The following is a 72,089-nucleotide window of genomic DNA, read 5'->3' on the forward strand; positions in this document are numbered from 1 at the left end:
GATCGGCCAATAGTATCACTAGCCACTTTACAAGGCATAGAAAAACACAATCTTAATTGTGTTCAATGTAGCATATAGGGGTGACTTGTCTGTTAATACAAAATACTTCAGGAACGAAACTCTAAACAAATTGCTAACCAATTTTTAATTTCAAGGTGCTGTATCAGAAAGTAATCTTTAAAACTAAATCTGAGTTTTCAGAGTAGAAATTTAAAAATATTCAAGCGAAATTTCAAAAGGTTATCAGCAAAAAATAGATTCATCACAAGTGACCCAAGAATATACCTGTCATAGACATTAAAGTTCAGTAGTTGTAGTAAAGACTCCTTCGCACAACTTGAGTGTATAATGAAAACACACCAGTTCAAAAACCTGACCTTGCCCTATAAAACTGTAAGATTTTATTAAGAAAAAACAGTTAAATGAGTGTTTTTACCCTGTTTAAAATTTCACATTAGATGTGAATTTTTTTTACTTTTACTTACAATTGTGCAAAAGCACTCTTTATGTCAATAAGCCAATCACTGACAAATGTGAAATGTTTATAGCTTAAAATGCCACCATGTAGTGCATAGACACAGCTGAATGACCCCCACCTTATTTGGATGAGTACATGACGGAAACATACATAACAAACCCTGAGAGACACTGCACCCAATGTTGGGGATGGTTTCATACTTTCATAAGTCATTTTCCATCTTCATTTCAACAGCAACAAATCTCAAATGAGTGCAAAATGGGTGGCTCTTTCAGAAAAGTATAGATGTAAAGTTTCTCACCTACACAATTGTACCATATTTAAATCAAAAGAAAATTCTTGAGATGACCCCTCAATGACTTCATATTAAAAGCACAACATAGAAACATGAGGAGGGAAACTGCAATCTCAAATTAAAGGGATTATTCAAATCATACATAGTGGTTATTTGATTTACGTCAGTATTGTATAAGAAATGATATTAACAGAGACTAGCAGTTAACCATTACATCAGTACTGGTTACCTTAAAATTCAGATCTAAAAACACCATATTTCATCCAGTCTTACATCCAATCAGCAACTGAGTTAGTGCTGCCCTTTAATAGATTTTAAACAGTATTTTAAATTACGAATAGATTATAAACCTATCACTTTTATCAGATTTTATCATGCAATCCTAAAAAAACACAAAGGAATTTAACTTCTCCTGTTACCTCTGGAAGTTATCTCCCTTGAATATGGGGAATGACCTTGAGAATGTGACATTATGAATGCTGAAAATGGCAGCTGTTATGATACACATAATATCATAAAAATGAAATCACCAAGGAACATATCAGGTTTGTTTTGGCCACAGTTTGTGTTGGTGTGCTAGATTAACTACAAATGTTGCTGGAACAGATTATTTCCTCAAAACAGATATTCATGACACAGACTACAGGTTGATAAATGGGGACATGGAATACTCATTTTAATTCTGCTGCCATGAGCCAACTTTTTTATTATCACCATGTCGTTTTTCACAGCTACTGTTGAATAAAACAAAGAGGAGAAATTCAAAGATTATTTCAATAAAATAACGATCTACTACAAAAATATGTTTGAGAAACTGACACTACTGTCAATACTGCCATTTAAAGCAAGATATTGCAAGGGTAATTTCACCTTTGCACACAGCCACAACTTAGCAAACATCAGCAATTGTCTTATTGCACTAACAGAACTTCACCAAGCTCAACAGAACTTCAGACAGATCAACAGAACTTCACAGAGCTCAACAGAACTGCACAGAGCTCAACAGAACTGCACAGAATGTTTTTGCTGTCAAGATGGTGATCTTCAACATTGATTCTTGAACACACAACAAATCTCAGTGACAGAGAATCGATATTAGCTGTGACATAGTCAAACATGGAAAGGATGTGGCTGTAACAAGTCAATTCTGATGCTTGACAGTGACACCATGAAAACGCAACTGTTTCCCTCTATATTTCACAGGTGGATTCAGAGTTGGGATCCAGAGTTTGGTGACAAGGATGCTCAACCCCGCTGTGGCAGACATCTCATGTGTCCCTCTAATACGATGTTGTTAACTTTGTGACTTACATTGTGATTATACTCTTTCCTTTATTCTTTGACATGTCTCTTTATTTATGCATTCATTAAAATTAGATTCAGATAGTGTACACAAAATCATAAAAGAGTCAGAAATGTTTACAATTTTTACAGCTGTTTCTGATATTCATGACTAGAGCTGTGGCGATATATCGTAGTATCCATAATCGTGATACTTTATCTAATGATATATATATATCAATACGTTTTTTTCATATCGTGATATGTACCGTTGACCTTCAAATTGTTAATTTTCATTAGATATTGACAGTTATGTCAAAATTTACACTGTCACTTGCTATTAAAATAAGATTTTTTAAAGAACATAACTAAAGATAGCATATCGTGACATGCATCGAATCGAATCGTATCGTTCCAAGATATCGCGATACATATCGTATCGTGAAATTTCTGTATCGTCACACCTCTATTCATGACAAAATGGTGATCATTTTGTTATCGAGAGCAGGCTATTGTGTGTAGACCATGGTTTTCAGTTGTATCACAGTGTATTGGCTTGATAAGGTAGGAGAACCAAAGTCAGTAAGATCGTAAATGTTCACCACCTTGATGAAACCCACAAACAGGGATAAGCTGCTGACAACATAGAAACATAATTAGGGTTTATCATTTTTTCAAACCCACGATATAGGATTCTGGCAAGCATCATCGGAGGAACTCTGCACAGCAAACTGCAGGTCCTCTGATGATAGTGCTCCTGAGACTAGCACCAACCAAACCCACCATTTCTCCTGGAATTGGTTACATTGCAATACATAGTTGCTCCACTAAATCCCACAAGGATGAACATCATACACAGTTTCTTTTAAACTGAAATAACAATCGCGTTTTCATAGGTTTTCACAATTCCAAGTGTCAAACATAACTGTTTAATTAAATCACAAATTTGGGATATAAAAAGCGGCAAAAGTATGAAACAGGATGTGTATCACCTGATTAACTTGACCTTCACATTGTGTCAGTAGTAAAATATTCTCTTGTGTAACGGACAGTCCACCGATGAGAGCAGGTAACGAAAATATACTACACGCTGCAATGACACCTGTCAATCTGGTTTCAGATGGGTGAAACAAAAATTCCAATATTTCTGTAAACCATGTTTTTCATAATGTTCACACAAGGCTCACAGATAGAGGAGAAGAGGTATCACGAAGGGTGGAAGTATCAGTGGGTTTGTTTGTCTATTGAGGATCTGGATGGAGGTGTATTCACAGCTATGTGTTGTGGGCTAAATGAAACTTGGCTCCTTGAACAGGGACATACACACTTGCATCAACCAATGACAAGGACACCATCAAACAAGGGAGGTTACTCTAAAGTGGTGTAATCTGATACAATCAGGGTTGATGTAGACAGACTATAATAGAAAAAATGGTGAAAATGATACATATGTGTAAAACTGTTTCACGTTTATACAATATTCTCCATCAAAAAAGCTATTAAATGCAGTAATTCGAATCAATATTCGTGACATTAGATCTCTTTTGATTTTCTACTTCAACACATCAATTCATTGCATATAAACTGATGCATTAGACTATAATATTGTTTCAAAAATCCTTTGGCCTGATTTATGCATATAGAAGAGTTGTCTTCAGCTGTTTCCCTTGTAAATGACCTTGACCTAGACATGTTTGATGATCCTTGACCTTGGTTGCTGAGTGTGCACTGGTGACCATCAGCTGACATGACCTGCATTCTCTTGCTGTGATGACCCAAAGAGGAACCGGTTGATGATACTGCGAATGGCGTGGTACATGTGCTTCGGGAGAGCACATGGTTGCATCTTGGTCAGCATCTTCCCACAATGGCTGATGTAGTCAGTGAATTGAGTTAAGGTAATATATTAACACAATGAACTGGTCCATGAGTACTCAATATGTATACCGGTAAGAACAATTTAGAAGACATTAGTGGGTTAACAAGAGGAGGGGTTGAAAGTGTAAAGGTTCAGGTCAGGCTTTGTGTTTTTTAAAATCATAATCACAGGCAAAGTATTTGTGACATGGAATTCTTTCATTTTAAGCTAGTGATTTGGACCTCAGAAAGATTGAGTTAAAATGTCAAAGAAGTGCAACCGAGCAGTTGTATTTCAACCTGCACAAAATTTGCAAGAGGGATAAAATATTGGAGGAAAATGTTCACTTTAAAAGGAGAGACAACCAGATGCTTATAATTTATATTCAATACAGTCTTAAAAATTGGAGAAGACTGAAAAACACCTTTACATGCCACGCCTTGAGTACATTGACAGATGGAGAGCTATAGGTTTGCTTCAGCGTGGTACCTCGTAGCGGGACATTGCTCATCAATTCAATGTCCATAGCAACACCATCTGGTACTTATGGCTACGATTTTAGCCAACAATCAAGTTATAGACAATCCTCATAGTAGCTGCCCACCTGTAACAACTCCTCATCATGACTAACGGATTAGAACCACGCATCTCCCTCTGGTTGGTCAACGCTGCTAAATCTGCACATTCTTTATAAATTCTCGGGAATTTTTACTTTCATCGACTATTTGACTTGGACTGACTGACTGAGTTTGGTTTTACGCCGCTTTTAGCAATATTCCAGCAACATCAAAAATGGGCTTCACACATTGTACGGGGAACACCAGAAATGGGCTTAACACATTTGACTTGGAAGAAATGTAAGATTTTTTTCCAGCAATGGCTTCTCAAAAGAAAGCATCATTTGTAAATGTCTCTTTAACAAACATCTCAACCAACCAGATGGCTTGGTTCCACACACACACACACGCACATGCGCCGATACACGCACGCACGCACGCGCGCGCGCGCACGCGCGCACGCACGCACACACACACACACCGTTTTGTGTGGATATATCGTCAGCCATTTGTGTCAAGATCATTTAGTTGAGAGTCAAACTCGGGTTTCAATCGACTTGCAGAAATAAAAATAAACAATTGGTAGGTGTCATGAGTGGTGCTCCATAGGCCAATCATCTATGATTATGTTTACATTAAGTTTTAATCGATTGCATGCGGTGGTTGCGTAGCGATAGGCAAAGCAGTCGGGTGGGGTGCACCAAAGTGTCCGGCCTTGTCATAATGTTTTATACTGTGAAGCATTTCGAGTCGGGGGTCATCTCAAATTTTTGTATATATTTTATAAAATCTTTAATCTTCGCAAAGACACGAGGGCCTGTGGTTCCACCTAGCAACCCTTACAGCCCATACAATAACGGACAACAGATGTGTATCTGCAATGTGAAGTGAATATGGAGGATTTAAACAATGATAAGCAGACCATGGTAGCACTAAAAATGCTCAGTGGACAGCGCTCCAAGATTGCAAGGACATCACGATGGTGATATATAAAAGGATATACGATTGACCAAGGTGGCTGTCCTCCATTAACATAGAGAACGTATGAGAAGCCGTCTCTAGGTTTGCCCTGTATGGAGTAGTAGTACGGCAGGAAGCTGTGTGGCTTGAAGTTCCGATGTTCGTAGAAGCGCAGTGCCACCGAGTTGGTAGCCAGGACGTGTAGGTAGACAGCCTTACAGTCATAGCCCTCCTTGGAAGTGAGGAATGACAGCAGGCTATCCAAGAGAAGGGAGGCTGCAGAGAAAAGACGTCATATTACCACACAAAGTCAACACCACTTTCCTAAACATATATAATGAGCATAGCAGCGTGAGACATGATATATTGAGCATTGTTCTGTCCAAAGTACTAGGGTTTGTTAGACTGACTGACTGAGTTTGGTTTTACGCTTTTAGCAATATTCCAGCAACATCACGGCGAGGGACACCAAAAATGGGCTTCACACATTGTACTCATGTGGGGATTCGAACCCGGGTGTTCGGCGTCACGAGCCAACGCTTTAACCACTAGGCTACCCCACCGCCCCTAGGGTTTGTTAGACTCAGTATAAGCAGTGTAACGAATAATACTGAGCCTAAGTTTACTGACACTGATGATTTGTATGAAATCAGAGACGTAGAAAAGTGCAGTAAATCCAACAGGGCACACTGCACTTTCTTAGCTGATGCTTGATACGGAGTAGTAGCACACAGAAAAGACACTATTCAGCTAGGATATAGACAAGTGGATATAGTTCCAGCAACCAAGTACTCACCTATACCATTTCGCCTGAAATCTCCTACCACACCAAGACTGAGGATATAAGCCACCTGCACACTCGGCCCATAATAGGATGCCAGAATATCTGCATCCTGAACAAATCAAACAAATAGATTTCAATACTTTGTGTTCATTGGAATTCATCACATACACACAGTGTGCAATCTGTATTTTATGTTTATAACTCTGTAAATGCGACAATATTTCATGATTTATATCCAATCCAGATGTAGAAGTGTTATGGCAATTCTTGTAAATATATATGCCCTCCACAAACTTATTTAATCATTAACAGAAGCAGTTGTACAGATAACAGTAGGAAATCAGTGACAGTGTTCAGCACCCAACATGCAACAGAAAGCCCACCCATTCTATGATCAGGATTGAGGGAGAGAGTAAGGCTTTATTCTGCTTTTAGTAATATCACAGCAGGGACTCCAGAAATGGGTTTCTCACATTGTACCCATCTGGGGATTCGAACCTGTGTCTTTGGCATAACACTTTAACCACTAGGCTACCCACTGTCTGGATTTTGAGCGGAGTAATGTTGGCATTCCATGTTCCACTAAATGCCATATGGACCAGCACAGTTATTGGACATAGGGAAGTCCTACCTCCTTGTTGAGCTTGGACCTTGGTTTTATCTCTGCCACGATGAGTCCTATGATCCGGGCGCGGTGGGTGGCGGCCAGGGAGTAGAAGCGGGGATTGGATGTGATGTCATTGTACCATGTGTCAGGGTATCTGTAACATCACCAACATCCATCATGTTCTGTAAGTTCCACAGTTCTACGACATTTACGAAAACAAGTTTTAAACTTGTTCAGACACATTCAAGTCCTGCAAAACTAAAGAGGAAAAAGAAAGTTTTTGTTTGCTTGTTTGTTTGCACTAAGTGGCTGAAGTTGGTAGCAATGATTCACACTCTCATCAAGGTACAATGATATGCAATTGTCCAGTTACCAACCTCACCACTCAACCATTAAATCACCTTTAATGACTAACACGAGATGCTGGGTATGTATTCTATGACAGATTCCCCGAGAGGATGTATTATTTTATAAAAATATTACTCAACAAATAAAAGAATGATCAAATCTATTATTTATTAACAAACATTTGATGCCATACCAAAATACCAGATTCAGAGTCAATGTATTACTTCCTCAAAAGATTATCTGCAGAAACATATGTTTCAACATGCTTAATTTTTCCAAGATGTTTCTTGAAATGAAAATATTCAATGTATTTTCCGCAAAACAAGTGGCATAGGCTATATGTGTTTTTTAACACGGAAAGTATCAATTATTTAACTTAAATCAATGTCAAAGGAACAGTATAATCTAAGACTATCACATACATGTATGTTCAGGGATTTACATGGAGTCCTGTATTTCAGGGTCCCTGGGACTCATACTCTTAATTTTCAGGGGTCCTGGACAACAAAATGGGGGTCCCAGACACTTAAATATTATTATTAATACTCTTATTGTATTGTGTGTCATGATCATCACATTGTTACAGTAAATATATTGCAAATAGTACCATAACCCAGCTAGTAGCAAACTCAGTGATAATGTATTTCCACTTGACTGGAATTTTTACAAAAAGTATTTTTTTAGGCCCTTTGGACACGCTAATATATTTTGTTGCGTCCATTGTTAATTTTTATGCGTATAGGACGCAGGAATTCTCATCCTGTAATTCTCTGATGTTCATGTTTACCTAAGTGTATACTTTTTACCACATTCACAGAAGAGAAGTGAACAGAAGTTTTATGTTCACAAAACATTTCTGGTAAAACACCCAGTTATCAACCCTGTAGCTCTAAATTGTGATAATACTGCAATGACTATATATAACACAAAACCAAAACCAAAAACTTCTCCACATCTCCCCCTAAAGGAAACAGAATGTGTGATCACCTATCTCAAGAGGAAGCAATCTTACTTGTCGACTTACTCTTAAGAAACCAAACTTTTAAAGACCAAACTTGGCGATCAACTTATTCCATTGAACTATCTTAGCCATGTACTCACTCCATAGGAAGCAAACTTAGTGATGCACTTACTCTGTAAGAACCAAACTTAGAGATGTACTTACTCTGCAGGAACAAAACTTAGTGATGTACTTACACTGTAGTATTGTACTTACACTAATAGGAACCAAACTTTGTGATGTACTTACACTACAGGAAGCAAACTAAGCGATGTACTTACACCGTAGGAACCAAACTTAGCGATGTACCTACACCATAGGAACAAAACTTAGCGATGTACTTACACTAATAGGAACCAAACTTTGTGATGTACTTTTTACACTACGGGAACCAAACTTAGCGATGTACTTACACTTTAGGAACCAAACATAGCGATGTACCTAAACCGTAGGAACGAAACTTAGCGATGTACCTACACCGTAGGAACAAAACTTAGCGATGTACCTACACCGTAGGAACAAAACTTAGCGATGTACTTATTCTGCAGGGACCAAACTTAGTGATGCTGCAGGAACCAAACTTAGCGATGTATTTACACTAAAGGAACAAAACTTAGTGATGTACTTACACTAAAGGGACCAAACTTAGCGATGTACTTACACTGTACGAACCAAACTTAGTGATGTTCTTACTCTATAGGAATCAAATTTAGCAGTGTACTTACTCTATAGGAACCAAACCTAGCGATAAACTTACTCTACAGGAACTAAACTTAGCGGAGTACTTACTCTATAGGAATCAATTTAGCAGTGTACTTACTCTATAGGAACCAAACCTAGCGATAAACTTACTCTACAGGAACCAAGCTTAGCGGAGTACTTACTCTATAGGAACAAAACTTAGCAATGTACTTACTCTGCAGGAATAAACTTAGCGCTGTACTTACTCTATAGGAACCAAACCTAGTGGAGTACTAACTCTATAGGAACCAAATTTAGCGATGTACTTACTCTATAGGAAACCACTCTGCACATAATCTCTTGACCTCATCCAGATCATGAGGGCAGAGAAAGCGCAGCTGCACTTCTTGCTGCACACACAGAGACAGGACCTGGCTCATAGAGGCATAACCGATCTCAAGCGCCAGTGGCAACAAGATACCTGTTACCAAGGTAACAGCAGGCCTTCATAAAGGTTCATAGCGTCAATGTCATCTGTTACCATTAACGGGTCTGAAAGAAAACAAAGGAACAAGTTCCAACAATACATATATGGAGTAATTTAATGATGGCAGAACAGATATTCAATACTATCTCTTTGCACAATTATCAAAACAATACTGCCATATATATTTATTAACTCTACTTCATGTACATAAAACATGCATAGTGTCAAACATATTCTATATCATATTAATAAACACACTATTGCAACTCTTTCTAAACAACCTGACGTGAAAATGTACAGAAAACGTAATCAAATAGATGACACTCTGCCATAATATTGATTTTCAGAACTATTTTGTTTGTTTGTATCATATTAATGCTAGTGGTGTTCTGATGATAAAAAATAATCAAAATCGATCGAAAGAAGGATTAAAAGTAATTATCGATTGTGAAAAACATATTTTCGATTAATTAGAATTTTCTTGTTTTAGTATAACATACATGAATGTAGTAAATTAACCATTAAATTTGACAAACAACATGCGCTCAACAGCGTAAGGCTATGCGCATTGTATTCCTAGTTTCGTATTCATCGCTATGGTAAATATTACTGTAACCTGTCCATGATTAGTATGAATACATCTATTGTGAACATAATGAGATATAATGATAATATCTTAGTTTTAACCACTCTTATTGTTTAATTACAATTCCAGTGTCTTTCTTGCATGCATGCATTTCATTGCATGACTGTATTAGTTAAAAAAAAACATTCAGTAGAAAACACCTGGTGAAAAACCCTTAAAATTGGTGATTACATTAGAAATGTATATATTTCGATTATAATTGCTAATTGTTCACCACAAGTCCTCTGATATTTGATAGTGGGTTTGGTTTCCGATTCCCAACACTATTTAATGCCCCACTTAGCAATATTCCGGCTGTATGACAGTAAATAATCAAGTCTGGATCAGACAATCCTGAGACTGACATCATGAGCAACGAACTACACAACTGGGATATGATGACATGTGTCAACCAAGTTAACTCGCCTGATCAACCAATCCCGTTAGTCGCCTCTTACTGAAGATCATTCTAACCTGGATCTTCACAGGTGTAAGGTGACCATAACTAACATACTTTTACATGGGCTTACGACAACATTAGTGCTCAGGCTAGCTATTCTCGAAACGTTCGTAGCCCTACAAACTTCTTAAACCCATTCTTAACACATTGGCTACGATCAAAGTTAAGAATTCTTAGGGCTACCAACATTCAGAGAATAAGGGCCCAGATTGCTTCGTGGAACAGGGCCATGAGCTCAAGGGCATCTATAGCCAAAGGGCTGTACTATTTATAGTACATTTGCGGTCAGTGGTGGTTTCCTTTTGCTCTGATCACAATTCTGGATTGAGAAGGTAAACAAATTAGGCTGAATCATTGAAAAAGCTGGCATCTGATTGCGACAAGATCCCACACATCCTCTCACATAGACTGGCACTCACCAAGGATCCATCCTGTTAGGGGGTCTCCTGAAATCTTAACACATAGAGGTGTCGTATTGGAGTAACATCTAGTCTCAAAAAATGGACATTTTTCACTAGGGGTGAAACGGTACGCTCTTACCACCGTACGGTAGGTATTGCGCTACAAGGCCTTCGGTTCGGTCCGTTTCGGTTCGGTATATGAGAACTTACTTCCGAGAAAATATCCGCCTTCTGGCAAGGAAAGGCATAGATTTTGACAATATGATTCGATTTCTAGACATTTTAGAATAGGTTATAAAAGGGTAATAAATGACGGTACGAAAACTGAAAATACCGAATTTTTGAATTGCATTACGGTATACCGAACCGAAGGCAAAATACCGCGGTTCTACTAATACTGCGGTATTCCGTTTCATCCCTATTTTTCACAGCCCACCACTGCCGCCCCAGTAATTATCTTGATAAATCATAAAAAAGAAACACTGACAATGGAGTAACCTAAACTTACTAAATATTATGAACTTGGATGGGCTGTACTGGATCTGTTCAAGGACAGTATGACAGACAAAAGCTACAAACATTTATAAAACAGTTGTAGGATTGACTAGGTTTTTGTCTTGTTTAAAATCCTGTTGGACACTATTCACTACTGGGTCAAAGATGTTCTATTTTTTCAAATTTCAGAGAAACATAGAGAACTGACAGTAACCATTTTCTCCATGAAACTTCAACTCGATAGAACTGGACATGTTTACATCAAATTACATTAGATTACTTTCTATAATAAGTAGCTAAACATCAGAGTATAAAAATGTTTTCATTGGTAATGTTTCTAGTAGTCTGCAATATTCCTATTTAAATCACAGGAAGCCTATAAATAACAGAATTAGGATCAGGGAAAACAGTGGACAATATAGGGAGTAACAATTAACAACATCGATCACAACCCAGTTGGTTGCATGTTAAATAGTTACAACCTGCATATGAGTCATTTGCTATGCAAGAGCTTTGGACTGATCTGCACACATACTTATCATTTTGGCACTTGTAAATTAAACCTGTGAAGATCTGGGTTAGAAATGGTCTTCAGTAACCCATGCTTGTCAAGAGAGGGACTAACGGGAGCGGGTGGTCAGGCTCGCTGACTTGGTTGACACGTCATTGTATCCCAATTGCGAAGATCTATGCTCATGCTGTTGATCACTAGATTGTCTGGTCCAGACTTGATTATTTACAGACTGCCGCCATATAGCTGGAATATTGTTGAGTGCGGCACAAAACTAAAGTCACTCACCCACTCACTTGTCAATACAATTATGGAAGAGAGTTACTTTTCAAAGTTCATTTGAATTGTTCAGCACATATAACAACCATAGTAATTCATTAAATATTTTATGACAACTATAGCAATTTATGAAATATTCTATAACAATAATAACAATTTATGAACAATTCTATGACAACTTTAGCGATTTATGAACTATTATATTACAACTATAACAATTTAAGAAACATTCTATAACAACCATAATAACATATGAAATATTCTGTAAGAACTATGATAATCATTGCAACATTAAACAATGATAAAAAAATTATGTGGTATCAGCACTCAATTCTCTGCAGTAAATATAAAAGAATTTGCTAAAAACAGCAATTAATATAATTTCTACCATACCTATTGAGTGACGCATTGATGACTCGTAACACATAACCTATACACATCTGTTACCTAGATGTTTGGCTCTACAAATTAGCATGTTATGTTACCAGTTAATGACATGACAACATCATGCTGTAGTACTTTAGAATGGCTGACACCTTCTCGCCTCACAGGAAAAGAATGTTAATTCACTGTAAGTCTAGCCTTTAAACAAGGGTGTGATTAATACCTAATTTTCCATATAATAAATACAGAGGATGTCATTTTATCGTAAATGATTGTCTCTGGCCACATACTCTCCATTGTCTGACTTCCAAAAGCATAGATTACAAAAAAGAGTGATTGAAGGCTTCGAGATGTCAACAAATAGAATCCCATATCTGCCATATGATTGGAGCATGTTCAGCTTCATTTGAAATTAAAATTTGTAAGCACACGATTGCAGTAAAGCAGTTGTGTCCTCTATTGAGTAACAACATCAACTAGTACTGAACTAAACCAGTATCCATCTCAAATGTTTCGTCGTACATTTCATTCACGGAAAATTCTGTGGCCAGATCTGATAGCGAAAACACGAAATACATACATCATAAATATCTCCCTGAATAATCACCTGTGCTTGCTTCTATATAAACAATATGCATATGCGTACGTCGAATAATAACTTCCGGTTTGGGAAAGTACTCGCACTTGATGCGACAACCCAGGGTCGTCGCAACTTCGCTCTCTTGTCGAGCCCAAACCCACCCGGAAACGATAATAACGGGAAGTGGTTAAGAAATCAGACCAAACCGGCACTATTTCAAAACGACACCAAGCTAATATATAGAAACGGCATGGCTCGTTCGCAAAATACAAACCTGACCATATTGACTAAAACCACGTTTGCAGGTTTCTCAGCACCCGAACGATGCCCGTTAGTTTCACCCATGTGGTAGTTTAATCTGACAGCTGCATTGAACAAACAATTAGCTAGACACGCTTAATTCCTGTTTTAAAAGCGACGTAAACCCATATCTAGTCTGTCTCACAGTCCCTGAACCACATTATTGTCCCTACTGCCAAGCCCTCTCTGCAGCGCTGAAGCCCTAAATAAAGCAAGTCTAGATTTCCTCAGGTTCAGGAATCTCTGGTCTCCCTGGGGCTTCTTTTCAACTTAAATGGGCTTGTTTGTTACTAGATCTATCAAAATTGTGTATATTCAGAGACTTAAGCATTAGTCTAACCCATTTCATTCACACTTCATTCAGTTTATTTAGGCATACCAGACAATCGTTTGCATTTTTTCAATAATGTCGAGCCCTGACCTTCTGAGTGGCAACTTCAAAGGTCATAATATAAGTTCACTGCAAGTGTCACATATGAGCCATTTAATCCGTTTGTAAAATCCGTGACTTGACAAAAAGATATGATTTAAGAAATATTCCTAATAATATGTGATATACTTACTTATTGTTTAATATTCATAACTGCACAACACTACACCGAGGATTCTGTCACGTTACGAAAAATAGTGACGTTACGTTTCCATGCAACGATCTACTGTACAGTACATGTCGATTGGGACGTTTTGGTGCTATGCAGTTTTGGTTCCACAACGTGTAGGATTTGTACTAAAGTGTGACTATTTCAAATACGAAATGTGGCAAATGCGAAAGTTAACTAATATAGTCCGTGAGAGATGTAAATCTTTTACCTGTTTCTATTAACATTTTACATGATTGGTATAAGGTTATAGGATCAATGGTTCATTTTCATTTGATGCCCTGATCGTATGTTTTGGCGACGGATTTTCGTTCATGTTTACAAAATGGCTGCATCCGACCAAACACATGGGCCAGTTACAGTCCAAGGTTTCACTGGTAAAGCGTTTCTTCTTTACATTTACGTTGTGATTGACGGACGGGTTCCACCTAGCACTAACCAAAACACGAGACAATGTTGCAAACCTTAGTTTGGTTGGGGAACATAGATTCTAGATGGGATTTGAAGTACAGCCCAGGCTGACCAGAGTTGTTGGCCGGGATAATTTGTCGCAGTATTGTAACTGGAAGATCTCGTAATCCACACCATCTGCCGGCTCTGTAATCACTAAATATAATCACGATATTTCAAACACTGATCGAATAGAGAACTCACTGCTGAATGTCCCGAAAGTAAACTCATTGTATGTTTGTAATAGTTTCCGAAGTATTTTTGATGTGGAACTCCATTCGAAATTGGTTAGAATTGGCATGTTCCTTGACATTTAATGTAGCAACTAGACCAGTAACAAATGTTAAACTTGTAACTGAATGAAAGTAGGTGCCCAGAAATTCAGTTAGTGACGCGAAAGACATCATTGAGATTATCAGCATGATCAGTGCGCAGGCTTTTTATGATCAGGGATTTGAGTTGCCTGATTATTGTACTAGCTTTGCCAGGACCATACCCAGCGCCCAAAGTTTAATAATTGAAACCAGCATCACTTCAAGTTTTCCTCCCACATTCAGCTGATTGAAATAGAGTTCAAAGCAGCAACAAACTCCAAACCAAACTCATTCAATCACGAACATGTTTAATCACTCGTTTATCCATTTCTTTTTCAGTTGTTCCCTTGAAGTTCAGTGCTGACAAACCTGCCCACTGCCTCTATCTAAAGGAACACAGTGTCAGAGAGAAGGATTCTTCGTATCCACGATATAGAACTCTTTTTGTGCTCAATGTACCACCTTACTGCAATGAGGTAAATATGACCATGATCGTTATGATAATTATACCAAGTGACAGATGTTATCTTAGGATAGAGTATATCTCATTCATGAGAGTAGAAATTTGCTTGGTGATGGAATTGGGTTTAATGTCGTGCTTGAGAATATTTCGCTCATATGACGATGCGTGCATGCGTGTGTATGTGTATGTGTATGTGCGGCTGCTTGTACTAGCCCAGACTTCAGCTGGTTTGATAGTGCTAGCCCCACTGTGATACCATGCCGCAGTGAAGCATGAATACCCCACTCAGACACATTATACTGACTCCCAGCCGACCAGTCCTTGATGTACCCATTAATGCCGAACGCCAGGCAGGGACCAACAAGTACCATCTTTTAACATCTTTTGGTATGACGCAGTCAGGGATCGAACCCGCGACCTTCCGCTCTCCGGGCGGACGCTCTAACCACTACACCACGGAGGCGGTCAGAAATTTGCTTGGATGGCAGTATTTAGCTCAGTGTGATTTAAATCAGACTCAAAGATAAACATGATAAAGTGGTATAATGGTCAGATGTGTTGATGGACTATGGATTTAATACAATTAATGTTTGATAATGTCCTTTGTTTCATAGTGGAATCTTATAATGTAGAGTTAATTCACTTTTCATGTTAATTGAGAATGAGATGTTGATTTTATTCACACTTTCAATTTTTGCTGTATTTATAATTATTAATTTCACCAATCTAGGACTGTGTGAAGCAGCTGTTTACACCTTGTGGGAAGATAGTACAAGTGTCCCTACACGACAAGCCCACACCAACAGCTCCCCCAAGCAGCAGTTCTCGGTACTTCCCTGTCAACATCTCTACCCCAGTATGTATAATAGTGTAATATGTGCAATGCAGCAATAGTGCTTAGGCAAGACAATAAGCATGATAAGATATTTGTAGATCAGAAAACATGGACCCAACAGATAAGAGTCAGTAGGAAGTGCTTCTGAACTAATGATTTTTAACACAGATCGCTTGATCAGAACTGAAGTTAGGGAATGTATTTTGAATTTGTAGGTACATGTAATTGCAACAGTGAAAGAAAAGAAAAGAAAATTTATTGATCAGTATATAGATCATTTTGTTTTCTTGAGGTAGAAATAGGTAATAACATTTTCTTTGAATGATGTTTATCTACTGACTTCAAATACACATTCCAGTAAACATTGGATATAGTAATCAGACTGGTAATATTAAAATTCAGATGATATGATTGGCTAATGTACAAAATGGGAGAAAATAGTACAGTGATTATTACTGATTAAAATACTCATAACAGTACTCTTACCTTTTATTTGAAAAGTACTTTTCAAAAGTATCAGTTCTCATAATCATACACACAGTTTTGATTGGCTTTGCAAGTATAGTCAGTGCACCTGTCTATCTCCAGGGATTTAAGGTTGCATACATCGTTTTCAAGAATGCCTCAGGAGTCAAACAGGCCTGCAAACTGTCCTATGACTCACCTTTAGTTCTCAACACACCAGAAAAAATTGTCAGCAGTACTGGACTTCACAGTGAGTATTCTATGATGACAGTCAAGGGTTTCATATCTTACTGCCCCATGGTGATCACAGTTTAGAACCTGTGCTGGTTGCAAGGATAACTTACTGAATCTGGTGATCAGGCTTGGCCACTGTTTTTGTATGTCATTGTACCCCAACAATATCGAATGTTTGTTCATAATATCAATCACTGGATTGTGGACTCGATTATTTACAAACTGCATAATAGATGGAACTGTGCCGAGTGCTGAATTAAACAAGCAAATCATTCAGTTACGCTAACTTGGAACTATTGCGACCATGCATGAATACAAATAAGAAGTTCAGGGGTGGAAATAACGCATTGCCCGACGTCCGACTCCAGTGTTTTTTTCTGTCGGGCAAGCAAATTTGTATATCACATTGTACCGATGTCCAATTGACTTTCCAATGTTAATTATGTTGTTTATTTAAAAAATCAACAAGAAAACAACCGGTATAGTGGAAAAATTATCAGGGCAAGTGATTTTACATGTGCCACTGTACCGGAGTACACTATCAATTTTCACTGATTTTTCCACCCCTGAAGTTAACGAAAACCTGATTAATTCATATTACCAGTTAGACCTGGTCAGAGGCCCCAAGTCTGCAGGAATTTTCAGTTGAAATTGGTGTTACTGAGTTCCTATTTCATGTGAATACATGCAGTTTTAACTAATGTGATGGTTTGGTCGAGGCGGGTCATATTTCACTGGTGACAGGACTCAAAGATGGTGTGACATATTTACAAAAGTAATGTGAAATAATCAAGTGTTTTTAACTCCTTTTGATTAGTATATATCATATGGAAGTTGATGTTTCACTTTGAAAGATGTCTTTTCAACAGAATGGTGCAGACAGTATGCAACACGGAGGGTGGACGTCAAAGAACTACAGACAGAAATCGAAGACTACATGGCCAAGTTTGATGCCAAACAAGAAGAGGTATGGTCTGATCTTTGCCCCATGCTGATGCCAGGGTTATCTACAGTATTTGTTCATAGCCTGAAATGTCCGGGTTCAGTTTCCAGCATGGGTACAATGTGTGAAGTCCATTTGTGGTATTTTGGATGGTTTTAATGTGAGTTCGGACTGACTGTGTGCCATGTTATTTCAGACATTACTCATACAGTCAGTCATATATTTGTCTTGTCCAGACTATTGTATTTGCAAACCTGTTTGTGGCTGAAGATTTTGGAAATGTTTTAGGTTAAATAAGCATTGTCACTTTAGCCAAGAAACATACAAGCATCAAAAGTACCATCACAGAATCTATGTCAAACAAAGTGCTAAATACCAAATTTTGGTGGCATCATTAACATTTATTGTCCCATGTTTGTTAATCATTTGAGTCATGCACATTTCAGTTATATCCCACTGATGTACTGTAACCTTAATATGTCGGGCTTCCCTTGCCTGAATTGTAAGTAGCTGCAATATTCACTCACTTCGTAATCATGTGAATATGCCAACATAGTCAAGAACATGGACTGGACATATTATGAAGCACACCCAGGGTTTAACCATCAGAGATCAACAGATAAGGTATGATGTCTCTCTTCCAGGAAACACAACGTCTGAAAGACCAGGAGGGGGTTGCAGATGAGGATGGGTGGGTCACTGTGACCCGGGTTGGCAAGAACAAAGGTACCCCACGTACAGAGGCATGCAAAAAGCATCTCACAAAGAGGGAGATGAAGAGAAGGAAAGAGAAGGTGTGTACAGGAACAAGGACCAACACCACCCACAGGTTTCACACAATCACATGGGCCTTACACTAACATCCAGTTGCATATATTGTAGTTTGTCGAAGTATGTCAACACTTTTTTCATCTGTGATTGATTGATCGATTCATTATTTTAACGCTGCACTCAGTAATATTTCAGCTATATTTGACAACGGTCTGTAAATAATCAAGTCTGGTCCAGACAATCATGTGATCAACAGTGTGAGCATTGATCTACTCAAATGGGATACAATGACATGTGTCAACCAGTCAGCGACCCTGACCACCCGATCCCATTAATAGCCTCTTACGACAAGCATGGGTTACTGAAGATCAATTCTAACCCAGATCTTCACAGTATATTTGTCTGTGGCATAAAACACCATTTCAGTACTTGCTGGGAGTGAGCATTTCTTTCCATTTTCTGGACAGAGTTGCTTCCCTTAGGTGGGTCAGAAACTGTACGATCACTGTATACAGGATGATGGGTTCCCAAAGCAGTCAACATGCATCCTCCCTCATCAGACTGACATGTGATTTACCTGAAATACTGATCCAAGAAGCACTATTACTCAAGGCTCAGTAACACACTTATTTTCTCATTTTCTTTTTGCAGGAGCTGCTGAATTTCTATGCCTTTCAGTTTAAAGAAACAAAGAAAGATCGTAAGTATACTTTAAATCTAAAACCATATTATCTTGTACGGTTTATATGAAAATGGAAATGCCCTAGCCATATTATAACCAACATTATTTCAAGAATATAATCTCACTCAGTATCGGAAGGTCTAGAATATGACATGTTGCTGGTTTCTTTACAGAGATAGCTGTTCTGAGGAAGAAATTCGAAGAGGATAAACAAAAAATATCTGTGATGAAAGCTGCAAGAAAGTTCAAACCCTACTAGTGTATAGTTTTTGTAAATAAAAAGTTTCTAAAATGAAATCAGATTTTGAAAGGGTCAACATGGTCACTCTTATGCCGATTATCTAAAGTTTGTTTAACATGTTTGATGTTGAACTCAACAACATTCCTTCATTCCTGAGTATAGAGCTCAGGTCACAAATCAGTTGAATTTAAGCAACATTGGGCACAGAGTGTCCATGGATGGGTGACCATGTCTGGTAGCTTGACTCCTGAGATTTTCTAGGACTTCAGTCCTGCCCCACAACGAAGCACATGTGATACATGTGGTCCCACCTTAGGCTAGTGAGTTTGTTCAAAATTGCCTCTGTTCACCCAGCAGAAAATGGGTACCTGGTGGGATAAGTCATGTGACTATTAACTTTCTAGCGCCTCACACACAGCTTGGGATATCCGGGGTAATATTAATCAGATTCAGCTGCGCTTTGATTCTAAGCACTATGAGTGACTGAGTTTGGTTTTACGCCGCTTTTAGCAATATTCCAGCAACATCACGGCGGGGGACACCAGAAATGGGCTTCTAAGCACCATGAGCATTCACCTTGTGATTGGAGTTTAGCGCGTTATAAATGCACTTATTATTATTCCACACATATGACATCGTCCACAAAAAAATCAAGCCTGGACAAGTCAATCCAGGGATAAATATTATTGAGATCCAGCCACAGTGGGCAATTTGCTGTGCAGATTGAATCCAAGATTTGCCTTGATCATTATAACTGACTTTCTGAATCAGTTGCATCATATTTGTGTTCATGACTTTCAACAGTGTGGCAGATACCTTATACCTGAATTGTTTGGGCTTTCATCTCAACACGCTTACACATCATGATCATGACATAACTGAAATCCAGTCTTAAGCACCACAAAACCCAGCTCCCTCACCACAACCTGAGCACCAATTCACACTAACTAAGAACAGTTGTAAGCTGAGTAGTATTAACTGAATGAAGTGACTGGTTCAGTCCATCCTCGATAATCTCCAGGGTATATGTTCCGATAAATCTTCACAAGTACCCTGGATGCATCTATGGCTCGGCCCGGTAATTTAATTACCTCCCTTTGCTGGCTCCGCATTCTCACAGTAGCCAATCAGCTAAGCCGCCTTTACAACCAAGCTTGCCAGTGTCATCAAAGACAGCGGTCGCAGCCAAGAAGGGTTGTTCGCAGAGAGAAATCATACAGACAAATTGACAGGTCTGAAACTTGAAAAAAGATTTTTGCAAGAACTCCTTCCACCTTTGCATCAATTGTGTTGCCAAGTTTAATCGGTTAGATGATTAAAGAAGCGAAATGAGTTGTGATTGTTACGCTCAACTTCCAAGCATAGACACCTGATTGGATAAAAAGCTAGCCAAGGGAGGTAATAAAATGATCGGGCCGAGCTGTAATGCATCCAGGGTATAGTAGAGATTTATCGTAACGTATACCCTGGAGATTATCAAGGATGGGTTCGGTCAGAATGATACATCCATTTCTGTGCCCTGCAACGGACGAACTGAGTAACACTGCTCTGTGACAGTTCATCTGATGTTATACTGAGTAACACTGCTCTGTGACAGTTCATCTGATTTTATGTTATCGGTTCCCAATTGCGCACATCGATGCTCATGCTGTTGATCACTGGCTTGTCTGGTCCAGATTAGATTATTTACAGACTGCCGCCATATAGCTGGAATAGTGCGGAGTGCGGCGTAAAACTAAAACTCACTCACTCATCTGATGCTGTGTCTGTAAACTGGCTTATGCAATTGGCTAATGGGGGGAACAATGATCGAGGGAAAAATACCAGCTCCTTGAGCATGCACTCGTGCGTGGGTATGTGCGCTATATAAATATCCAATAATAAGAAGAAGACAAAGTCATCAATATCCCCCCGCAATGGCAAAATACTCTTCATGAATATGTCTACTAGTTATGGTTATGTCAAATATTTTGGTGTGTATATGGTAAAGTGGAAGGAGAGTATTGAAAGGTTTTAAGTTCTGCTCCAGAAAGGAGCACTACCACCAAAATCAGGCAAACTTGTTGGCATGGAAACACAAAAAATACTTTATTCAGAAATCCAAAACTACCAAAAGGCCCCACTTCACCACCAGACCTATCTATGTGCCAAGTTTGGTGAAGAAATATTGAATGGTTTTAGAGTTCTGCTACGGAAACAGGAGTCATCAGAAGATGACATATCCCCCCGGCCCCCACATATTTGAAAGAACAAATCATCTGACAGTTACTTAAAGTCCAGCTTGACTTTTTTTTTTAAACTAAATCCAAATCGTTTCCATGGAAATCATGAGAAATATAAATGCCAAAAATCTGTAAATAACAAAAGGCACCATTTCAAATTTGCCTTATATATCTGCCAAGTTCTGTTGTAAGATACTGAACGCTTTTCGAGTTGTGCACCGTAAATGAAGCCCAGCCCCTCCCTTTTGGGACTAAGTCCTAACTGTTTCCATGAAAACCGGGAAAAATAAATATGCCAAACTTCTGCCAAATAGCAAAAGGCATCACATATCTGCCAAGTTTTGCTGAAAAATATTAAGAAGTTTTCGAGTGTGCTCCGGAAACGAAACCCACCCCTCCCTTTTGGGACTAAGTCCGAATCGTTTCCATGGAAACCGAGAAAATAATAAATCACAAAAATCTGAAAATAGCAAAAGGCACCACTTTGGGATCTGCCTCACATATCTGCCAAGTTCTTCTGAAAGAATAAAAAGCACTAACACCAATTTCAGTCAAAGTCAACTTTGTTGCCATGGAAAAGCAAAAAATATAATAATCAGAAATCCCAAACTACCAAAAGGCACCAGTTCATCACCAGACCTATCTATGTGCCAAGTTTGGTGAAGAAATATTGAATGGTTTAAAAATTCTGCTCCGGAAAAGACAAATGTGCACGCATGGCCGGACGGACGGACGAAGTACAGTTTAATACCCCCCCCCCCATCGCAAAACGCGTTGCGGGGGATAATAATATACATGTAATATACACTGTACATCAGAAAAATGGTAACCTTCTTACAGCTCCCGGAAAACAGAATATTTAAAACTTATCCTAACTCAAGCAATACATACCGTGAGAGTTAAAATTTTCAATTATTTCTGCTTTCATAAAATCTTAAATGGTCCCCTTGCTGAAACAGGATGAGTAAGTAAATCAAAAACACTCGAGCTTGACAATGAGTTTATATAACAATAATGAATGCAGTTACATACTTGACCCAGTTTGAACACTATTCTATAGCAATGTATCGGTGTTAACAAAACATGACATAAAGTTTTCAAAAACTATTCTTGACCAACGCTTTTCATCAAACTGACAGCAAAATCATTCCGTACACTCTCAAGTAAACAAAATGCCTTTTAATGATTCATATTCCGATTTTGAAAGCACTGTGTTTATCATAAACTCCATATCAAGTTCAGTGAGACCATAATCCAGGATCGTAAGACGTATGATCGCCTGATGTCTACATGAGTCCTTCCTCCACACAAAATTATGTAGATTATGGTCACAAGCATGTCACATGGTCACAAGAATGTCACATGATCACAAGCATGTCACATGATCACCTGATATCCACTTAAAGTCTCTTCTTCATGATAACGTGGATCACAAGATGATCATATGATCACCTGATATCCATTGGAGTCTCTTCTCCTCCAAGATGATGTAGAACCATGTGAAGCAGTCTGCAAGTAGACATTAACAGGAAATAATCAGAATAATTACAAGATAATAAATCTGGATTCTCAAATTGATCAGCTATTATATTTCAGAAGATCGATTTTCAGGCTGTGAAAGAACTGCTTAAGACAAATATAAACTTCTTAAGACAAACAAAAACTGCTTAAGACAAACACATTTTCACAGGGACATATTCGATAAACCAGCATATATCTCCATCCTGTTTATATGATAAAGTTATTGACCCTGTTTGCTTCAAATGCTCTACTTGTCAAGTAATGCAATCATCTCGGTCAGATAGTCTCTGGCATGTATTGTGTAGATCGATGCTCATGATGTTGACCACAGGATTGTCTGGCCCAGATGCGATTATTTACAGTCTGCCAACATATAGCTGGAATATTGCTGAGTGCGGCGTTAAACGATAACAACCAAACCAATCCAAACTCTAGCATGTAGGTGTACATTAACTGGCCAACTATTATTTGTGTCGTGTTACATAAAGCAGATACATCACAAGGTGAGTTAAGTGAAACTGGGTCTAACATCCTGTTTGGTCTTCAAGATTATTGTACCTGTGTAACTACGTGTGTGTTGGATGTGAGTGTGCATGCAGCTTGTATGCATTTGTCTGTCTGCCTGCCTGCCTGACCTATGTTTTATACTGCTGGCCAAAGTGCAGTTCACCATTGACACTAGGGGTGTCACGATTCACTCTCACTTCGATTCGATGCGATTATCGATTCAAATCGTTCGATTCAATTAATTTCAATTTGATTCACCAAAGCTGAGGACAAAGTCAAATTTGTTGTAATATCAGTTTAATTTGGCAAACTTTGCAATGCGCAATTAGAACACTGTCAAGACAAGTTGTCAACAAATACTCACTGAACAAGTGATCATGAAATTAAGTTTCAGTCATGAACTTTGGTGTCAAGCGTTCATTGTGACTGTAATGTCACTGTAAGTCATTTGGAATGATATGTTCTGTGCAAGTAATTCTCACTTGAAAGACATGCCCTCTGGGCACTTACAATGTCTCCCGCAGTGGAGCATACCCTCTCACTGGCCACACTTGTACAAGCAAATTTTCAACAAAATTTCTTACGATTTCAGGTGAAATAAACTCTCAGTATTAGAAAGTAAGTACTTTATAAATCGAATTGAAATGGATGCATTTGAAATCGAGATCGAATCGTACATCTATCGATTCAATTTTCGATGAACCGAACCGAATCGTGACAGCCCTAATGGTCACCCAGTCAGACCAAGTATACTGACTCCCAACTCACCAGTCCTTGTGTTATCTCATTACTGCCAAGCGAAGCATAAACTTGAAATGGTTGCAATATAGAAATATTCACAATTTTCTCCCAACAAGACAATTACTTTATCAAATTGGATACACATCTTCACCAATATGTCCATTTTGTGAAACAGAAAGAGAAACTATAAACCATATGTTATGGGAATGTGAATCTGTTTTTAAATTATGGAAAGAAATAGAATCATGGTTGAACTCAGTACTGGAATTTACAAATAAAATGGTTATATTAGGAATGAAAGGCTAGAACAATACTCCCTTTAATGAAATCATTTCAGAAGTCAAACACTTTATCTGTAGATGCAGGACAAATGGTCTCAGACCAAAGTTAGAATATTTAAAAGATTAAATTGTCCATCACTACGATATGTCAAGATATGTTTACCTATCAACGGGAAAGGTCAACTTTACATTCATTACTTGGAAAATAATCCTGCCAATTGTACATTTTTATACATGTATACATATAGCATTGTATTATTAGGAAACTTATCTTACATGTTTGCCTGTACCATGAAATATATGGAAAATAAATTTAATTTTAAAAAAAAAATAATGCCAAGCACTAGACAGGGTAACAACAAGTACCATCTTTAAATGTCTTGTGGTATAATAAAACATGGGATTGACTCCCTCCATTCTCCAGGCAGATGCTCTAGCCACTAGACCCAAAGGCAGTCATGACAAAGCTGTGATAGTCAGTGTACATACCTACGTACGTACCTACATACCTACATTTGTATAGCGCCGATATCCAGATTATATACTTTGTTTTTTCCCTCGTTCACTGGATGTCAATCTCAACGGCACATCGTATTTTCAATCTCAACTCCTTGGGGAGCATACAACTCTTGCAGCCACTAGGCGCACCGAGTTATTGTGGCATTCCCATCCTTACGAGGTACCCATTCACAGCTGGGTGGACTGGGACACATAGTCACATTACTAATATAACTTTGTCCAAGTTTACTGCACGTTGCTGTACCCGCAACTAGGTGTTTGCACGTATTCATGTGGCCACCATCTGGTCATATACCAACGGATTCGTGGGTTCTTTTAAGTGCACAGGGTTGTGTACTGTACACTAGGGGTTGTGACAACACTGAAAGAGTCTGCACACAAAGTTGACTCCAAGGTTATTTACACCCAGTCACAGGTGGGCTCGATCCCGTCACCTCAACCTCACTGGATCACTAGCCTGGCACTTTAGCCAGTTCGCCCACCACGCTCCATATGGTATATATATATGAAAGGAAATATAACTCACTGTATGACTGCATCAAAAAGCTTGCAATAGAATGATAACAAACTGTTCTTGGCATCATTTATGACTTCCTATTATATATGTTCAGATTGCATTTGAGTTAATGATTGGTGACCAACTCCTGGTACTTTTCACTAACCGATTTGAGGGAAGATATGTAGCCACTATAGATCTCAGTTCCTGGAAGTTGCCTGTAAAAAGAAAGTAATGTTTTCTTCAAATATCAATTTAAGTCACACCATTTCATAATTAGCTGGAGAAAATATTGTAAGAATGAACTTAGATACTGAACTTAAATACTGAAACACCCTGAAAACACATGATCAACTTTGACTCAAAATCAGAAAAGATGTGCTCAAAAAGACCATTTACCATTGTTGTGTTTGATCATCTCATACCAAAATACTGAGAACTAGATTGATATTGTGGTCATTGTAAACAAGAGTCATCAGAAGATGACATATCCCCCCGGCCCCCACATCTTTGAAAGAACAAATCATCTGACAGTTACTTAAAGTCCAGCTTGATTTTACACTAAGTGCAAATCGTTTCCATGGAAATGATGAAAAACATAAATGACAAAAATCTGCAAATAGCAAAAGGCACCACTTTGGGATCTGCCTCACATATCTGCCAAGTTTTGCTGAAAGATATTAAGAAGTTTTTGAGTTGTGCTCCGGAAACAAAACCTACCCCTCCCTTTTGAGACTAAGTCCGAATCGTTTCCATGGAAACCGGGAAAAATAAAAATGACAAAAATCCGCAAATAGCAAAAGGCACCATTTAAGGTTCTGTTTGATATATCTACTAAATTTTGTTGAAAAATATTGAACGGTTCTTGAGTTGTGCTCCGGAAACCAGAAGCCCACCCCTCCCTTTTGAGACTAAGTCTGAATCGTTTCCATGGAAACCGAGAAAAATAAAAATGACAATAGTCTGTAAATAGCAAAAGGCACCACCTTAGGTTATGTTTGACATATCTACCAATTTTTGTTGAAAAATATCGAACAGTCTTTGAGTCATGCTCCGGAAACAAAATGATTACGGACGGACGGACGGACAGACGGACGAGGCGACGACTATATATAAAAAGTCAAATATACATTTTATGCATTATTTTCCCTCCTGCAACTCCCTAAATGAAGCAAGTTTATATTTCCTCTGGTTCACGTTATGAATCTCCATTTTCACTGAGGCTCCTATTCAATGAAAAAGGAACTGCTTGTTTCTATCAAAATTATATATATTCAGAGACTGAGCATTAATCAAAATATCAACCAGTGAAAAAACAATATAAGTCTCTCTTTCCTGGACACCATAAACTGTCCACTGTCAGAATATAATCATCAATCGAAAACTTTCCCCAAACAGGGTTCAATTTAGTGCTTTGTTACTTGCACTGGTGCAATCCAATATTACAAAGTGCAACCTAGTTACTAGTCTAACTTGCACCAGGTGCAAGTCAATTTTTGAATGGGTAAACTTCTGAAATAAACATCGGAATAATTCAATAGCATATTTCTTTCATTATATATTGCAATAAAAGCACTGCAAATGGAATTTATCTGGTGCAACGAGGATTTGATTTTATGTTGCACTTGGTGCAAGTAGGTTAACATCTCATAAATCGAGCCCTGCCAAAATCTAGGCAGCTGACTTACCTCTATCCATCCTGAGACAGCCGCTAACAATAGCAACTTGCATCACTTGTGCCAGTCTCTCGATGGCAGTGTGAAGGTCAGGGTTGTCAGCTGCAAGTCCCGCCTTCTTCTGCAGGTACACCACCGAGTTTAGAATATTCATCACATCGCCTACTGTCAACAGATACTGTGACATGTGTGTGTTTTCACAAAACTGCAGACTCTGAAGCAGCCCCAGATGGAGTTTAGACAGGATGCTCAATGTTTTCGTGATATTTTCCTGTGAGATGTTGCGTGGTTTACAATCGCGCAGCATGTTGAAGATGATTGGTCCCCGCACACACCAGCCTGTGAGTCCCGGGATCGGGGAACAGTAGGTATTGTGGATGCTGACTTGTCGTACTGACTCGCAACACAGGGTGCAGTCCTCTGTGATCCACTCTGTCACATGCTCTAGCAAGGTTTGGGGCAGGATCTTCATCTTGTCTGAAAACAAAGGTTAGTGAGTTGGTTAGTTCATAGGGCTTAGAGCAATTGCCCTGGCACAAGTTCCATAGATATGTGAGTGAGTGAGTGAGTTTAGTTTTACGCCACACTCAGCAATATTCCAGCTGTATGGCGGCGGTCTGTAAATAATCGAGTCTAGACCAGACAATCCAGTGATCAACAGCATGAGCATCGATCTGTGCAATTGGGAACCGATGACATGTGTCAACCAAGTCAGCGAGCCTGACCACCCGATCCGTTAGTCGCCTTTTACGACAAGCATAGTTGCCTTTTATGACAAGAATGGGTTGCTGACGACCTATTCTACCCGGATCTTCACGGGTCTCCATGGATATGTAGTCAAGTTCACCTGAACATCAGATGAGATTCACAAGATATTAGGGGCAGTGGGGTAGCCTAGTGGTTAAAGCGTTGCTGGTCACGCCGAAGACCCAGGTTCAATTCCCCACATGGGTACCATCTGTGATGCCCATTTTTGGTGTCCCCCACTGTGATATTACTGGAATATTGTTAAAAGTGGCGTAAAACCATACTCACTTACTCACTAGAGCATTTTCTTTCAAATATTGAAAATAAATATCTTATTAAAAACTGAACTAGTATGTATAAAGTATACAGTGTATAGATGTATATAACCTTTTACTATAATACACTTTTAAAAAAAGATGTTATTATTTTTTTATATGGGGCCCTTTTAATTTTGATGCGGCCCTTTTGACTACGGGTTTGTTCCCTAGCAATTGGTCTCCAGATCCTCCCCATATGGACTATATATATAGTGTCATATAGCTGGTCTCCAGATCCTACTTGTAAGGACCATAGGGACAAACAACTGGTCTCCAGATCCTCCCCATATGGACCATATATATAGTGTCATATAGCTGGTCTCCAGATCCTACTTGTAAGGACCATAGGGACAAACAACTGGTCTCCAGATCCTCCCCATATGGACCATATATATAGTGTCATATAGCTGGTCTCCAGATCCTACTTGTAAGGACCATAGGGACAAACAACTGGTCTCCAGATCCTCCCCATATGGACCATATATATAGTGTCATATAGCTGGTCTCCAGATCCTACTTGTAAGGACCATAGGGACAAACAACTGGTCTCCAGATCCTCCCCATATGGACCATATATATGAGTGTCATATAGCTGGTCTCCAGATCCTACTTGTAAGGACCATAGGGACAAACAACTGGTCTCCAGATCCTCCCCCCCATATGGACCATATATATAGTGTCATATAGCTGGTCCCCAGATCCTACTTGTAAGGACCATAGGGACAAACAACTGGTCTCCAGATCTTCCCCATATGGACCATATATATAGTGTCATATAGCTGGTCTCCAGATCCTGCTTGTAAGGACCATAGGGACAAACAACTGGTCTCCAGATCTTCCCCATATGGACCATATATATAGTGTCATATAGCTGGTCTCCAGATCCTACTTGTAAGGACCATAGGGACAAACAACTGGTCTCCAGATCTTCCCCATATTGACCATATATATAGTGTCATATAGCTGGTCTCCAGATCCTACTTGTAAGGACCATAGGGACAAACAACTGGTCTCCAGATCTTCCCCATATGGACCATATATATAGTGTCATATAGCTGGTCTCCAGATCCTACTTGTAAGGACCATAGGGACAAACAACTGGTCTCCAGATCCTCACCATATGGACTATATATATAGTGTCATATACCTGGTCTCCAGATCCTCCCCATATGGACCATATATATAGTGTCATATACCTGGTCTCCAGATCCTGCTTGTAAGGACCACAGGGACAAACAACTGGTCTCCAGATCCTCCCCATATGGACCATATATATCATAAGTTGTATGCTTCTCTCGAGGGTAATACGGTCTGATGTATGCATCTTTGTAGCAGTGTTACCCGAGCCGGTAGGCGTATCTATCTTACCGCCATGTTAAATGTACAAAATATCATTTTATTTTGTTTTGAATATTGCTACCGAATATATGACATGCAAACAAAATGGCGTCTGCCTCTCGACTGGATTTTTAAAATCAGTGAAACATATTCTCACAACTTTTAAAATGGTTAAGTATGTTTAAGTTGAGTGTGCAAACGGTTCAATGTATAAATAGTTTAAATAAAGCTGTTAAAGACGGTAAAATAAATGTGTACATAGTAAACTCAAAAACAGCTAATCAAGCGGTTTCTGAACTCAGGGCACTGCATGTGTGATATTATGACGTCATAAGATTGTTAGCAATACGGCTTCTCAGCGGAGAGTTTGGTGGTTACCATGGTAATATTTTTTCCAGTTGTCACCCTCCTGGGAGGGGTGACACGGAAACTTTTAATGCGTCATTGACCAATGAAATTAAAGTATTTTACTTGAAGGTAAGATAAAGTGTCATATAGCTGGTCCCCAGATCCTGCTTGTAACGACCATAGGGACAAACAACTGGTCTCCAGATCCTCCCCATATGGACTATATATATAGTGTCATATAGCTGGTCCCCAGATCCTACTTGTAAGGACCATAGGGACAAACAACTATATATAGTCTCTGGTCAGATCTTCCCCATATGGACTATATATATAGTGTCATATAGCTGGTCTCCAGATCCTACTTGTAAGGACCATAGGGACAAACAACTGGTCTCCAGATCCTCCCCATATGGACTATATATATAGTGTCATATAGCTGGTCTCCAGATCCTGCTTGTAAGGACCATAGGGACAAACAACTGGTCACCTGATCTTCCCCATATGGACCATATATATAGTGTCATATAGCTGGTCTCCAGATCCTACTTGTAAGGACTATACGGACAAACAACTGGTCACCTGATCTTCCCCATATGGACCATATATATAGTGTCATATAGCTGGTCTCCAAATCCTACTTGTAAGGACCATAGGGACAAACAACTGGTCACCTGATCTTCCCCATATGGACCATATATATAGTGTCATATAGCTGGTCTCCAAATCCTACTTGTAAGGACCATAGGGACAAACAACTGGTCACCTGATCTTCCCCATATGGACCATAGCTATAAGATAAATGATACTACACAGTAAAGTACTTACCCACAAGGGTGTGTATGGAAGTCACAGATGCTATGAAGTTACAGACAAACAGCGGGGAGACTGACGGAAGTTTGAGGAAGACTTGAGAGGGACTCGGGAAGAGAAGACAATAATCTTCCACCACCCTCTGACTCAGGTCCAGCACACAAGGGCTGTCTGCACCTCTCTCCTGCAAAAACACAGACAGGGTTGTTAAAAAGATCGGTCCTCATGATGATATGATTAACTATTAGATTATGTACAATGCAAATATTTTAATGTAACTAAGGACACTTAGATAGATCTTCTTGTTTAAAGATGATCCTGACTTAAACTTTAACAAATTTAAAGGAAATAGAATATTCTCCTAAAATATTCTAGTTTCCATGATGTCAACCAGTTCAAGTATTTAAATGATTGCTATAATGCAGAGGTCCCTTTACCTCTGTCTCATATTCATTAACTTAGGTCTGTTAAAGGTCACATGCGATGCAAAACACAACTTTGCAGACTCTGATACCTTTCGGTATGGACTTATAGTAACAAATTAGCAAAAATGCAAATTCAACATATAAAGCTGAAAATTAATGTGATGAAAAAAACCCGCGAAATCAGGGTTCAAACGATTCACTAATTTCACCCCAGCGCTGGGGTGAAAAGTGGTTTCAACAGCTGGGCTGCGTTACGCCCATAGCGCATGCGCAGTGATTAGGTTCGTGCGGCTTGAACCGGGAAGGTGACTTGTAAAAACACAGAAAGTGATGCGTGCAAGGATTATCGCTGTGGTCGAAGTTGGAGAACAAAAGATGTTTCTTGTGATTACAAGCATCTTTGGTCTGCAGTAATAAAAATACACTGGTCCCATACTTTTTCTTATATGTTTTCACATCTTGCTTTTTGGGGGTTGGCAGATTTGCAAACCAAGTTTTCAAGAAAGTGTAGCATTAGAAATACTTATTTCTTTATTAAAAATTGCTCTGCTTGAAAACTGAAATGTTTTAATACATGTCTATGGAAACATAGAAAAATATGTTGATTGTGATAAGCAGTCTCTGTCACAGACAAAACTCAATATCTGTTTTATTGACACCTATGTGTCTGCCTGCCTGTCTGCTAATGACAATATGCAATACACAACTTCAATCATTGACTACATGCAATTTGAACTTGAAACATATCAGGCTATAGGCTATAAACAAAATACATTGATTTATGGCTCGTGCACCTGAGTTCTCTCTGTCACATTATGTAATTACACAGACAGGCAGGTGTGATACTTGTACACATGACATGTTATTATGTCTGTGGGTTGCAAACAAACTGCATCCATTTTTCTCGGATGACTGGATCGACGGAAACCGGTGCAAACTCAGATTGTCAGTTTCAAGTCCTGCTTTGTACTTGAACGAACGACAATTTCCAGCCACGCAGTAGTTCACCATCTCAGTATTTGTTGATTTGATTGAACACAAATGCAGAAAAAATGAGCATGTATTTACAAAACCCAACATCTCTGTATAAACACACAAGGAACCCTCAGCATATCGGCAAATGAACCAGCCAATGAAAGCCTTCGTTACACTTGAGTGCACACCCACCCGCACTGACTGGGTTCGGTCTCCCAGGTGCTTTGTTTCGAGGGAAGCAAACCCAAGTACCAAAAACTGCACTTTTGATTTGCGATTGTACACTTATAATTTTGTTTCTTTGTTTTTCCATAATCAGCAATGTATATCATATGTCATGAATAAGTGATAATTGTGTTTTAATTATGTTTGTTTTTTTGTTTGCATGTGACCTTTAACAGAAACTGACATAACACTAATGTTCCCTCAGTATAGGCAACCTATAACAGTATTGTGTAACCTGTCCTCATAAAGTCTGGTTACTTTTATTCTACATCTTCAGAACTGCCCATATATTCATTTTGCAATACAGAAATCATATACATGGTGCTTTCAATGCTTATACTGCTTGTCCTAAATGCTGAGCTACCTTGACATGAGACCGCCTCCGTGGTGTAGTGGTTTGAGCGTCCACCTGCAGAGCGGAAGGTCGCGGGTTCAATCCCCGACCGCCTCATACCAAAAGACGGTAAAATAGGGTACTTGTTGGTCCCTGCCTGGCTCTCGGCATAATGGGTACAACAAGAACTGGTCTGCTCGGAGTCAGTATAATGTGTCTGAGTGGGGTATTCATGCTTCACTGCGGCATGGTATCTCAGTGGGCTAGCACTATAAAACCAGCTTAAGTCTGGCCAAGTACAAGCAGCCGCACATACACACACACACGCATGCACGTCGTCATATGAGCGAAATATTCTCAAGCACGACGTTAAATCCAATTTCACCTCACCTCACCTTGACATGAGAATTTAGAAGATTCATGAATGGTTGACCAATTCTAAAGCTGACAGATTGTGATTTGGACAGAGAGAAGTTGAAAATTGAGGTATAAAAGTTGATTTAATTAAGACTAACCCAAGGTGAAGTTCTGGAATCTAATTCACAAACCTATTTATGAACAGAAAGAAGATTTTACCTGCATCCAGATAGCAGCACAATCCAACACAGGGCTGCAGCTTACTGACAGAGCCATAGAAACCAGCTTTGTCAGCAAAGTGTTGCTGGAGTTGTCTCCCCTACCCCGAAGATCAAATTGAAAATATGATATTTGCTCTTCGTTGGGGTTTCTTTGAAGCATGTACAAAGCATCTCTAACAACTGGAGTTCTTGTATAGCACTCAGTTTCTGAAATTAAAATATGTCGTTTGTTTGAAATTCTACTACAAATTTTGAGAATACTCCATTAAAGGTATCACGGTAATCCTAAATGGAAACAGCAGACTTGATGGCCACATCAGTGGGGTAGCTAATGTTCATAGTATGCCATAATATCTTCTACATAAAAATGAGTGGTGTGACTTCATAACTGCTATATATGATATCAAACTTTTCCATGTGCTTCATACTGGTCATTCTCTTCCCACAGAGGTTACTTGTCATGTCTTCCTACGAACCTCTGTTCTAATACGGCCCTTTCATGGTGTGAGTGTTCAGGATTCTTGATTGGTTGCAATCAGATTTAGTTGTGCAATCAGCGACGTTTCAAAAGTGATCATTTGCAAGGCCTCGGTTATTTCCGTATGCTTCGGGAAAACTAGAACCTCTTTCCCTGCGCGATGCGCAAACATTTCTTATAGACAAAACTCAGTCATGTAAATGGCGGATCAATGGCGTCTCCATCGCCCTCGTTGACAACGGACAAGCTAGCCATTAAATGTCTTGTGTGTCACATCAACACACGTTCCTGGCAGAGGAGGGATATTTGTGACCCAACATTTGCTTGTATTAGTCAAGTTGATGTAACACATGTTCTGATTGGACAGAAAGAAGGGAGATAATTCGTGTTGCGATTTTATGCCGCTAGGGGATTTTACGAGAACCGGGAAATATGACCGTATTAGAACAGAGGTCCGTAGGAAGAAATCACAAGTAACCTCTGTGGGAAGAGAATGCATACTGGCTTATGAAGCAGCTGTCCTTTACAGTTTCAGTGCCTGTCATATGAGTAAATAAATGGATGGTACAATGATAGAAAATTATATTTTGCATATACCATATTTTGTTCCGTTTGTGTTTGCAATATACTCAACTCACTTTGTTTGCCTGCATGGTGAAAAAACTGATGAATATTGAAACCAATAATTTAAATTACACAGCACCAATGTCTCACTTTGACACATGGTTCCCATTAACAGATCTTGTGACCGAGTGAGTGAATCTGTTCTAACACCACTCTGGACTGCATTCTAGTAACATCAGGAGGAAGAATGAAGTGATGCAGGTCTCCAACAATTACCATATTGGTGAAAACCCATAGGCACGGTATGGTGCCAAGACTGACAAACATGATCGGGGTGAACCGGGATAAAACAAATGATCACAAATCTCTAGCATAGCTAAGGGGCACAACTATACAGCAAATTGGTAGACCGTAGAAATGATTGGGCCTCCCATCACATCCCCGTAAACAATTTAGGTGTACCAATTGAGCATAGAAGCATTGCTCTGTAACACAATTACTCTGTGTCTCTTATCACAAAACCTACATCAAATGTTTATGGACTGCATGAAATATTAACCTTTTTCTTCTTCCTTGTCCTGAAGAGTATGTATTCACTGCAAACATCAGCAGCAAAGTTCTCGGCCCCACCCCCAAGGCCTGGTATAGCAGCTCCCTCCTGTGAGGAGAAGCATGTGGCGAGGTAGGACAGAGCTTCACGTGTACAGTCTGGAAACTCCAGGTACTTCAGCTTCTTCATTATTGTAGACATGTTGGAAGCACATCAAACTGAAAGACAAGGACTTGTGTCAGGTGGTGAGATGAAATGGGGTTTAATGTCGTACTTAAGAATATTTCGCTCATTTGACGATGTGCATGTGTGTGTAAGTGTGGTTGATTGTACTAGCCAAGACTTAAGATGGTTTAATAGTGCTAGCTCACTGAGATACAATGCCACAGTTAAGCATGAATACCCCACTCAGACACATTATACCGACTCTGAGTCAATCAGTCCTTGTTGTACCCATTAATACCAAGCACCAGGCAGGGACCAACAAGTATCCTATTTTAACTTCTTTTCGTATGACATGGCCAGGGATCAAACCCTCGACCTTCCGCTCTCCGGGTGGATGGTAGGACTCGTATAAAGTAAATGACAGGGTTTTAGATGTTAGCATGAGAGAGTTGAGTTTAATGCCCCCTGAGCTGATCAGTAACTGTTGTTGGTACATAAGTAGGTCTTAGAATTTTGGAGAAAAGTTGAAAACTTTATTAATCCTACACATTGTGATGTTCCCATTTCTGATCAAGACATTCTCTTTTGCAACAGTTCAGCTAGTCTACTAGCAATACACATTATCCTGTTGGCCCAAAAATATATTCATACTTCAAGTATAAAACAGAACGATATGATGGCAATGATGCTTTACTATTGAAGACTGAGGTTACGCAACCTGCTCAAGGTCTTGGCCGAGCAACCCGTTCAAGGAAGACTCCAGAGTACTATAAAGTCTATGTGTAATCACTCTACCTGGAACCTGACTGATATGTATTTTGCGCTGTCGCATTCCGTGTTATCGCATTTCATACTTAAGGAGGAGGGAATGTTATAATTTGTAATTCAATTCCGATCCTGCCTCCCAAATCCTTACCCACATGGCAATACCACTTTTTGTAAAATGTCAGATTATACCCTGACCCAGCCTGGAGATGTGCCTGTCACTGGAATACAGGATGGTAAACGTGAATGTTGTTTGTTGTTGTGTTGAAAATAGGCAGACAACTCAACAGTCATATACTCATAAGCAAGAGTTTTATGGATGTCAACTTCTACATTATGCAGAACACAACATATCGGAGTATATACTTACTCCTTCATCAGGTGAATACACAGTCAGTAACCAGTGTCCACAAATAGCGTCTGACCCTCGGACAATTCCGGCAAATTTGCCGACGGTCCGAAGGAAGTCTACAACCCGCTGGCCCCAGTGTCCGGCTGTATGTTTCACAATGACTTTTACTGAAGTAGTCACATTTGACATGTCACACTTGTTTGCTGTTTATAAACTTTACGCTTGTTAATAATTTCAATGCCAATTATATGAAATGTTAAATCTGAAATGTGTTTGATTTTTATTCTATGGGTCCTGTGAATTTTCAGTGGGTCAGACAGACATCTGAAACCTATAGGATCCAATGTCCTGTTACTTTGAAACACCATTCGTGAACACTGTCAGTAATAATATCGATACTTACATTAGCCATTATAACAATAATGACCTCATATGCCCTCTTAAAGCTCAAATACTACGATCAGACTGATCATGCTGATAACTTTACTTCACTTAAACTTCATAACGTACTTTTCATATAATAAACAACTTTACTAATAATCATATTTGTAATCTTGTTGATAGTTTTTGGTTTGTTTGTTTTCAACACCACACTCAGCAATATTCCAGCTATATGGCAGTGGCCTGTAAATAATCAAATCTGGACCAGACAATCCAGAGAACAAGAGCACGAACATCGATCTACTCAACTGGGATACGATGACGTCTAACCAAGTCTCACCACCCGATCCGTTAGTCGCCTCTTACGTCACGGGTCCTTGTTGATAGAATTCATTCCTTGACACTATAGAATTTAGATCTCCACTTCAAAGTGACGTGAATGCTTTAACAAAATGACAAAATGAACAAAAGAACCCGAAACAGTACATTAGTCTCGACTGGTACTCTGACTAAGTGAGTGTCTATGTAAATCGGACAATTATTGTTATAACAGTCACCGGCTATTTGGTCCTCTTCACTTCAAAAACTGATCAAACCATAGCCTTGACATATAGATGCAACTAAATTTCATCCCTGGTGCCTCTGGAAATGAGTTTCTTTAATCGAATAACTTTAACTGTTTGTTATTGAAACAGTGATATGTATTTAGTTTTCCAAAAATATAATCCCTCTCGTGCCTGCATGCGCTTCTTGTGAACTACGTCACTGTTTTCGAGCTGCCCCAGTCCCGGCGCACTGACGATATGGGAATCGCTTAACATGAACAACATTGCATGCGATGTTAGGAGTATGTTATGAACAGTGGACTTTTCGAATAAGTTCATAGTTTTTGTGTTACAGGTCCCTGCGTATCGAGATATTGTCGAAACGCTATTTTTATTATGTACATGTACATCTTTGATTTTCAACAAGCATTCTTTGATAATATCTCACTTATAAATGAGATTGTACGGAAGCCTATTTGGGCCACTGATATTTTTTTATTATCTTGAAAATTCAAGATATTCAGTTGAAAATTCATAAATGTCAATTTTGTAATTGACGACTTATAGACGGTGAGAGACGAACGCTGCTGGGTCAGATCGGGTCTCGCTTGACTGCTGCACGTGCAGGGGCTCTCGGGTGTTTCCGCCACGTTCCGAAGTACAGCCGAGTTAAACACAAAATAATCAGTTCAATCATTGGCGCATTTGTGTCGCCGCGCTCTGTGTTTTCCTGGCTTTGCTTTTCAGTTGATTCTTTTGCATTTTGCAACATGTTACCACCCCTACTAAAGATTTAAACAACACGTGTCTGCCACATGTCGGGAATAAATGTAATACATCAAATTGATAGTAAATTTTGAAACGTACGTGAGTGTCGTCGCAAATATTGTTCACACCTTAAAGGACACTCAGTTTGTAATTTTCATTTCGGATAACCCGGTAAACAGACTGTAGTATTTTGCAATGATAGACGTTTCATTTACCTATCAAAGAAACTGAACAGGACGTTAGATGACTTTACTGTCAAGTCTAAAGTGTCTGTCGCCAGTTTGTAATTTACAAAAAATTGTGTCAGCTTTCTTTAGTTTATTAAAGGATTTGGGGCACTGTTTAAGATATATGCGAGTATGGTACATCTGTTTTGAGATAGTCATGAGAAAGAGCTGTGAAAAGAAGTCTGACGGATCCCCAAAGTTTGCATGTTTCTACTGTGTCCCTGTTTGAACAAGGCCTGTCAAAAGCGTATGGTTAAGGATGTAATATTACGTGACTATTATGATATCAAAGTAAACGAAATATATCCAAATTTATCTTGCATGATAATTATAAACATTAACGGTCCCATCACGATATCAACATTTTTTGTTTAATGCTTAAAAAGTTTGAACAGATAATGGGAAATTGTTGATAGAAAGAAATGTACGTTACTGATATATACCAGTACAATCGGATCTTCTTATTCCGACGTTGTCCAGCTCAAGACGACTTTTGCACACGTCACTATTTTAATCCACCACGTGTCATAGAGTCCTGAGACGGCAGATCTACGAATTAAAATCTTAATTATCGCTCAAAATATGATTAAATGGTGATTGAAACTTTGGTATCAATATGTTTCTTTTCTCACAGAATGTAAGGGAAACCTAGAAATAATTTTGTTCATACAATCCATTCCCATAGGGTCAATTTACTTCTGTATCTTGGCTTTGGCTGATTGTGAACTATGGTTGACGAACTATGCACATATGTAAACAGATAGTGAAATGTACGTTACACTTGGTAACGTTCATTTCACCAGAGTATCCAGTTATTCATGGACATTACAGTTGACATCAATTTCATAATCTTTAATATTATTAAATTCTTATGACGTTTACTAGTATGAAGGATGGATCAAGCAGATATTTCCATGCATTTAATTATTTTACGTGTTGAATTCAAATGTAAAACAATTTTGCTAAAAGCTATTGATTTTTTAGGCTATTTTGGAAATCGCTTTCAATAGCTACTGATACCTGCATAATCGTACATGTTGTTGGCGTAAGTGTTTGCATGTAGCATATAAATGTATCTCCAGATACCCAGAGAGTATTTCGGGTAAAACATGAGAATACGTAAGATGGTAGCGTACATTTCAAATGTTCTTCAAGTAGATGGAGAGGATAATGAAGCGGAAATATCCTTTTTGGAAAAATGAGTTAGTGAGTGAGTCGGGTTTTACGCCGCTTTTAGCAATATTCCAGCATTATCACGTCGGGGGACACCAGAAATGGGCTCCACACGTTGTACTCATGTAGGGAATTGAACCATGGCCTTCGGCGTGACGAGGGAACGCTTTAACCACTGAGCTACCCAACCGCCTATTTTTGGAGAAGAAAAAGCAGTTTTTTTTTTTACTACCCTAAATGTGATAATGAGATATGGGTTCCAGTTTCTGATGTGTTGAGTAAGATAGGTGAACCTGTTCCTGTAGGCAAATCTCGAAGAATGCTGAAACTGGATGCTGATGAGAAGCACAGAGTGTTAGATGTATTTGCTGTTAGAGATTTCAATTAATCGAAAGTGTGTTTGTTTGTTTCTCACTCAAACCTTACTGATTGTATGGAGGATTATAATTCACAGAGCCATAGTCCGATAGTAAAATGTGCGCTACGAATGAGAGTCACGGCAGTATGATTTAGTATCAAACTAGGATGTGAGAGATGATTTTACCGATTTGAAAATAAAGGTTGCTTAAAACGATTTATGTCATTTGTACCTCTTCTTAATTTGTTCTGTCTGTTGAAGGGATAATAAATCTACATACATAAACACTACCGTTTGACAAATCCACTGTGCAGGATAAAAGCAATTAATCAATCATTGTGTTATCGGTTAATCCTTTGATCGATGTTTGTTTTGTAACTCGGCTGATAATTCCTCTTACTGCACTTCCATGCGCATTTTACACAAGATGTAATACATTTGCCACATCAGACCCCAATTTATAATGATGAGTATTTACTCCAGACACAAGAAATGCCAAATAGGACCCTTTGTCGGGTAATCTGAGTTGTTTTATCACTAATTATACCTGTTATAAATTCATTAACTGACCATCAAGTGAATGATGACAAATAACGCGTAGGTTTACCACCAAACAAGGGTTACAGAAAGGGAGTAGTAATCGCTGTATTGCATGCAATTTTGATTGCCTGACAAAAAAATATAGGCCGACACTGTTTTGAGTATCCGAACGGAACTGCACTGCTGCGTAAGAAATACATATACGCATTTGCTTAAGTAGATTTTCAGATTTTTCTAGCAATGGCAAGGTGGGGTTGTTTAGTTTACGGATTCAAATACATCAAATGTGTGTTTTTAATATATTAGCATAGATAATAAACATCATATATTTACAGGACATGATTGAATATCGAGGTAAAACACACAGAATTAGAATCAACTTGGATCAGTCACTATACCATCCAGGCATTAGAAAATCTGAAAATGTTTACACTGCTGGGATTCTTTATTACAGTCAGACAAGAACTACCAGGGATATTTTCTAATAACGGGCATCCACCCTTACTAATGTTTAGGTTGAAGAAATTCTGCCAAGGTGGACAGTAGCCCAGTCCCCGTGTCCGTCACGGTCGAGTGAGCAGGTACCGACCAGCCTGCAGCTTGGTTTCGAAATTAGACTGTTGGCGAGAAACATTAATCGCTCTGGATCAGTGGCCCTTTAATACTCTTTCTCCATTAATACACGAGAGACATACAGTTGATAAGGCGACATATCAGACTAAAGCAAATCGAGATTCGTTACTAAACGTTTAAATCATCACTGTATACTGTATACTACTACTACTACTACTACTACTACTACTACTATATATATATATATATATATATATATATATATATATATATATATATATACGCACAAAATGTCCAAAATAGTACAAGTGTTCAGTCATAAATATTACATAGATAAATAAAACAGAATGCCTTTTTCTCCAACATGTTTCGTTCTTTACTCTTCAGGGAGTTACATTGTAAAATATCTCCTGAAGAGTAAAGAACGAAACATGTTGGAGAAAAAGGCATTCTGTTTTTATTTATTTATATATATATATATTAAGCAGCAAAAGAAACGCTTTCCTTCGCAGAAACGGATAACTGTATACTCATTTAATGTTTTGATTGTATATTTTTGACAACATCTCCAACTTTACCTGAGCAAAGACATTCCTTCCCAAACTCAGAATGGAACCCAGGAAATGGTCTCAACAACGCAACCTGATCTCGGAGATGGTACGGTGTTCTCCATGTTTTTCATGCAACTCATGCTGCACGTGCTGTTCACAAGGACCAGCCCTATTAAAATGCACCTCCAAACCTGGTTTAAACATTCACATTACAACGTCAGCAGGATGCCCCTTCTCACGACAGCTAAGAGGAACCTGGCGCTAGGAAGACTTGAAGCTGGCCACACTGCACAAGCCGTTGCCAATCACTTCCAGGTCAACGTTCGGACCATCTACAGGCTGCAGCAACGTTTCCGGGCCACCAACACCACAAATGATCGCCCCCGTACTGGCATACCAAGGGTGACGACAAGACCGCCATGTTGTGCGACAGCATGTACAGAATCCCTTCATGAAGGCATCCGAAACAGCACGCCAGACAGTGGGAACACACGGAAGACCAATCAGTACTGATACAGTACGCCGACGTCTTAACAGCGGGAACCTCCATTGCCGTAGACCTTACCGTAGACCTATCCTCACCCCTCGTCATCGGCGTGAACGTCTACAGTTTGCCCTACAACACCAAAACTGGCGATACAGGCAATGGAGAACTGTTCTGTTCACAGATGAGAGTCGGTACTGCGTATCAACTGCAGATGGCAGAACAAGAATATGGCGACGACGCGGCCAGCGTTACTCAGACCAATGTGTTATGGAAAGAGACTGATGGGGAGGTGCAAACATCATGGTATGGGGTGGAATAAGCCTGAACCAGAGAGTGGGTCCTGTGGTGTTCCAGAACCTAGGTCCAGGGAGAGGAGGTGGCATCACAGCGGTGCGCTACATCGACCAAGCTCTCTGACCCCACGTCATACCACATTTCGCACGTCACCGGAACAACATTTTCCAGCATGATAACGCCAAGGCCCATACTGCCAGAGCTACACGGGACTTCCTACAGCAGAACGGTGTCAACATTATGCAGTGTCCAGTCCTTAGTTAAACCCAGTTGAACATCTTTGGGATGAAATTCAGAGGAGACTGAATAATGTCATACCAAAGCCGAACACAGCCGATTTATTGCGCCAGGCCTTTCTCAGAGTGTGGTTCCAGGTGCCAGTGGCCTTCATCAATCGATTGGTGCACTCCATGCATAGACGCTGTGCTGCAGTTATTGCCGCTCGTAGTGGTCACACTAGATACTGAAATCAAGAGTCTGAATGGACTGCAAACGTTCACGTAATGTCTTGGAATGGTGCTGAGTTATTCATTGATGTGTCAGGATATTGTACACAAAAAAAGTTTTTGATCCGCTTATTATGTCCATTTCTGTAATGATTTGATTAAAGGGCCTATCTAATTTTGAGTTCGTACTGACGTTATTTTGCTGCTGAGTATATATATAGCTACTACTAGTAGTAGCCATAGTAGTATTAGTAGTAGCTATAGTAATAATAGTAGCACTGATAATAAAAGAATAACAGTAGCAGACCCGAAATTGCAAATGGATGTTCGTGTTACTCTCGAAATTTGCCTGATGCACTAGTCGCTTACGGACCGCGAAACATATTCCCAAAGTTGGCCTCGAAAATTTTGAGTTCTCTTCCGATTCTGACTCCTCTACTGTCTACGGTAAATCGATGCTCATGATGTTGATCACAGGATTGTCTGTTTCTGTCTGATTTTTTAGAGACCACCGTGATATACCGTAGTTGGAATATTTCTGAGTGCGGCATCAAACAACGTCTTTTCAACAGAATCAAATTAATAAACTAATTCAAATTATTTCATTTTAAAATTGAATCAAGCTGTTGCGCTGTAACGTGTATACTGCAGCTGCAACACTGGAGGAACTCCATACAGCTTCCAATCACCAAAAGGCACAAACAGAATCATAAAAAAAATATAAACAAAATACAATACCTCTTCTCTTCTTGTATCTTCCAAAGGATGTCGAATGTTTTATGACAAATTGACAAAAAACTGATGTTTTACCCGAGGTGTGTAGCAAATGGGAAAGTTTGATTACTAGCTCATTACCATGGAGTAATATGTTCACTAACTATAGAAACTGTACACGTGATATTAGCCTATTGGATTTCAAGTTCAGGTTTATTCATAAGATTATATATACCAAAAGAGAATGAATGAAAATGAAATTGGTAGATAAAAGTTTATGTACATTTTACAAAACAGAACCAGAAGATATTGTCCATGTTTTTATTTCTTGTGAATATGTACAGACGTTTTGGAATGAATTAAGAGTGTTTCTTTGGAACATTCTTAATATTGAATTAGTATTCAGATTTTACTGTCCTGTTGGGATTGAATTCTAGCTATGATTTTATCAACAACATTAAGATGGCTGGTAAAGATTTATATTACCTCTAGTATTAATAATAAAGTTTTACATATGGAAGAATTCATGAAGATACTACGGGATATTGCAAAACAGAACCTGAAGATATTCCTTAACCTAAAGATCCTCTTCACTTCAAAAACTGATCAAACCATAGCCTTAAGAACCTAAAGATTCATGTTTACCTCTAGTATAAATAATAATTGTTTACATATAGCAGAATTCATGAAGATACTACGGGATATTGTAATAGTCAAAAGATACATAGCCAGGAAAAACAACAGGATTGCCAAATTTTACAAAAAATGGCCAAATAGATTAATTGTACACTTAGAGAAGCTATAGCAGATCGCTGTCATGCAACGTGTCTACCCTGTGTTGTACTGTATTGTACTGTGTTGTACTGTATTGTAAGTGCTGTTATATCACTCTATCCTGCCATGTACACCTAAATAAAAAGAATTAAGAATTTTTTTTAAAAAAGCCACCAAAGACGAATTCTTAAATATCCTTGATTCCCTGAAGTTAAAGATTTGGACAGATTCTTTATGGACGGATTCAGGAATTTGGAAAAGGGGGGTGGAGGGTGGCGGTGTTTGTTTCAGGGGGGTTCGACCTCACCCCAACCCCCGGCTTCGCCAACGCAAAAAGAAAATCTTAATGTGGTCTTAAGTCATTTTGAAAGGGGAGGGTGGGGGCTCGAAGATGTCATGGGAGCAGAGAGACAACTGGTTCTTCGAACTCGTTGTTTCTCTGCTCCCCATGACATCTTCTCGTTCAATACAAAACATCCAAATGTACTAATATGTCATTCTTTATATTTACAGTATGATGTTGCATGACATCAGCTGTTGCGTGTAGTGCACCTCGAGCACTGGAGGAACTCCTTACAGTTCTCGAGCACTGGAGGAACTCCATACAGTTCTCGAGCACTGGAGGATCTCCATACAGTTCTCGGTGACAAACAGCCACAAAAGGGTACAAACAGAACCATCAATACAAATATAGACAAAATACAAAACCACCAAAGACGAATTCTTAACCATATTCTTGATTCCCAGAAGGCAAAGTTGAAGATTTTGGACAGAGCAAAATGGTAAGTGGAACAAGGAAAATAATTTTATCAAATAAAATAAACTATTTCACATTGACTAAGAACATTTTTACAGGGAGCTGAATGCAACCATTGGCACTGATGAGTATAGACCCATCATGCATTTCAATGAAAGGTTTTGGAAACATTTTGGTGTAAACCCGGCAACTGCAAACTCGAGGAACCATGGGTATAGATGAGTGAGTTTAGTTTTACGGCGCTTTTAGCAATATTCCAGCAATATCACGGCGGGGACAATGGGAGGTGCTGACCTCAGAACCCATTTCCATTGGAAGAGGAATGTCTCAGGGTGATTTTTTAGTCTACGAATTTTCTGTCTTTTACTAAATCCATTAAGAGTTTTGATAACCAACGGGAAGGCTATCACCCCGGACCTCGTCAGCACAGACTTAAACCAAAACTTCTATTCAGCTCCTTTACATGGATGAAATACTCAATCGAAAATCAACACTGACTCCATGTCGGCATTCTTCATCTGAAACATGGTGCAGTCAAAAGGGGAATATTATGGGGGGATGTAGATTCGTTACACATACTACATTAACCACGATATATATTTCAATGTACACAACAATAGTTCAGTACACTACACATCGCCCCAGTAGGCGTTCATACATTTAACATTCTATAACAGTTTAAACAACATCGTGTTCATAGCGAAATACAATAGTTAAGATGCCCGACCCACTCTATACATTTGATAATAGTCACAAAACAGTGTAGTGTCAATCAGTATTAAATAAACAATCCTCAACAGTAATACAAAATATACTCCCAATGCATCAAAAGTTTAGACTCACTAGTGTAAATATAGCCACTTACGTCAGGCAACTGTTCTAGACTAAATTTTGCAAAATATTCCATACTGTTTACACATGAACTGATGTATTGTAAAACAAATTCGTATCGCTGTAAAGATTATTGTCATGAGTTCAATAAATGATAAAAATCGGTGAAAATTGGCGAATTCTTCACGAAACTTTACACCAAAACGCAGCTGTTCACATGCACGATGTTTGCACATGCTTTTCTGCAATTTGATGCATGATCCTCGTGCAATTCATCTGCATAGGGCTTAGCAGTTGGTTCTCCCATACCAAGTCTGTGGAGAAATTCATCTTCAATGTAACCAATATGTACATAACATATAGTGGGTGCTTTAAGTGAGTCTAAATTTTTGATGGTAGTATATATGAAACACATAATAAAGGATGTCTCGTTCCATATCAACCTGAAGGTAGTGCCAAGGGTAACAAATAGTAAAGAGATGTCCAGTAGATTAAAGTTAATATAGAATATAAATGGTAAAGATTTATCGAACTAGAAGAAAGTAAAGTTACATACCTAAGTGAATTTACTAGACAGCCACCCTCTGATTTTTTACTGTCATCCGTATCATATATCTATTCTAGCTATCGCAGATAATCGCGTTTACAGATAAAACTTACGATAACGTTGTATTTGCGAACGTGAGATTATGTCATTTAGTTGGACCGAAGCATCGATGGCCAGTCGCGAGTATGCCACGAAGGTATATGTGGCACGCACGTGATTTGACCAACGTGGAACACAAACAGCCGTAAAGACAGATAAACGTAATGCACCTTGGTTCTATAAGCTTTAGAAATACTGGTCCCGTATTAAGTCCGATGCTCGTTATCAATGTGACCCATGGCAGGTTTAAGATGAAGCAACGTGATCAGTTAGTCTGTAATATTCCCAGTTTTCAAAAACACATACCGTTATAAAAAATTGGTAAAACTTTTGTCCAATTTTCCCGTGTTAATAGTTTCATGCAGGTCAATTCGGGTGTTCGGGGTTCAAATGATGTGGTGGCTCTTCGTGATAGAATTTTAATGTGTATTTTATTACATATTCTATTTTTCTAATGATCCTTTGGTGATGCATGCCAAGACTAACGGTGGACTAAGGAATTCAACAGCTGTTTTAAGCGCTCAAAGGTTGATGGACAGGATTGACTTTGTGGATGGTGATGTACTGCTGGACGGTACAGCGATGGAAGTCATTCACCAAGTCTGCCTAAGACCCGGTCATTTAAGGAGGGGTCTTTCTGGGAAACCACTGCAACGTGTATGTACGCGCCACCTGCAACGGGTAGACGTGTTGAACGACATGGGAGTAAATATCGAACTCTGGAGAGTGCGTATTGGTTTGAATGTACACCCTAGAAAGGTAAAAGGACAATGCTTGCATAGTCTGAAACTTTCAAACGAATTTTGTGCAAGACAGTTACAACTTCTACCATGTATCGGAGTTTTATTGATCATGAGCAGCAACGTGGAAAGCAATCCGGGACCACGTCAGAGTCGACTCGCACAGTCGATATCGGGAACCTGTTCGTTTTGTTTCACTCGAGTGCTTGCGCATGTTCAGACAGCCACCTAGCGCGAACGACACATTGCTCAGCTGGGTGACACACTCAGTTGACTGTTTACAAACAAATACAATTTTTTTAGGTCAATTGATTAAAATTATGTCTGTAATGATATTCTTGCTAGTAATAGTGGTCCATAGACATAGACATGATGCAGTGTCCGAATATGACTCGTACAGGTCTGTAACACTCATTTGCGACCATCTGTTAATCAATTTAATTACCCAAAACCAAAACAACAGCTTGGTTGATTACGAATTTGTTCATTTGGGTTACGCGAAACCCAGCATTATCTCCAAAACACTACTGGAGACTATTGAAAGGTAAACAGAAAGAAGATAGTTGGCCTATCCGATTAGATGAATTTTATGATTATTTCAAAAACGTTATTGAAAGTACCACTAATGAAGATGTGGATCCGGATGGAATGACAGCCGCCCCACCCCCACCCACCCCCAAATTATGATGTTAGTGTACTCAATAATGAAATAACTTCAAACGAAATCGTCGTTGCCCTTCAAAGACTGAAGGAAAACAAGACGCCTGGCTTAGATTTGATTTCAAATGAGCACTTATCTTCAGCCTTACCAAAACTGCTACCTTTTTATGTTGAATATTTTAACGCTGTACTTCAGACTGGAATTTTGCCTGAAGCATGGCTTACTGGTACAATTAAACCTATCTATAAGAAAACTGGAAATCGTATGGACCCGGCTTCATATAGAGCCATCTCTATCTTAAGCTGCTTTGGTAAACCTTTCACTAGCATCCTAAATGAGAGATTAAATACATTTTGTGATAATATTGATATAATATCGCATGCCCCATCCGGTTTCCGGAAAGGCTTCTCTACAACAGATAATGTGTTTATTATTCATAATTTGTTAAATCGTTTGAAGAAATGTAAAAAGAAACTCTTTTGTGCCTTTATAGATTATTCTAAAGCATTTGATACAGTTTGGAGAATTGGACTGTGGACCAACTTAAGACAAACTGGTATCAAGGGTAAAATACTGACTTTAATACAAAATATGTACAATGATATAAAATCCTGCGTTACGGTAGAATCTGCAAAATCAGATTTCTTTGATTGTCTTTCAGGAGTTAGACAAGGAGAAAACTTGTCTCCTCTTTTATTTTCCTTATTTCTAAATGACCTAGAATCCCACCTAGAAGAACAAGCATGTGTTGGTATTGAATTAGAATCAAATAATGATAAGTTTTTTATTTACTTCAAACTGCTAGTTCTACGTTTTGCAGATGATACAGTCCTCTTAGGTGAAACCCATGGTGATTTACAACATACATTGAATAAGTTAACTGTATATTGCGACACATGGAAACTTAAAGTAAATATTAGTAAGACTAAGATTATAGTTTTTGGTTCCTGACCTGCAGCTAGTTATAAGAAATCGTTTGTCATTATATGATAATAAGATAGAAGTTGTGGACACTCACAAATACCTAGGAACTTACTGCAACGTGCTAGAAATTTTAAATTGCCACTAGATCTGCTACTTTCTGCATTTGATAGATTAGTAGTACCACTATTGATGTATGGATATGAAATATGGGGACATGAGAAGACTGACATGATAGAAAGAGTACATATAAAATTTCTTTAATTAGCTACTGGTTTAAAATATAACACACCTAATTTCATGGTGTACAGGGAACTTGGTAGAGAACCTATTCAGCTTCAAATCTCGAAACGACTAATTTCGTATTGGTGTAAATTGACATTATCACATTCAAATAACAAAATAGCAGCTTTTATTCTTCAATATATTACTAAACAAAACAAAACATTAAACAACTATGTCTGCCTAAGTCATTAAACATATTCTCTGTAAGTGCGGATTGCCTGATGTTTTTGACAAGCCTCATCTATACTCAAATCCATGGATCATTTCCAATGTTGTATCTATTTTACAATCATGGACTAGCGATATGCAAATTCCTCTAAAGGAATATATTATAAAGTTCTGAAGCGCTCTCCCAAATTTGAACATTACCTACTTCTCCCAGATGCTATTTCTAAACCGATCCCAAAATTTAGAACATGCAACCATAAACTTCCCATAGAAACTGGGAGATGGCAAAATACCCCAAAATAACAACGATTTTGTAACCTATGTGATTCACATTTGATTGGAGATTATTTATTTAAATGTAATTATTTTGAAGACACACGTAAATCATTGTTAAAAGAACCTTATTGTTCTTGGTCAAATTTGTCAAAATTCCGTCAACTTTTTCAAGTAAAGCATCTACCCTTAAAAATGTATCCAAGTTCATTAGGTTCGTTTGTTAAAGGTCACATGCAAGCAAAAAATCAAACATAATTAAAACACAATTATCACTTATTCATGACATATAATATACATTGCTGGTTATGAAAAAACATATAAACAAAATTATAAGCGTACAATCGCAAATGAAAAGTGCAATATTGTATACTTGGGTTTACTTCCCAAGAAACGAAGCAGCCGGGATACCGAACCCAGTCAGAGCGGGTGGGTGTGCACTTAAGTGTAACGGCTGGTTCATTTGCAGATGCACTCACGGCTCATTGTGTGTGTTTATATAGAGATGTTGGGTTTTGTAAATACATGCTCATTTTTTTGTGTATAACATTTTACAATCAACAGACATCATAACATGTCATGTGTTCAAGTATCACACCTGCCTGTCTGTGTAATTACATAAGGTGACAGAGGACGAACTCGGGCCATAAATCAATGCATTTTGTTTATGGTGTATAGCCTGATTGGTGTTAAGTTCAAATTGCATGTGGTCAGTGATCGCAGTTGTGTATTGAATATTGTCATTAGCAGACAGGCAGGCAGACACACAGGTGTCAATAAAACAAGACATTGAGTTTTGTCTGTGACAACGACATATCTATATCACAGTTAGAAATTCTGTCAACGCTAAATAATGACATTGCTTTTAAGTATCGAACTGAGAAAGTGACTCGGTAAGAAGAACGTGTGGTGAAATAGACAAATGAAATTATATAAACAGTTAATTTACTGTCATAACATATAAAAAGCTCGCGCCTGTGAGATATCAACAAAACATTAGAAAAATAGCTCACACCAAAGCCTTCACCGAGTATTCACCCGACAACCCGCTTCCAAACTGCGCGAACCTATTTCACTGCGCACGTGCTATGAGCGCAGCCCAGCTGTTGAAACCAGTTTTCCCCCGAAAAGTTGGGGGGAAATTAGTGAAACGTTTGAACTCCCATTTCGCGCGGTTTTTTTCATCGCGTTATTTTTCAACTTTATAAGTTGAATTTGCATTTTTGACGATTTGTTTCGGTAAGTCCATACCGAAAGGTATCAGAATCTGCAAAGTTGTGTTTTACGTTGCATGTGACCTTTAACACTTTCATTGTTGTATCATTTAGTCATCTTGTTGTAGGGAACTCATCGCTAGTGTGAAACACTATGTGCAAAACGAACGCACCCCGGGTGTACACGTGGAGACGGCAGAGAAAAATCACTGGATGACATTAAATTTGATCAAAATGAGATGTGGAAAATAGTGGATAAACTTGAAGCAGAAAATAGATTAATGACTTCCAAACTTTAAAAAGTAGAAGCCCAAACCAGAAGGCATAATTTGATATTTTTGGGAATAAAGGACAATGTAAACGAAAAATGGAAGGAGAGTGAAGAGAAAATCAGAAACTTTCTTGCTGTGTGACATGTGACGTGGCAAATGTGGGAATTGAAAGAGCACACCGGTTAAATACAAAACGTTCCCCCCTCTGGATCCGCCAATGTAAATGCATAGTTTTTGTCAACTTCCATATTATATTCTTCATATAATATTATATAGTAATATTTCTGATAATTGTTTTATTAGTAAACTGATAAGAGCAAAAGTAATATTCATGTATAGACAACACTATAATACAAATTATTTGGTAAAGAATTACAAGAATAAAAATATATCCGCGAGCAGCAATGTAGGGCTCCTTGGCTCTAATACAATCTAGCCAGTTGTATCTGCCAAGTAGTTGTGAAAGTATTAATGGCTACCGTGAATATGGAGTATGTCACTGGTAGTAATGAGAAATGCTTCAGTCATTAACTTTGAATTCTTTTCGTCTAGGGTTAGATACAAAGGATCGTGTGGTATGGTTCGGATAATGACACTCGTGGCTTCGGAAACAGATGCTGACTTTATTAGAACTTCAAAGGAACAAGCATACTGGTTTTACGTTCAATTGCAAATTATTTATTTGTTTTAACTGAATAAATGACATCACCGTCAGTTTTGACAATGTTTTTTTTATAACTGGAAGTACTGGACGTCCTGTAAGTTTAGATTAGTTTATAGAAATCTTACATACTTGGATCAGGATTTAAGAATATCTTTTGGTGTCTCGCGGAGAAAAGGAATTTCAAGGCAGAACTACCTGTTCAAACTGTCAAAAGAATACCTAAAAAAAACCCCAGAAAATCTTGTAACCTTAGCTACAAAAGATTCAAGATTCAAACTGTGATTCATATTACATTAATTAAAACGTAAATCTGTCTCTCAAACAACAGAACAAACGTTTCCAGTGATCTAACTTCAAGGAACACATAGGAAAAATTACCATGGACCTTGTTGACATACTTAAATTGTTACCGAGCTTATGATGAATCTTGGAAATTTCACTCCACCAGCACAAACATCGAACCAGTCCAGTTGGATAGATTGCTTGCTTCTGAATTTGGTGCTATGACATTTTCTGTTTTTAAATAATAATGTAATGAATATATATGTTTTTTAACGTGGACTTTGCACTTAAAATGCTTATGAATGAAGACTTGATCTCGTCACTACATGGCTGAAATAATGCCGATGTGACGTAAAACCCAACTCATCATCAGTTGGATAGAGAACGTCATTCACTGTATTTACTTTGGTGGTTCAACTGGTGTAAATTTGACTTCAAATATTCATACCAGTTCCAGCTGAATGTTCATTACCATAGCAATATAACCCAAATGATTTCTTGCATTAAGACCAACAAAATTATTAATAGCAACTATTTCTGTTTCAATGACAAGATTTTGCTATTTCATTAGCAAAAGATACGTCAGGTGCTAGAAATATTAAATCTAGTGAGAAATTTGGGTTCAAAGTATCCGTCCACAAAGTATTTGAAATGCCTAATAAAAGCCGAACAAAATGTCAGGACTGTTTAGTGTTTCTACGGTTGATGTGGCCTTCCCGGCAATAGTTATGGCTGCTTCAGTTTGGAATGTGGCTTTCCCGGCTATGCTGTGAAAAACTGCTTAGTGATTTAGACAGGTTGCCGTATTTAACAAATCAAGACATGTTTCCTCATTATTTTGTTTAGCTCATAACAGGTGTAATATCTTCCCTAGCACAATATAATATACTCATAGGTTTCGATGAAAATCATATTACGTATCACAATTGTTATGAGGATGTATTGTTTATGTACAAACATGTAATTAAGCATATTAATGGGAAAGACGTTAAATCATATTACTGCAGCTTCTTAACTTCGTCAGTTTCCTTATAGTCCATCACGAGACCTTCTTTCTGTCCTTTCCTCCAGATGCAAAGTGTGACATTGAAAACACACCACCACCCACCCCACCACCCTAACAGATGTACTAGAAAATACATCTCTCAAGGCATTGTGTGCTCCCCACTCAAAGTCCAACTAGATTGTATGTGGAGCAAACTGTAAGACTCGCCTACGAGCAACATCACAAGTACTGATAATACTTATCAAAACAATCCTCATACAGGAGTTCCTCATTCAGGAAATCACATTTTTCAGTCTTTCTTTCAGTTTTAACTTTTTAAATTTTTAACTTTCGTCTGTATTCCGGGATGGGTCATGAATGCGGCTAACCTTTGACAGAAGCTGCTGAACTGAAATATGCTCCTTCTTGTAATCTGCCCACAGAGCAAAGATCTCCTTCTGGGCCCACAGGGATGAATGTGGTGGAAATCTGAAAACATCATTTTCCAAATATTCATATTCATTTATCTTCAGCATAGTAGATACTATTTGAGTTGTATTTAGTTATGACGGTTAGATTACCACAAAATCCAAATCCTGTGGATCGTTTGGTCTATTCCTTTCCCGTGCTCTATCAGCAATCCTTGTTAGCTGATCCATGTTCTCTCTAGTTCCACTTGGAGCATCTGGCTGCATTATGGTTGTAACCGCATCCTCCACAATCGTCGCAGCTGACTTGAATAACTCCATTTTGGCGTCTCCTTTTATCTGATCAATTGAAAATTATCATAATGCAATATTTGTTTATATATTGATCAAATAATATTGCTTCTTGTTGAATTGGATTGTGTTCAGACAGCCTCCTGGTCATAATTGGGATTAACGAGCAGTAGCTCTGGTGTCCTCCCAGTTGTGAGAACTCCCAGGTGTGAGACACATTAATTAATGGTTCAGTGCACATAGGTGGTGTTTCCACATCCCTACAATGAAAGTGGGATCAGCCCAGCCCAGTACCCACATGATGTATAGTTCATTGATGAGTTGATTAATGAAATAGATTATCAAAGATTGTATTTACACAGAAGAAATAGTTCATTGAATATTTTATTTATTCAGAAGAATATGAAGTTTGAAAGTCATTTTGGTTTAAACATATTTTATTATTATTTATGAAAATGAATTGGGATTGGTGAAGTATTACTGCTTATGTTAACACCGCTCCCATGCAACATAAAATATAAAATGAAATGGAGGATGTGACGTCATCGATATTGACTATTGCATAAATATATTTTTTAGTACATATAAATATATACAGATTACATCAAATACAAACTCTCTAAGTAGTCATAATTAGAGACTTACAGTTGTGTGTGTCTAACAAGCTATTGTAGGAATATAAATCAATCACGGCGTTTGGGTCGCTAGATCCGAGCCTGAGGCAGCAATGAACGATTTGACAAATACAAGAGCCAAAATTAAGATCAATATAAATCTTGTTTTCGGTTTTTGTAATTAGGTTTTAAAATTCTTTGAGACTGCATGACTCTTTGGAATTTGGTAGGGCATTCCATAAATTTATTATGTCAGGTAGAAAGGATTTGATCACGAAGTTACCTACGCAAAGTGTTTAATTATTAAAGACATTTACATGAGTATGTTAATCAATTTATCTTATAAAGTTTCATTAAGTTACCTCCACAAGATTCAGTTACATAGCAAATCAATAATTAGCTAGGGTGAATCCATTCTATCAGACAGGGGAGTATGGTGTGTTTTCGTTGTTAATTACCTACTCTACTGTCTCATAACTGGGAGTCTCACAACTGGGAGTTCTCACAAATGGGAGTAGACCGTAGCACTTGATGGTAATTGAATTAATTGATTAAAGGTCACATGCAACCGAAAAATCAAACATAATTAAAACACAATTATCACTTCTTCATGACATATAATATACATTGCTGATTATGAAAAACTATATAAACAAAATTATAAGCTTACAATCGCAAATCAAAAGTGCAATATTTTGTACTTGGGTTTACTTCCCTCGAAACGAAGCACCCGGGATACCGAACCCAGTCAGAGCGGGTGGGTGTGCACTCAAGTGTAACGAAAACTTTCATTGGCTGGTTCATTTGCCGATGCCCTCACGGCTCTGTGTGTGTGTGTGTGTGTGTGTGTGTGTGTGTGTGTGTGTGTGTGTGTGTGTGTGTGTGTGTGTGTGTGTGTGTGTGTGTGTGTGTGTGTGTGCACACAGAGGTGTTGGGTTTTGTAAATACATGCTCATTTTTTGTGTATAACATTTTGCAATCAACAGACACCATAACATGTCACGTGTACAAGTATCACACCTGCCTGTCTGTGTAATTACATAAGGTGACAGAGGACGAACTCGGGTGCACGAGCCATAAATCAATGCGTTTTGTTTATGGTGTATAGCCTGATAGGTGTTAAGTCCAAATTGCATGAGGTCAGTGATCGAAGTTGTGTATTGCATATTGTCATTAGCAGACAGGCAGGCAGACACGTAGGTGTCAATAAAACAGACATTGAGTTTTGTCTGTGACAACGACATATCTATATCACAGTTAGAAATTCTGTCAATGCTAAATAATGACACTGCTTTTAAGTATCGAACTGAGAAAGTGACTCGGTAAGAAGAACGTGTGGTGAAGTAGACAAATATAAACAATCGGTAATCTACTGTCATAACATATAAAAAGCTCGTGCCTGTGAAATATCAACAAAACATTAGAAAAATAACTCACATCAAAGCATTCCCGAGTACTCACCGCCAGCGAAGGTTTGACACATAGCTGAGTAGATCTAGATCCTATCAAGGTTTTTTTATGAAACGAGTAGATTATTTACTATTTGTTTTGATTAGACTCCCCCTGCTCACGACCTTTTAATCCGGACATCCCGCTTCCAAGTTGTGCGAACCTATTCACTGCGCATGCGCCATGAGCGCACCCCAGCGCAGCGCAGCACAGCTGTTGAAACCACTTTTCACCCCAAGCTGGGGTGAATTTAGTGAATCGATTGAACTCCCATTTCGCGGGGTTTTTTTCATCGCGTTATTTTTCAACTTTATATGTTGAATTTGCTTTTTTGATGATTTGTATCTGTAAGTCCATACCGAAAGGTATCAGAATCTGCAAAGTTGTGTTTTACGTTGCATGTGACCTTTAAGGAAGTCTCGGACGCGGTTATGAAGAATAACAATGCTGATGGTGTTTCTGAAGTTATTGCGTTTTAAAGTAACGCTAGTCTTCCGTGTTACGTTTTGGCGTTTTATTCCGTTTTCTCGTTTAAATCTTTTTCGTTAAACACTGAGTTGTTCTGTGATAGTGCTCATGGGGTCATTTTATTTTTATCTTATTATTTTCTTAATTTTCCCATGTGTACCAGAACTTTTTTGGGAGAGTATATCATCATTTTATCAATTTCAAAATACGAACAAAAACACCTCGAATCATTCCCATACTGCCTACAGTTCCAAACTGCCTACAGGTTAAAACAACACCATACGGGCAAGTGATCAGGAAGTGAAGTTAATGGGAATACACCGATCTGACCTGTTCTACCCCTGCAAAAATGAACTTGACCAGTTAGTTGGTAGAAGAATGAGGACTGTTTTTATGGATACAACAATGGCCGAGTAGGTTACATGAAATTAATTCAGCAAGTGATGATAGGCCTTGGGGATGAAATATCCTTCATCTCTGTTGATAGCTGGGCAAATCTTCTTTATGTGGACGGCTTTAAGTAATTTCCAAGTTTTGAAATCTGCCTGGTTCCTCCCTATGACCTTGGTGGTGTTCCAACTGATGTTGTGGTTTGGGTTGGCTTTGAGGTGGTCAGTTATGGCGGATTTAGAGTCTTCGTTTCTTACTGAGGCCTGGTCTTCTTTGATCCTAATGGTGACTGGTCTTGAGGTTTCACCAATGTAGGATTCGCCACAGTTAGTTGGTTAATGAACTGGCCTGTTCTATGGTGTCTTCCCATTCTGCCTACAGAAGTTATGACAAGTGTCGGTTGGTAAGACATCTTTATTCATTCTGAGAATTCTCAGTCTTTACATGGAGACATGGATATATCATTTCAGTGGTTTTATAATCTTTCAGTTGTTTTACAGTCTTTCAGTGGTTTTACAGTCTTTTACTGGTTTCACAATTACACACAACTGACAATCACTTAGCAAACTTGATGATATGTCAAGCAGCATCATGTCCCATGGAAGTAGTGGAAGGGCAGCTGCTCTCCTGACATGGGCCTGCACCTGTGGGATGTCCTTGTAGCCTTTGCATGCAGAATGTACACACTTCCAATGTGTTGTGGTGTGCCGTCTGACGTCGAGGCGATATCAGTACCCAGCAAAGAAAACTTACTGTCCTCCTGCTTGAGAAGTGATGAATTCAACGCGCTGAACATTTGCCATTGTGTGATGATACAGTTGGTTCCCCTTCTAATTTATTAGGAGTTTAATTAACTGAGAACATAAGATCTTCTCAACAATTTAGTCCTTACCATGTTTTAGACATAATCTGAAGCTAATCCTGCTTTGGAGATTACAATATAAACATGTTAACTGCTTCCCAAAACAAAATAAAACAATATCATTGTACATGTCTTGTAATCTTTTTTGGATGATAAGACTCAAAACATACGAGGGGATATCAAAAAGTTCTAATTATCACCAAGACTTATTCAGGATACAAACTTTATTTTGCTTTCATGACCTTATAATTTCTCTACATAGTTCACCATCCCGAGTTATACATTTCTGCCACCATTTCTTGACTTTGCGCAGACTGGCTGAACAGAAGTCCCCAGATTCCATGCACCTTGGCCTTTTTCGGAGGTGATGATGTGGCATGTTTCCACTCTTTACTCATCTCTTTTGTCTCAGGATCATAGAAATAGACCCAACATTCGTCCATGGTTACAAGACATCTGAAGAAATCCTCTTCACCCTGCTCCAGAAGCTCCAATGCCTGTCGTGACATGTCCCGTCGAGTCTGTCTTTGAAGATGAGTCAGTAAGCGAGGTACCCAGCGTGCTGACACTTTGGACACGTGCAGTTGGTTATGAATGATGTTCTATGCTCTGCCATAACTCAAGTCGGTCTCATGCATAGCCATTTGTATTGTTGCACGGCGATCTTCCTGAACCAGCGCCTCGACTTTGTTCACGGTGTCCAAATCATCAATAAGTGAGGGGCGTCCACTTCTTGGCTCATCTGTGAGGGACATGTGACCAGTTTTGAAATTCCTTTTTGATGTCACACCAGTGTCATAGGATGGGCTATCATCACCATAAACAGATTTCATCTCATCGTGAATTTGTCGTGCAGTGCAGTCATTCAAGTGCAAGAACTTAATTACACTGCGCGCCTCAATCTTCTCCATACTTGGGGGTACTGGTGTGTGTGATCACCTCGCACAAGACTGAATATAGGGAAGTTGATACTACTTGGTCCATTAACTAGATAAGGATCACTGATGTTACAGTCAAAGGTTTATCCTGATTGCTCAATAACTTCTTGGTGATAATTGGAACTTATACCCCCCTCGTACTATACACGGAAGTAGATGCACAGAGCATGTATCATTACGGTACCATCATTACTAATATAATCCCCCTAATTATCCCGTACTCCAAACGACACACCCCTTCTTCATTGATAATTGGGCTGTTCCATTATTCTACAAGGCAAACGATCATTTCCCACGCTACCTACAATATTTTTGTTGGCAGTTTAGGATGTAGGCAGTTTAGGATGTAGGCAGTATGGGACCTAACCTACACAGGTACTAGTGGCGAACAGAACATATGGGTAAGTTCTCCGCTTTATTAAAGCAATCACTTACTTATTTCTTCCAACAATTTGATGATAGTATACACGTTAGTATAGACGCTGCTCTAGAATCCATCCAGACTTTGTTTAGACATTGCTCTACACATGCAGACAACACTGCTGCTACACAACATCAACAATCAAAACCAAACACACGAAACAAGCAACCCAAATGGTTTGATAAAGTCTGTGAGAGATCGAAACGACATAAATATGCACTTCTGGATACATTTAGAGTCACAAACGACCCCGCACATTGCAAGCAATACATTGATGCCAAGAAGGAATTTAAAGATCTATGTAAACAGAAGAAAAAAAAAAATATCAGAGGAAATTGTAAATGCAGCCAAAAATAGATCATGCAAAGAGTTCTGGAAGTCAATCAAGAAGTATTGTAACACTACCAGCATACAAACAAATATCACCCCAGATAACTGGTATAAACACTTTAGTAAACTCTTTAACCCTCAACAGATTGCACACAGTCTGATATACATGTACGAACATTCCTTGAAAACCATGATGTTGTTACTGGCAAACAAGGATAAGTTGGACCGGCGCAGAGAACGTGTTTTACGAGAAGTAGGCGGTGCACGGCAATGAGCAAACCCATTTGGTTTGTGAAAGGTAGAGCAGATGTAGGCTAGTGCGCGTGCCGTTAATGACGATGAAATTGATTCCGCGCGTAGACTCACACGCCTTGCTCATAATACTCTCCAGCTTCAACCATCGCACTACACCGGATCGCGGACAACCTGGGGCCCCTTCGCTCACAATGGCAAGCGCCAGTGGGCGGTAATCATACATGTTAATACGGGTTAATTGTCAGGTCGGTGCTCAACTTATCCTTGTTTGTCAGTAGTTGTGAACAATGTAGAAACAGTGACGATATCTTGCGTGACAAGATCTCAAATGATAAAATTTTGAACGCAGTTAAGAATCTGAAAAATGGCAAATCTCCTTGGGCTGATGGTATTCAGATGGAGGCCATTAAGGAAACCTGTTCGATATTACTACCCTTCTATAAACGAGATTCTCAACACTGCTAATTTTCCAGATTCTTGCAACCTTGGTCTTATCGTTCCGTTACATAAAGCGGGAGACAGAGAGGATCCCAATAATTAAGGGGTTTTGCTCTACTTGATATTGTCACGCGACTCGCGTGTGTGTTATGCAACATTGCCATAAGTGCCCGCGCATTTGTTTATTCAGCTCATCTAGTTGAGCCGTGCGTCCCCTGTTGCTAGTTTTTACTTATTATGCATTGTATTTAACATCTTTTTAACACCTTTTTTGTATGCACCCTCTTGTAGAGGAGTGTACTGGCCTTTTGTATATGTGACTCCCGTCGCTGTATCTGTTTTTATAAAGGAGATATAAGCGTTTATGCCGCTCCCACCTTTATGTATACCCCTTATTTTATCAGGGTTTTTGCCATTTACAAACTTGTACAAACTATTGTCTCAATATCCACCTATATCTATTTGTAGTAGAGCTCACGCTCACGCTCTACTTATACATGTATCCCCCTTCTCTGTACATATGCTTGAAGACCGCCTCCGTGGTGTAGTGGTTAGAGCGTCCGGCCGGAGAGCGGAAGGTCGCGGGTTCGATCCCCGACCGCGTCATACCAAAAGACGTTAAAATATGGTACTTGTTGGTCCCTGCCTGGCGCTCGGCATTAATTGATACAACAAGGACTGGTTGGCTCGGAGTCAGTAAATGTGTCTGAGTGGGGTATTCATGCTTCACTGCGGCATGGTATCTCAGTGGGCTAGCACTATAAAACCAGCTTAAGTCTGGGCTAGTACAAGCAGCCGCACATACACACATACACGCATGCACGTCATCATATGAGCGAAATATTCTCAAGCACGACGTTAACTCCAATTTCACCTCACCTCACCTCACATACAAGTTAGTTATAGTCGTTTATGTACCCGCACACTTCTTTGCTGGTCAGAGGCTAGATGCCAACTTCCACCTCACGTCGGGTATTGTCGTCTGCGACGTCCGTGCGGTTACGTTGTAGCTGGACGTTGCGAGGTATCCAACACACTGGGGGAAAGACTAGACTGCTTTGTGCATGTCGACCTGCTACCTAGTTGTCAATCGACGCATCGGGGAGCGACCTGAGGACCGAACTTGGAAGCTCAAGACTGGTTTTGCGATGGTACATCTTGTTCTGGTCTGTTTGACCTATTGATCACTTGGGGTGTTGAATGTTTATTGGTCCGATACTCTCCCTGTAAGTGGCAGTAGTTAGGTCCTTATTATCCCCCACTCATTAGGTGTCACCAGTCAATATGGGTCTAGGTCAATAGCCCCTCAGGACAAAATCCCCTTGGTACAAAAGCCCCTCGACCAAAAGCCCCTCAGGAAAAAAGCCCCTCGAAAAATGGCCAATAGCCCCTCACTTTACGTATTAATGGGAAAATAAGATTAAAGACAAGAAATGATTAAATGACTGACTGACTGAGTTTGGTTTTACGCCGCTTTTAGCAATATTCCAGCAATATCACAGCGGGGGACACCAGAAATGGGCTTCACTCATTGTACCCATGTGGGGATTCGAACCCGGGTCTTCGGCGTGACGAGCGAACACTTTAACCACTGGACTACCCCACCGCCCCAGAAATGATTAACAACATGAAACATTTTATTGCTTGATGATATAATGACCCTAAATACTATATACATTAATATGTAATTAGCAAATATGTTTAGAGAATAAGAAATATATATCATCAAACAAATGAAAACAAATCAACAAGAATTATAAATGACATGACATAATAATTCTGGAGCTAAACCTGACATGATAAACCATATACCCATTTCCTCCTTGGGAAAGCCTGAGATTGGCTATGAGAAATGTTTGTTTGTCAAGTATTATTATGAAATATTTGAAACAAGTTTTATTATGAAATACAAATTAGCGAGGGGCTATTGTCTAGAGGGGCTTTTGGTCGAGGGGCTTTTGTACCAAGGGGCTTTTGTCCTGAGGGGCTTTTGGACGTTCCCCATCAATATATGGTCTGCTCCCTGAGCTAGTCTATTAAGGCGAGTTTACTTAGCTAGTTAACTTGTTGTTTCTAACGGCTTGCTGTTGTGCTTGAGGTGCAAGTTCATTCATGCTTGAGCAGGTCCTTAGCTTAAATAAATGGTTGTATCCAACAATCGGGTTGTGTATTTGCTTACTATTCTTGGTCGTTTTCCGTCCAGTCTCCGTGGACGGTAGTTGGCGCCGTGACAATATAATTAGCAAAGTCTTCACAAGTATTCTAGATACACGTATAAAACTTTGGGTTTCAACACAGGTATAATTTCCGAGTCTCAAGTAGGGTTTAGAGAAGACTACAGTACCATTGACCAAATATTTGTATTAAAATCGGTTATCCACAAGTACATAAGGAAAAACGTGGACAATTTTATTGTATTTTCGTTGATTTTACCTATTCTTTCGATACCGTTGACAGAAACAAACTTCTATATATACTTCTCAACAATGGCCTACATGGTAAAATTAGCACTGTTTTACGTTCAATGTATACTCATACAGAAGCAGCTGTTAGATGTACGAAGTACAGCATGTCTGAAGTATTAAACTCAATGACTGGAGTACGACATTGTTGTATCTTATCACCAATTCTATGTATACTGAACATCAAAAGAAACGCAAGTTTCGAAAAAATGAAATCCCATGAAGGTAAGCGTTCATGTTTATGGAACGTTCATGGTAAAGTGACGTAATGATCCCAGATGAGATGATGTCATGCAATTTGACGTCCATACGAAACAATCGCACAAAGACACCAACAGTGCAACAAAACCATAATTTTAGCACGTGCATCGACAGTTATGGATGAAAAGCATGCATTTCACTCTGAGGTATCCTTTATAAACGTTTGTGTCAAAAACAGTTCAGCATTGACGCTAGGAGGTGTACACGCCACACAAACGATGCCTAGACTAACGACTGAGCAGAGGGGAATGGCCATTGGAAAGTTACACGGAGGTAGCACTGCAACCGCTGTAGCTAGACAATTGGGCTGTCATCTTACCACCATTACACGACTAGCTCAACGTCATCAGCAAAGCGGGTTGCTGCTGATAGTCCCAGTACCGGACGGCAACGAGTGACAACTCATGCGCAAGATCGGTTCATCCGGGTCACTCATCTAAGGAACCGAACTCAAGCAGCAACAGTAACAGCAGCCTTAGTTCTTGGGTCAAGGGGAGCAGTGCCAAGCGATACGATTAGGCGTCGTCTCCGGGCTGTTGGAATCCACTGCCGAAGGCCATATGTGGGGCCAATTTTGGCACGTCAACAACGCCAGCGACGTTTGCAGCCATCACACAGCAAGGGTGTCGATGGATTATCTAGCTCAGAACAACATTAACGTCTCTTTCCCCGGATATGGCTCCCATTGAACATTCTGGGACGAAATTGGACGGAGGATTGCTGCAGGTAGACAGCCACTCACACTTGCACAATTGGAATAAAGATTGGTGTTTGAGCGAAACCAGTTGCATCAGGCATTCTTTCAGACTCTAGTGAACTCAATGAGGCCACGTTGCACGGCCTGTGTGCAAGCTCAAGGTGGCTATACGCGCTACTAAAGAGACTGTCACTTTTCGCGTTCAGGGGTATCTCCATTTGACGGACTGTGATCAATTTGAACTTATTGCAATTCAATGTCAACAGCAACTTTTAGCTGTTACATTGACAGTGTTTTCTATAGAATAAATGATTAGACATAATTTGGGTTGTCTTCTATTCAAAAACTTGACAAAAAGCCAGACTTGCGTTTCTTTTGCTGTTCAGTATATTATATTAAGAAATTCATGTACAGATATAAAAAGATTCCGATTTGAGATATTTTTCAAAATATTTGATTGTAAAATCCAACCTATATTATTATATGGAGCAGAAATTTTGTGAACTGTTATCCGCCATGGAATAGAAAATGTACACTGGAAATTTTGTAAAAACGTTCTAAACGTTGGCTATCGCACACCGAACAAGGCAGTTTTCGCCGAATGTGGGAGGTATCCTTTACATGTAACGCATATGACACGAGTTGTTTCGTTCTGGATACGTCCGCTTCGGCAACCAGACATACGTTACTCACGTCGCTCCTATGATATGTTAAAAGTTTTAAACGATAATGGAGATGTTAACTGGGCTTCGGCAACCAGACATATGTTACTCACGTCGGCAACCAGACATCGTATGATATGTTAAAACTGACGATAATGGAGATATTAACTGGGCTTCGGCAGTACGATCAATGTTATTTCAACATGGCTTTGCTTATGTATGGATATATCAAAATGTTGGAAACTGTGAATTGTTTGTAAATCTTTTTAAACAACGTTCTAAAGACATCTACTACCAAGAATGGACGCAAGAAACTCAAAATCATTGCACATATATTCTGCTTTCAAATCTGATATTGTCCCAGAATTGTATTTGATTGCACTCTCTTCGCTACATCTGCGCAGAGTTTTAACAAAATCCAGATGCGGCTCCACCAATCTGAAAATAGTTTCGTATAGAAGATCTAAAGACAATGACATTAGTGTAGCTATGTGCGATTATTGTAAAAGTGTACCAGAAGATGTGAGTATCATGTGTTAATGAAATGTCCTTTATATGCAACGGTAAGAACCCACTACATACCAAGTATCTCTATTATGAACCCTAATAAACAAAAAATTGTACATCTTCTAAATGCTAAGAAGCATAATATCATACTCCGTCTAGCAATTTTTGTAAACAAAATCATGTCCATGCGCTCTGTAAAACTTTAATCCAAGTTGTCATTTTGTACTGTTGGCCTCGTGGCCACATTTATGAAAAGCATACCTGTCTGTCTGTATCCATGCAGTGTAGAATAGAATAGCAATTCAACCGACTGATTTACTTGGATGAAGTAGGCTGATCCTAAAATGTCTGATTATGTAATGAATTTGCTGAGACTGTTCAACACCTTGTCACAAACAACATACCTAAAACGACACGGAGATTAGTGAGATGTCACTAATCTCTGAGTTTAAATCCTTATGTGTCTACACAGGTTTGATAAATTTAGATTTAAAATTTGTGTATGCACAGTTTCTTTATGTGCCTAGTATATATACCTTTTGGTTGGCACTGTATGCATGAAAAACATTACAAGGAAAACAAAAGTTGGTAATTAATATTTAGATCAGCAAAATATTGCATAATGTCTGTTCAGCAGTAATAGCTCCATCGTATGAACGATACCAAATATGTCGAAGATACTGTTGGACTATCATTAAAATCACATAACATAACAGAAAGGTCTTACATGTATAATTCTATTATTCAAGATGTCTTTCTTTGCTCATCGAACCTTTGGTCATTTCCTTCATACCAATTCGTATTTATTGTTCCTAATAGTCATAGTGTATTCCCAGTTGACATGTTAGTCAATGTCAACAATGTTAAGATCCACAGGAACAGGTTTCAAGTCCGCATCCACATGCTGAAGCACACAACAGGTTCAACCTCTTGGAGCTACACCTTCCTGTACACTGACGTTTACATGCACAGATATGAAGTCGAAGAAGGTCCACGGAAACGATTTAGTCTTAACTTATTTGCAACTTTATCAAAGAGGAATATTAGAAGAAGATCTATTACGACAGAAACGTATTGCTTTATATACAAAACATTAAGTGCCTACTTTTATGGACAACTCAAAGATATTCCTAGATAATATTCATATAAACATCTTGCTTCTACTGTAACGTTCATAAAAATATACACAAAAGAGTTACACATAACATGATCATGACTCTATGAGCATCTATCTTCGCAAGGGGTACGATGGCATGCATCAGACAAGTAAGTGAGAACGACCACCTGATCACGTTAGTTCCCTCTTGCGACAACATGGGTTGCTGAAGATCAATTTTGACCAAAAATATTTGTGAACCTGTGAAAAAGGTTATGCATGTGTCATGATATGGATTGTAGACCATTCCAAAATGTTATTATTGACACAATGTATGTCGCCAATATTAATTGGTTTCTGCACAAGTCATACCTCAGAGAGCCAATTGTCCAGTTGCATTCAATTACAATCAGCTATTCAATACGCGCACATAAGTTGGTATATACGTTGACAGACGCTTTAGAACTTTGCGCGGAAAACCTTGAAATCGTATATACATATTGGCAGCTGTGGGTGACCTCGTCTAAATGGATACTAAAAGACCAACTGTCGTTCATTTCCCGATTTCAGTATGTCGCATGACTAGTCAACTGTAGTCAACTGCATTGTTCCAACAGAAGCCACCACCTAGGATCAGCAGAGCGTGTTTTAAGTGAAGGACATATTCTGTTTGCCCAGATCTATACTGAATCACAAAAGAAACGTCGCCTTTCAAAACCAAATGCAAAATTTTGTTTTTACAAGGTGGTGTTTTTATTGTGATTGCACCGTTTTGTTAACATGTTTTTGAATCCACATTGACAGTTATTACCAATATCAGTGTGTTTTCTGATGAAAAAGCATATCGACCAAATGTACCTAAAAAGGCAGACATGGTAAAAAGTTGCATGTCGTGACAATCCTACCAATGAAAGCGAGCCCCAAACTCGCCTGAAATCATTTTTGTTTTGACACAATCACCATGCCACGATTTACGAAAGATCAGGGGAACCAAGTCTTGGGACGATTGTAAGTTGTCCAGACTGCACGGAGGGTAGGGAATCATTTGTTCATGTTAGGACAATCTTCCGACTGCAGGAGTGGTATCAGGTCACTAACAGCATCCAAGACCGTCCACACAGTGGGCGACCTTCAGTAACATCACAACGTCAAGACCGACAGATTGTGCGCAACCATCTGCAGAATCGCTTCCCCCGAGCGACGGAAACAGCACGTCAGACCATTGGGACTCACAACAGACCCATTAGTGCCGATACAGTGCGTCGACGTTTGCGCGGAAGAAACCTCTGCTGTCACAGACCATATCGTAGTCCTGTCCTCACCGCTCATCACCGCCAAAACAGACTGTAATGGGCAACTCAGCATCAAAATTGGCCTCATCGACAATGGAGAACTGTGCTTTTACCTCATGAAAGCCGATATTGTGTTTCGACAGTCGATGGCAGAGTGAGAGTATGGCGAAGGCGTGGGAAACTGAGTGTATTGTTGACAGAGACTCGTTGGGTGGTCCAAACATCATGGTGTGGGGTGCAATCGGTCTGATCCAGTTAGCTGACACCGTGGTGTTCCAGAATCTTGGTCCAGGATGAGGAAATAACGTGACAGATGCTCGCTATATTGACCAAGTCATAAGACCCCACGTTGTACCACATTTTGGACGTTACAGAAAAGACAACGCTCGTGCCCACACTGCCAGTGCAACATTGGACTTCCTAAGACAACATGGCATCCAAACCCTACAATAGCCTGCACTCAGTCGATATTTAAGTCCAATAGAACACCTTTGGGACGAGATTCAAAGAAGACTGAATGACCTCCAACCAAGGCCGACAACTGCGGCTGGACTCGATAAGGCATTTCGCAGAGTATGGACCTAAGGTCGAATCGCCTTCATCAACCGGCTAAAAAAAAAAAAAAAAAAAAGTACTGTCGGAAATGCTAGAAAAATGCTTTTCAGCCTTAATATCTTTATAAAGGTGATAAATGTACTATGTTGTCAATATATCAACTCGCCTATAGTGTACCTAATTTTTAGTTCAATCGATTTAACATTCCCATGCATTTAAAGGGAAGTTTACAGGAGAGAATTTGGAACCAAAACAACAACTCAAGATTTTTTCAGAGTTCAACAACAGAAATCTGAAATAGTCTTTACATTAATGCTAATAATACAGGCGGTGTAAAAATATGAATTAGCGTTTTTCTAAAACAAATAAATGTTGAATGTTTCTGTTACTTTAATTTATTATCGTTTCTTTATTGAAGAAATATTAATATAAATGTTAAGTCTTGATAAATAAGTTTCCCGTCATGCATGCACATCTTTATCACAGCGTTCACTATGGCCAACTATTTGCAGTCGATTGTTGCAAAGGTTTATAAGTTTTTGTCCGTGAAAAAGACAGAGGTATACCTTTCATTAGTTTAGAAAGGGTATATTACAGAACTTGTATAGCTGTTGGTGTGTCTTACCAACAAGTTTACAATATTGTAAACAAATCAGATAAGACAGGGACCGTCTCAAGAGCAAAACCGGGACGTAAAACCATCCTTGACAACTTTGACAAGGGAGTACTTAGACGGGCGGTCTACAAACTTTATGAGAAGAAGAATATATATATTCCAAAGAAGCTACACCAGTGACTTCGTTAAATTTTTGGCCAATGTTCACAACTAGATTAAACTGACCGAATTACATCCATATTTTTGCAATGAAATATACTGTTGACATGCAAAACATTTATTAAAACGTTGCACATTTCTACAATCAATCGATAAGATAACACAAGTGATAGGATTCTTTCCAATGTACAGTAATTCGTATGTTTATTTCAAAACAAACACACACACACACATATACATATATATACATATATATATATATATATACATATATATATATATATATATATATATGCATGCGAAATGTGGATATCACATGATCCCTTACATAACCAACACGTATACTATACGTACACATATTCAACTTTTGAAGAAAACATCTATTGAGATGACCCCTCGCCCGAGCTTGTGCTCAGGTGTCAATTTCACCTGTCGATACCGTGCATGCTGATGACGTAACACAGGCAGTTAATGTTTGTATCAAATAACGTCCCACTACCGCTTATTTTTCTAAGTTTTTGGTATTTTCATCAGTAAAAACACATTTTAGGGCATGTCTCAAAATTTATTCCCTCGGTCTACATTAGGTAGATGTTTCTTAAAGTGATATTTGTTATTTAAGTAACTGTTATACCTCTGAATTTTAAATATGAGTCAAAAAGCATTTTTCTAGCATTTCCGACAGTACTTTAATTCATTCCATGTACAGACGATGCAACGCTGTCATCGATGCCCATGGAGGCCACATACAATACTGACGTTAGGGTATCTTAATGGTACCATTTCTGGTGATTTTGTTTGTGTGAACTCTACATGTGATTCCCGAAAATGTGTTAACCATAATTATCAAGTTTGAACTCAATCCTCCGTTTTGATTGTTAATTAGAGTGAATTAAAGTGTGTGCTTTCAGAAACCGCTATCGGTGCGACATATCTTTTGTGGTTCGGTATAAATATGCACCTCGTATTAAATATCGCACACCCACTTTTTTCAATAAGTAAAACTGTATCTTCAACCTCAAAAAAATTGTGATTAGAAAAGCACATTAAACTGTTTATATGGCCTCAAGTGAGCTCTCAGACGGAAAATTGACATTATTGTAGCAAACCAAAGTTCACTAAAATCACCGTAAAATAGGGTGAAATAAATATGGTTGCCAGGGTCGGTACAGCAGACACACAACACAGTTCACATTTCATTTCTGTCGAACACACTGGTAAGGTCCACAATGACTGGGTAACTCAGTATCTGGTGTAACCGCCTCACACTGGGATAACATTTTCTACACGCCGTCTCACGCTGGTCACCAGACGTCTGATTCTCTGTTGGGGGATCTGCTGACACTCATCATGCAATGTATGAGTCAATTCCTGAAGGTTCTGAACTGGAGGATACCTTGCTCTACGTCCCAAAATGTTCCACAATGCTCAATAGGATTCATGTCTGGACTTCTGGCCGGCCATGATAGTGTCTCATGCTGAACAACAGCTTGGGCACGATGTGGTCTGGCATTATCGTCAATGAAGACTGGACGTGTTGCGAGAGCATGGTTATCGAAATGAGGCACAACAGCACCGTCCAGGATCAAGTTTTGGTACCTCTGTCCATTTAGTGTCCCGGGAACTGTGATGAGGTAAATTTTACAGTCATAGGAACAATACCCCCACACCATAATGGACCCACCCCCAAATGGAACATCAGCTTGAATGTTCCTCTCATATGCTGTGCCCCTCTGCCTCCAAACTCGTGCCTTCCCGTGTGTATGATGCAGCTAAAATCTGCTTTCATCGGACCAGTGGATCCTTCTCCATGTCCTCAGGTTCCAGGGAGCACGTGCTTGGCACCAGGCTAAACGGGCATGGCGGTGCTGATTTTGTGAGGAGTGGACGTCTGATTGGTCGTCTTGCTCTCAATCCTGCAGAATTTAGGCGTCGTCTGAGGGTGGTGATGGACACTCTGTTGCCATCCATGTCGCAGCTGTGTACATGTAGACTTCGTCTGGCTTCGTCTGGCTTGGCGTACGAGAGCACGATCTTCCCTGTCATTGTTTTTTCTGGGACGTCCAGACCTCGGTGCATCCTTCACTTCACCGGAAGCAGTATGTTTACGTATCAGCCTGCTGATGACAGTGTGATTAATGTTCAGTTGTGCTCCAATTGCACGACATGACATACCAGTCTGGTGCATGCCAATAATTTGCCATCTTTGCTTCAGAGGCACTGGATGCTTGGGCATTTCACTGGTTGATCAAAATAAAGCTTACTTTAAATCAAATTGTAGCTGTGTCTGCCAACATAACATACACCAAACGAGGCTATTGCGTACTGCATTTTTAGCAATCCGACCCCCAGAACAAGCATGCTCAACGCACTTTTCAAGTGCAGCGCGGAACAGTGTGTGTTTGTGATATTATGTTCACAGATGGTGTAGTATATGAAATTATGTACTTGTAGTTTAAAAAACCGAAAATCATATTTTCCAATTTGATTTAAAATGTGTGGTGTGATACTTTTGACGAGGTGTATATTTATTTTCCGAAATACGAATGGTAATATTAGGTTTTTAAAATGCGTTTCCGTCTTTGTTAGAACCACATTCGCTGTGTATTGCTGGGACCTTACCAGTTACTGGGACCAGTTGTCTGTCTCATACTCCAAACCTCCGGGAATGGCCATAATGCTTGCACTGTAAACTGATCAACATGTAGATGATTGGTGGGCATTTCGAAGTTGGAAGGTAACATAACAACGTATGGTATGGATTTACAACTTCTTTACACTTTACAAAACGACGTTTCTGGGCTGCTTCTTGCCCCTTCACCTTATGAATGGACAAGAAGTAGCCCAGAAAGGTCGTGTATTTATGAGATTGAATATCTGCTTGATTTTATGGAATTTGGAAAGGTTAATCCAAGTCCATTGTCTGTACAATTGTTTGTGCGATCTTTTAATCAGCATGATTATTTTCTCCAATTATTCATGTAGTAGTGGAAATAGAGGAAAGATGGGAGGTATCTGTTCAAGGCGTTAATGCGTTGATACGTCCAGACGTCCATATAATCTACAGCGTTGCTTAAATTACTAAATTAATACGTTTGCAAAACAGGCTTTCCTGAGAGAACTTTGAAATTAAAACAACACTGTGTGAAAGTAGCTGTGAATAATGCAGCTTTAAGCAGGTTCCGATCACAAGTATTCTTACAGATGTTTTGTTATTGATTGGATGCATGAATCATGAATCAAGAACTGCATTGTATAATGCATGTCGCAATTTGTAATGTTGTTGTCAGTTAACACCCAATAAACCAGCAGAGTTTCAAATAAGTTCAAACTATATCGTTTCCGTGAACCTTCTTCGACTTCATATTTGTGCATGTAAACGTCAATGTACAGTAAGGTGTAGCTGCAAGAGTTTGAACCTGTTGTGTACTTCAGCATGTGGATGTGGACTTGAAACATGTTCCCGTGATCTTAACATTGTTGTCATTAACTAACATGTCAATTGGGAATACAGTATGACTACTAGGAACAATAGACACGAATTGATATGAAGGAAATGTTGCTTGCGTTATGATGACATGACATGCTCATCATTCTTTGATGAACAAAGAAAGACATCTTGATTAATATAATTATACATGTAAGAGCTTTCTGTTATGTTGTGTGATTTTAATGATAGTCCAACATTATCTTCGACATATTTGGTATCGTTCATACGATGTAAAGCATGGAGCTGTTACCGTTTAACAGACATTATGTATTATATATTTTGCTGATCTAAATACAAATTAGCAACTTTTGTTTCCTTGTAATGGTTATTCATGCATACATTGCCAACAAAAGGTATATATGATCTTCAAATGATAATGCTGAATCAGAAAAACATAATTTTGGAAAAATTACCTTTAATTTGTAAAGTTCAACTCATATTTTCTCATCAAATGCCCTTTCTAATAAAATTGACCTTTGGTCTTACCAAAATATTTTGCGATGAGCATATATGTACTATTATTGTCCGCAATTTTCTCTCATGAACTGAGCATTCCAAAACTACCATTTTGATGAA

At 38.9% G+C, this 72,089-nt stretch overlaps 3 protein-coding genes across 4 annotated transcripts; 1 reads left to right on the top strand and 2 right to left on the bottom strand.

Annotated features, from left to right (window-relative positions):
* Positions 1–2,225: 2,225 nt before the first annotated feature.
* LOC124289304 (N-alpha-acetyltransferase 60-like) lies at positions 2,226–13,238 on the bottom strand. Of its 2 annotated transcripts, none has more exons than XM_046725911.1 (6): positions 13,099–13,238; positions 9,180–9,401; positions 6,845–6,974; positions 6,226–6,322; positions 5,471–5,705; positions 2,226–3,937 (listed from the first exon to the last, which is right to left on the bottom strand). In XM_046725911.1, the coding sequence occupies exons 2-6, from the start codon at positions 9,287–9,289 to the stop codon at positions 3,793–3,795; spliced, it is 717 nt and encodes a 238-aa protein (XP_046581867.1). In that variant the 5' UTR covers positions 9,290–9,401; positions 13,099–13,238; the 3' UTR covers positions 2,226–3,792. The 2 variants fall into 2 exon arrangements, with proteins under 2 accessions (XP_046581867.1, XP_046581868.1); XM_046725912.1 differs by having other exon boundaries at positions 13,072–13,238.
* Positions 13,239–14,238: 1,000 nt separating this feature from the next.
* On the top strand, positions 14,239–19,424 carry LOC124289325 (ribosomal RNA-processing protein 7 homolog A-like). The gene is made up of 8 exons (XM_046725940.1): positions 14,239–14,347; positions 15,074–15,210; positions 15,928–16,053; positions 16,621–16,747; positions 17,601–17,698; positions 18,319–18,468; positions 19,097–19,145; positions 19,301–19,424. The coding sequence occupies exons 1-8, from the start codon at positions 14,260–14,262 to the stop codon at positions 19,384–19,386; spliced, it is 861 nt and encodes a 286-aa protein (XP_046581896.1). The 5' UTR covers positions 14,239–14,259; the 3' UTR covers positions 19,387–19,424.
* A 3,149-nt stretch (positions 19,425–22,573) lies between these two features.
* Positions 22,574–36,473, bottom strand: LOC124289341 (uncharacterized protein C7orf26 homolog). Its single transcript, XM_046725956.1, is given in 8 exon segments — positions 22,574–23,099; positions 25,822–25,873; positions 27,344–27,808; positions 30,907–31,075; positions 33,427–33,533; positions 33,536–33,635; positions 35,030–35,238; positions 36,321–36,473. Coding segments are annotated over 7 exon segments (1,146 nt in total). The 5' UTR covers positions 35,222–35,238; positions 36,321–36,473; the 3' UTR covers positions 22,574–23,038.
* Positions 36,474–72,089: the final 35,616 nt, after the last annotated feature.

Source organism: Haliotis rubra, unplaced genomic scaffold (genome assembly GCF_003918875.1).
Source record: "Haliotis rubra isolate DU_JTF1 unplaced genomic scaffold, ASM391887v1 Scf44, whole genome shotgun sequence".
Classification (NCBI taxonomy): Eukaryota; Metazoa; Mollusca; class Gastropoda; order Lepetellida; family Haliotidae; genus Haliotis; species Haliotis rubra.

Excerpts from the sequence above, each read along its gene's own strand:
- LOC124289304 (XM_046725911.1), bottom strand. The coding sequence starts at position 9,289 with ATGAGCCAGGTCCTGTCTCTGTGTGTGCAGCAAGAAGTGCAGCTGCGC. Across the intron at positions 5,706-6,225 it reads TTTCAGGCGAAATGGTATAG|CCTCCCTTCTCTTGGATAGC; the intron begins GTGAGTACTTGG and ends TTTTCTCTGCAG. Across the intron at positions 3,938-5,470 it reads CAGCCACCTTGGTCAATCGT|TGACTACATCAGCCATTGTG; the intron begins ATATCCTTTTAT and ends AACTCAATTCAC.
- LOC124289325 (XM_046725940.1), top strand. The coding sequence starts at position 14,260 with ATGTTTTGGCGACGGATTTTCGTTCATGTTTACAAAATGGCTGCATCC. Across the intron at positions 17,699-18,318 it reads TTGATGCCAAACAAGAAGAG|GAAACACAACGTCTGAAAGA; the intron begins GTATGGTCTGAT and ends TCTCTCTTCCAG. Across the intron at positions 19,146-19,300 it reads TAAAGAAACAAAGAAAGATC|AGATAGCTGTTCTGAGGAAG; the intron begins GTAAGTATACTT and ends GTTTCTTTACAG.